We start from the raw sequence: 60,948 nt of genomic DNA on the forward strand, positions 1-60,948 counted from the left end.
GTCCAGGGAGAAAGTCCCTTCCTCCAGCTTTTGAAACAGACCAGAGTTCCTGAAGATGCAAGCATCATGTACCTTTCCCGGCCATCCCACGTTGATGTTAGTGAAATGTCCCTTGTGATCCACCAGGGCTTGCAGCAGCATTGAAAAGTACCCCTTGCGGTTTAGGTACTCGGTGGCTTGGTGCTCCGGTGACAGGATAGGGATATGGGTTCCGTCTATGGCCCCACCACAGTTTGGGAATCCCATTGCAGCAAAGCCATCCACTATGACCTGCACGTTTCCCAGAGTCACTACCCTTGATATCAGCAGGTCTTTGATTGTGTTGGCAACTTGGATCACAGTAGCCCCCACAGTAGATTTGCCCACTCCAAATTGATTCCTGACTGACCGGTAGCTGTCTGGCGTTGCAAGCTTCCACATGGCTATCTCCACTCGCTTCTCAACTGTGAGGGCTGCTCTCATCCTGGTATTCTGGCGCTTCAGGGCAGGGGAAAGCAAGTCACAAAGTTCCATGAAAGTGCCCTTACGCATGCGAAAGTTTCGCAGCCACTGGGAATCATCCCACACCTGCAACACGATGCGGTCCCACCAGTCTGTGCTTGTTTCCCAGGCCCAGAATTGGTGTTCCACGCCATGAACCTCCCCCAGTAACACCATGATTTGCACATTGCTGGGGCCTGTACTTTGTGAGAGGTCTAGGTCCATGTCAATTTCCTCATCACTGTCGTTGCCGCACTGCAATCACCTCCTCGCCTGGTTTTGCTTTGGCATGTTCTGGCTCTGCATATACTCCAGGACAATGCGCGTGGTGTTCATAGTGCTCATAATTGCCGCGGTGATCTGACGGGCTCCATGATCCCAGTGCTATGGCATCTGGGCTGAAAAAGGCGTGAAACTATTGTCTGACGGAGGGAGGGGCGAGTGACGACATGGCTTACAGGTATAGGGAATTAAAATCAACAAAGGTGGCTGTGCATCAGGGAGAAACACAAACAACTGTCACACAGAATGGCCCCCTCAAAGATTGAACTCAAAACCCTGGGTTTAGCAGGCCGTTGATTTCACGGAGGGAGGGGGAAGCAAATGGATACAGAACAAATCTGGTCCATCTATTTTTTACATCTTAAGCTGGCAGACGACGGTGCAGCATGACTGATAGCCATCAGCATCTTCTGGGTGCTTGGCAGAAAATGATGTACTACGACTGCTAGCCATCATCGTCAAGACGGTTCAATAGGACTGCCGGCAGGACTGAGTCTCCAGGAGACAAAACATGTCTGCCCAGGTGCCTCTGATTGAACTCACTGAGGAGAACGACGATGACGGATACCAATTGTAATACACCATCCACTGCCAAAAGGCAAGGAGCTGCTGCTGTGTAGCAATGCAGTACCACGTCTGCCGGCACCCAGATGACATATGGTGAAGGTGAGCTGAGCTGAGCTGAGCTGAGCGGGCTCCATGCTTGGCGTGGTATGTTGTCTGCACAGGTAACCCAAGTAAAAAGGAGCGAATCAATTGTCTGCTATTGCTCTGACGGAGGGGGCGGGCCTGACGACATGTACCCAGAACCCCCCGCGACACTGTTTTTTGCATCATCAGGCATTGGGATCTCAACCCAGAATTCCAATGGGCAGCGGAGACTGCGGGAACTGTGGGATAGCTACCCACAGTGCAACGCTCCGGAAGTCGACGCTAGCCTCGGTACTGTGGACACGGTCTGCCAACTTCATGCACTTAGAGCATTTTATGTGGGGACACACACAATCAACTGTATAAAACCGATTTCTATAAAACCGGCCTCTATAAATTCAACCTAATTTCCTATTGTAGACGTACCCTTAGTTTGATAGCATCCTGTCTGGCATGAACTCACTTATCGATAGCTGGGATGTGAAATCCTCATTTCTGTATTGTTCTATCACTGTAGTCTCCACTTCCCCATTGTTTGTCTGTATAATCTCTGTCTGGTTCTGTGATTGTTTCTGTCTGCTGTATAATTAATTTTGTTGGGTGTAAACCAATTAAGGTGGTGGGATATAATAGGTTAAATAACCATGTTACAATGTATTAGGATTGGTTAGTTAAATTTCAGTAAAATGATTGGTTAAGGTATAGCTAAGCAGAACTCAAGTTTTACTATATAGTCTGCAGTCAATCAGGAAGTAGGGGGGGAATGGGAACAGGGAATGGGGGTGGGGGAATTGGAATCATGTTTTGCTAAGGGAGGAATGGGAACAGGAAATGGGAGCAGGTACGGCTCTGTGGTGTCAGAGCTGGGAAGGGGGACACTGAGGAAGGAAACTGGACTCATTGCTTTCTGGAAGTTCACCCCAATAAACATTGAATTGTTTGCACCTTTGGACTTCGGGTATTGTTGCTCTCTGTTCATGCAAGAAGGACCAGGGAAGTGAGAGGGTGAAGGAATAAGCCCCCTAACAATGCCTAGAATATGTGACTAATAATAATTAGTTCTTCTCGGTCTTCAAAGGGCAGAAAAGCTATTCCCCTCTGATCCCCCCAAAATAGGCTAGTTCTGAACCCCAGCTGGAAATTAGCAACCATAAGAAAACAACCATTAACCTTGTGACACCTCAGCTCAGCTAAAGTTGGAAGACTGTCCTGGAAGAGCAGGATGGCTGAATCTAGGAAAAATATCCCATGGATAATCTGTTTTGCTCCTCTGTTATCTTTCACCCCCAATTAGGAGCTGTGTGTTGGTCTGCAGCAGATCATCCACCTCCATGTGAATGTTGCCTGTTTAAGGGTACGAAAGCAAAGATATTAGAACTCACTATGTTACAGGGAACTATAATGGATTGTGTTTGCTTTCAGAAGGACTGTTACACCCTAGAAGTTAGAGGGTTTGTTGGGCGCGAGAAGGAAAAAGAATTGAAATCAACGAAGCATCAACAGACAGTGCTTAAAAGCGGAGGGACAATCCCAACTCATAGCTGGGGTGAATAAAGAGAAATACGGTCACTGAAAAGAATACAACTTAAAAACCCTCCAAGGAAAGAATCGAAGATATTTGTTCGACACCATCACCATCTACTGGACGTAGATGGAAGCAGCAGAGGAAATCAGGTAAAGGCTGAGAGGGAGAGACAAGGTGGGTGAGTTGATACCTTTTTTTGGACTAGCTTCTGTCCATGAGAGAGACAAGCTTTCGAGCTCCACGGAGCTGGGGCAGAAGTTGGTCTCTTTCATCAAAAGAAGTTGGTCCAATAAAAGGCGTTACCTGACCAGCTTCGTCTTTCTCGTGTCCTGGGACCAAACATTACCTGTTCTGTTCATACCCTCTGAAGCACCTGGCATTGGCCACTGTTGGAAGACAGGATGCTGGGCTAGATGGACTATTGGTCTGATCCAGTGTGGCTGTTCTTATGTTCTTATCTACACTGCAAACAACCAAAGTCCGATAGTCATGAAGCAAGTGTCCACTAGAAATCAGAAGCTGGCTGGTTTCCAATGGCCCTTAAATCAGGATGTATAAAACCGAGGATGCTCTATGGGATCCCAGAAATAGCTCACCCCCAATTGGTCCTACTTGCCCTTCCTCCAAGGTTATAGGGCTTCAGCAGAAGAATCCACAAAGGGAGCTGCAGAAGTGCTACCAACACTTAAACCAGCCATGTGGAAAGACGCCCTCTACTGTAGAGTTCCCAGGGCTGAGAAGGCGCACGGAGATTTCATTTCAGAGATTGGCTTCCTCTTGTTGTCACTTCTAAAAACTGGCATCTGATTTTTACCAGTGATATGTGGATAAACCTTTATAAAGCCAAGCCAATTGGCCAGAGGGAAACTTAATAATATCAAGCAATTGCTTTTGATTACTTAAATTAGTCCCTTTCCAACCAAGCCTTTCCAAGAGCAGGGATTCCAAGCCGGACAGGACCAATGTGATCACATAGCCTGAACACAGGCCAAAAACTGACCCACAAAACACCCCTTTTGAACTAGAGCAGAGCTTTGAAAAATTCCTCAAAGTCCCTTAAGACAAGAGTCGCTGTACTCCTGGGAGGGTGATAAACATAGCAGAAATACTACAGAATTGACGACTGATGATTAGAAGTAAATGTCGGAAGAAATCTTATGGATCAGTCTATAACAGCTGGGCCCAACGCTAGTCTGTTTCATTTGATTGCACGTGTATTTTGGGTTCAGTCCATACCAGGTATCTGACCGTGATTTCTAAATCTAGTGATTTACCATGACCTGTGTGGACCTGGGTGAATTAATAAATGTGTTGATTGGTTAAGGATAAGCGAGTGCCCTGATTTGGGAAATAGCAGAACCTAGCATTCGAATAAGTTAGCTGCCTGGACTCAACAAACTGGGCTTTATCCTCATTCAATTCCAGTTCACTATGGAATATATTTATCCAACCAGCAAATCTGCTTTGCTAGATTTGAACTCTAACAAGCACCTCGGCAAATGCATAAAATGGACACCCAATCGTGCCTACAATTCTCACTAAGCCCTGTGCAGGACAGAAATGCTACTGTCCCCATTGTCCAGATGGGCAAAGTGAGGGTTACATTTTTCAAAGTGATTCAGAGGCCAAACCCCATTTTGCAGTGAATTGGTCACATGGAAGCTTTTAGTGGGACTGAGGTGCCTAAATCACTTTCACCCTTCAATCGCTCCATGCCTCAGTTTCCCTAATTTGACCCACCCAAAGACTCATGGAAGACAGTTGCTCCCAGCCAGGGATTGAATCCAGGACTCCTCAGCCCCACTCCAGTGGCCTAACTAACACAACAGCCTTCCTATTACTAGCAAATACCATTAGACTCCCCAGCCACATCCCTGACTTCCAGACATTAACACAAGAGCAAGTCAAAGAAGCTCAAGCCGTGTAACCACCATGCCCCTCAGAGAGTTATCAGCATCAGGGACTGAACCTTGGGATCTTAGTGCATGAGCTAAAAGACCCACCTTGGGTAGCTGAGCCTAGCTGTGACCCAATAACCACTAGAGGAGAAGGATGTACCACGTGGATGCACAATAATGTCCTGGCCAACGCTGGTTGGTCCACCTCAAGATAGTCTTAAAATTGGGGCAGCGGAATGGTGGCAGGCGGGGTGGGGTCTTTGGTGAACTTGATGTCCCGGCAGAACAAGATGGGCTCCTGGCCCAGGCCAAGGCGGTACTGCCACACGTAGAGGCTCTGTTTGGGCTCCAGGGTAGCCTGGAAGGTCTCCTCTTCCTCCCGGGCTTCAGTCCAGTCCTCCTTCTCCATCTTGACACTGCTCCCACCATATTGGGCTGAGAGGGAGAACTGGGCCTTGATGACAGCTGCCATCAGCTCCCCGGCCCCGAGTGAGGCGGAAGCCCCTACGTTCCAGTTGCGCCCGACGCTGGCCACCTTCTCCTTGGCAAAGCCCACCTTCCGGGCCACGGCATGAGTCCAGGTGATGGGAGTCTCCGAGTCATTGGAGAGGGTCTTGATGCACTCCCAGCCGCTGAAGGAAGGGCCCCTGGTCAGGGCCAGCCCCCCAGGAAGGAAACTCACCAGGTCAGGGTGGATGGAGTAGACTGCAGCCAAGTTGGCATTGATAAAGCTCTTGTAGAGATGGAACTGAGCTCCCCATCTTTGGTCTACAGTGACCAATGCCCAGTAGCTCCCAATGCCAAAGTAGTAGAGCCCCAGGCAGCACTGGGGATGGAGGGGGATGTCTTCACCCCTGGAGTCTGTGCTTAAATCGCACACACCACGCACAACCTCCTGGCCCAAGAAGAGGATGAAGAAGAAGTCGGCGCGTTTTATGTAGTGGTCTCCGCCGCGGCAATTGGGATGCAGCTCGTAGACCTGAGCTCCTTCATCTGTGCTCAGGTCCTGTACCACCCGGTAGGAGTCGCCCTTGATGATGTAGATGTCGGGGTCCCTCTCGGAGCCCAGGTAGTGATCCCCACCCTGGCACGAGGGGTGCAGGCTCCGGATCTCGATGCCGTGTCCGGTCTCCAGACGCTCTGTCCGCAAGTAACAGCCCAGGTCAGAGCGGACCACGAAGTCTCCGTGTTTCTTTCGGAAGATGCCGGTGCCGGGAGCGTCTTTCCGTGGGACGATCCTGGCCATCGAGCCTCAGACCCTGAGGGAGACAGCAAGGAGAGGATGGGGATGCGGGGGGAGGATTATAGGACAATGGCCAGGCACTACCCCGACCGGCTGGACCCTGCGTGAGACCGCTCAGCACTGGTGAGATGCTCCTTTCCTGCTCTTCTGCCGTACGTCAGGGAGAATTTACAAAAAACTCATGGATCTGCCAGGAAACACCAGAGGCCGCGCAGAGATAAAGATCCAGAAGCCCACCGGGGTTCAGAGACACGGTCGCTGCTCCACCAGGCGTCTCTAGCGTCACCCTCCCCGGGCCAGGAAGTGGTGGAGGCGGCTCAACAGATGTTGCAAGACCGGCAGGGCGGAAGAAAGGAATTGTGTAAACAGTGTCCTGGGGTGGGGCTTGGAGACTAGGGAGGGTGGGATGTGAGAAAGGCAGAGTTTGTAGGATACGGGCCCCACGTAGGACTGACGAGAGGAGGACAAAGGGGAAGCAATTGTACCAGGGCCCCAAGCTCAGGGGGTCCCCAAAAGATCTGTAAATGGGGCAAAATGGGGGAGGGTGGGACCCCAGCGAACATAGTGCACTATGGTCCCCAATTTCTCTCCAGGGGCCTGCAGTGTTGTCTAGTGGGTAGAGCTCTGGGCTGGCAATCAGGACACCTGGGTTCTAGCCCTGGCTCTGCTGCCAGGCAAGACCTTGGGTAAGTCACTTCCCCTGTGTGTGACTCAGTTCGTTCCCTGGCTGGTCTATGTAGACTGTAAGATCTTCAGGACAGGGCCTTTCTCTCACAATGTGTATGTATGGCACCTAGCACAGTGGGGCTGTGATCTTGTCTGGGGACTCCTGCAGTAGAAATAATTAACCGCTACCACTTTATTCTTCTCTCCAGGCCATGGAGAGGAGGCCAAAATAGCTCCATCGCCGTAGACCCTGACCCTTCTCTTTCTCCCGCAACCTAGCTCATGATACCTCCCAACTCTTGGGCCAGAAAGCCCATGGAGATGTCCTCGGCCCTGTGCCCCGTCTCTTCCCTCCTGGTCCCCACTGGGGCTAGTCCCTCCAAAACAGACATTTTCCCCTGAAAACATTATGAAACAAGTGGTCTACAGGACCATCAACGGCCTTGAGGCCTGTGAAGAACCTGAGGGTCCGTGCGGCCTACAAGGGGCCCAAGAGACCCAAAACGTCCCTCAGGACAGTAGTAGGCCTGTTTGGATGATGAGGCCTGTACGCAGCCCTTCATGGCAGTGACTCCTAGAAGGCCTGTCTGCTCCCCACCAAGGCTTGACTAACCCATGATGACCATGATGCAGAAAGGCCTATGAAGGTGCCAAATGCCCAGAAGGATGGTGAGGACTCTACGGCTTGGGGGGAGGAGGGGTGGCTCTGAAGCACCCACAGTAGCTCTTCGGGAATCAGATTTCAGGGGTCTCTGAGGCCCACGACCACTCTCGGGCCCATGCAACCCGTTGCCCTGGTTCATTTCTCAGGGTTACTTGGTCTTGTTTTGTGCCTTACCAGGGTGGTCTGGTCACCTTAGTCCCATGGCGGGAGCTTCACTATTTGACCAGTTCTGCCCCACTACCCCTATCTCCCCTCTAGGGAGAACCCTGATGCATTGTGGGTCCCTTCTGCTTTCCTTTTGGCAGCTGCTGGGGTTGGGGAACTCAGAGCAACTTTCGATCTGGCCTTTATTCTCAGCCCAGGGGGAGTGACTCCGGCTTCCCCTCTGGGGCCACTGAGGCGTCCCTCCAGCCCTAGGCCAGGGGGCCCACCCCCATCTCCATGGGGCCGTGGGGTTCCTCCTCCTCAGAGCGGCTCCATCCCCTTGCTGGCTCTGCCTCCCCCCATCTCGTGTCTGCCCCAGGCCCAGCACCCCAAGGCAAGGCTGGTCCCTAAGAAGGACCACCTCAGCTGCTATCTCACCACCAACTGCCTCAACAAAGAGCAGTAGATCCAGCTTCATAGCCTGGACCCCTTGCACTGGCTCAGCGAGCGCTACCTGGGCTATCAGATGGACTCCAAGGTCTACATCATCTGGGGCAACTCCTTCCGGGTGGTGGAGGATCTAAGCACGGACCAGGGCACCTCTGTCGGGCCGCTGCTCTGCTAGGCAGACCACTTCATACGCTACCACACCACACCTTCTATGTCTACTGTCTGGAGCAGGGTGTCATCCTGTCCACGAAGGACCTGAGCCAGCCCCACCAGTTCTCCCCCTACCCCATTCACCCCAAGCACCGCCAGGGCCTCTGCTACCTCTGCGTGGACTCCCACAAGACGCTGGTCATGGTGGACGAGAAGTGGGGAGCCAATGTGAGGACCAACCCAAGCCTTACAAGGGGAATCTTCTCCACCCACCCCAACCTGCTCAGCTTCCTGCCCAGGGCTCCTGACCCTCATCAGGGGCATCTCCATCCACAGCTGCAACTGCATCAAGGCAACACATCTGACGTATCCATCACCCGGACTGAGAAGATGGCCTGCAAGGTGGGTTCCACCAAGCAGATGTCCAGCATTGGGCGCAGCTGGGATGTGGCCACCACCAGCTCTTTCGAGACAGTCACCATCACTGGGCTCATCACCCAGGCCCAGTTCTCCCTGTCGGCCCAGCCCAGACAAAGCAGGAGGACTGGACTGAAGCCCTGGAGAATGATGAGACGCTGCAGGTGACTGTGAGACCCAAGCAGAGCTTCTTTGTATGGCAGTACCTCCTCAGCCTGGGCCAGGAGCCTGTCCTCTTGTGCCATGACCTCACCCAACCCTCCTCCCTCCTTCTGCCTTCATCCTCCTCAGCCTCTTGGAGACAAAGCCTGCAGACGATGCCGTGAACGTCCCATGGGTGTCTGCCTAGCCAGAGCCTCTTGGGTTGAGTGTTGCATTGGCCTCCTAGAAATTTGTGGGATCAAATCAATCCCTCGAAATCCGTGCTCACAGTTTCCCGGTGCCTTCCTCCCCGCCTGCCCACCCGGCTCATCCGGCTCTCCTGAGCGGCTCTCCCAAGATCAATGCAGATGATTTAATTAATTCTCGTCTTTGTCTTTTATGGTTACGGCTATGTGTTGCAGAATTCGATTTTTAAACTTTTTTCAAATTTCGACAGATACGATCGATGTTTGTTTTTAAGCATTTTCTTCCATTTTGATCAATTTTAATTTTCACAGTTATGCAAAATTATGGCCTTTAACCTTTTTTTTTTTTTTTTAATCTATTTACATTTTCACAGTTGTGGGAAATTGAGTGGGATCAGACAATGGAGGAGGACAGACAATAATTATTTAATGACAGTGGACACTGAGATTCAAAAAGTTAAAGCTTTATAGCCAGTAAAACACAAATTGTCAAAAGCACTTGGCCAAATATACGGTGTAAATGACCTTAAATCAAATTCTAATAATTACTCAAACAGCATTTTACTTACCTTACCTAGCTGTCAATTTTGATTATTATCGTGAAATCAACGTTTATCAACATTTAACAATAAAAATCAAATCCTCCTGCAGCCTGAATTCTGCTTTGGGATCGTTTTGGGGTGGAATCTGTGGCAGAAACGCAATGCATTTGTCAATCCTGAATAAAGCATCGATTTTTTTTGGCGTTCACCAAGTTGTTGGCATTGAATTTCCTTGCTTTTCTCCTTTGTTTCACTTTGGGGGCTATAGAAGGGGGGAAATGGAGGAGAAAGAAGAACTGCAGCAGGGACCTACAAAGGGCCCTTGAGTTGGTATCTCTGTGAGACAGGCAGGGAGCAGAGCGGGTTGAAACCAAATATATGGAAAATTTAGTGTGCCAGGCCCCAGGACCCACACAGACCCATAGAGGCCTCCAAGACTCTTCGGCACTGACAATCCCCATCTCTCTCCATGGCTCCTGGCAGTGGAGCAACTGAGCCAGGTACCGGCAGGAGGTATTTCTGGTGACCGCAGCCTTTCCCTGGCCCACAGCATCGGCAAGCGCTTGGGCTAGCAAAGAGAGAGAGAGGTTGAGACATGGTCCATCCCTGGTTGAGTCTGTTCAATGAGCCAAACCAGTGGCCATGGACTCCTCCCCTAGGTCTGGCTCTTTGTCTCTTCGTCCTGAGACCCAGCTCAGACCCTCCCATCCCAGCCGCCTGGCACCTTTTCCCCTTTGGTCCCCAGCTCAGTCCCCACATCCCGCCTGCTGGGCTTTCCCACTCCCAGACGTCGATCGTTCAGGCCTTGGGGGAATCTTGCTCCCTCTCTGGAAGCTGGGTCGGTTCCAAGCTGTTCTTTGCTGACCCCCAGACAGTGAGGGGACACCCCCCACTTCCTGTGCCAGGAGCCGCGTTAACCGGTGTGCACCCACCGGGCAGCAAGGCAATGTGCAGAGAGAAACTGAGGCACACACCTGCTTCACACAAATGGTACAGAAAATGTCCACTTCGTCCCACCCACCCCCACTGCCCTGAGTCTATAGATACCTGCTCCCTACACCACCCTCCACCCCAAGCCCTACTTACCTCCCCACTCTGGGCTCTCCTGATCCCTCCCCAGCTGCAGCAGCCCTTTGCTCTCCCCCCCACAAGCTCCTGCCCCCCCTCCAATCCCATCAGCTCCCCACTGCTCCTGCAAGTCTTCTCGGGGTGGGCAGGACGGATGGTTACACAGCCCCCTCCCCTCTGCAGCCTTCTGGGGGTGATTGGCTGGCCTGTGCTCCATCTTTTCCCTGGGTGGGACCACTGCTCCCCTCCAATCCAATGAGGTGCTGCTAGCATCGGGGAGGAGACCTTCCTCACATATCGAGCTGGCACAGCCAGGTCCCACCCTTGCCAGGCAGAGGGGATCCCCAGAAGGATTTCCTGGGGGCTCGGCTCTAGGAGAGCAGCAGGCTCTGGGGTGAGGTTCTGCAGGGGTGGTCGACACCTCCAGGCCGCAGGCATCCTCCCCTGGAAGATCACCACCACAGGAAGTACCGCCTCAGAAGGCTGGACTGAGTGACAGCTTCCTCCTAGTCCCTGATTGGCCCAGATGCTCTATTTGAACCCAGGAGGCGTTCCAGAAAGTGGCTGTGCAAGGAGGCCAGCCAGAGACGGACCCGTCTCTCGGTTCAGTCTGCTGACCCCAGCCCGGGCCCGGAAGGGTGACTCCAGTCCCGACCCCTAGCATCGATACTTGGGCTTTGCCACCAGCTTTTGCCCCTTATCCTGGTCCCCAGCTCAGGATATCGCTCTTAGACCCCAACCTAAGGTCTGGGCTCTCTCTGGCACCAGCCCTGACCGCCCAAACCCTGGGCATGACACAGAGGCAGTAGCAGGCCCACACAAAGTGAGGGTCTTTTGAGGGGTGGCAGGGGCAATCTGGCGGGGGGCAGTGAAACTTGCTACCGCTCCTTGTGACCTTCCTCATCACTAAGGGCCGGGGAAGCTAGTAGATCTGGGGGGTCAATCACAATCCACTCTGGGAACAGAATTGGCCCAAAGTCGGGTCTCACTTCGGGCTTGTCTACCCAGAGCGGGAGTTTAATCCCCCACTTCTCCAATTAGTGCCCAATGCTCACGCCCATCCCATGGAATCCAGCTAATCTTGGCAAGTGACCCGCACCCACATGGTGCAGAGGGAGGCAGACCTCCCCCAGGTTCCTGCCAAGCTCCGCTGAGGGAAAATTGCTTCCCCGCCCCGCATACGGCGACCAGCGAGAGTCCAGGCCTATGAGCAAGAACCAGCCAGACGAGCACCTGAAAGAGAGGATTCTGGGAGCCACCTTAGACCCCTACCCTCCCTGTCCAATGGCCCCTCTCCAGAAGTGGCCATACCTGGGGCTTCCAAGGAAGGTGATTCAAAAATAATTTCCCAGCATACACTGGGTGGGAAATCCCTTCCTGACCCCTACCAGTGGCCGGCTGGAACCCTGAAGCATGACCATTAGGAACAGAGGACGGCTGCCTCCCCGCCATACAATCGCGCTCATGCAATTGCCCAGCTCAGCCTTAAATCTACTTGATTATTTGCCCCCACACCTCCTATTGGAGGCCATTCCAGCACCTCACCCCTCTGGTGGTGAGAACCCTCCTCCTACTTTCCAGCTGGAGTTGGTTAATGGCCCATTTGCAGCCATTTGTTCTCATGCCAACATTGTCCTTTAGCTTCAATAGCTCTTCACCCTCCCTGGTATTTAGCCCGCCCCCGGCCTGATGTATTTATAGACAGCAGACAGATCCCCTCTCGGCCGGCTCTTTGCTAGACTAAACAAGCCCAGCTCTTTCACTCCCATCTCATCAGCCCGACTTTCCGTTCCCCTGGTCGTCCCTTCTCGGCGCCTGCTCCCTCCTTCTGGAACGGCTGGGGCTCAGAATTGCACCCCGGATTCCAGCCAAGCTCTGGCCTTGTCCAGGGATGTCCACACAGCCCCCCCATCTCTCCTGGAAGCCCCCCAGGATGTCTCCAGCGGCCGCTCGGTGAGGCAAGCCTCTACAGCAAAGTGGCACTGGAGCCCAGCTGCTGAGATAAAGACCGGGTAGGTCCGGTTCTCCTCGGCGCCGTGATACTATAGGTCACCAGTTTACTCAGGCAGGTTTGCAAAGGATGAGTCTTAAATCTGGTTTGGTTGAGGCCCACGGCAGTGGAATTTTTCAGTCCTGTCCGCTTTTAATGTCAGTGTCACAATGGGGCCATCAGCACCTACTGGCTATGGGGGGCGGGGGGAATGGGCGGGGGGAAGCAGCAGAAGAAGTGGGGCCCAGGGACAGCCCCTAAGGCCCATGAGTTCAGGCCATCTCATGATGCCCCCCAGCAAGGTGTAGAAAAGCTCAGAGCTCATGTGCTTGCTCTCGACCACCTGCATGTAGGTGGGTGAATAGGCCACAGGTCCTTTTCTAGTCTCATGGCGCCAGCTCCCATCTGGCCCCAGGATGTGAGACTGGCCGGCTCAGGGGGTGGGGAATGGGACATGGGGCCTTTCCCCTCTAGGGGCCGCCAGCTCCCATCTGGCCCCAGGATGGAGGACCAAAGGGCGGGGAATGGGACACAGGACCTTTCCCCTCCAGGGGACACCAGCTCTGATCCAGCCCTTTTAAGGGGCATAAGGATACCAAAGTTGAGCTATAGGTCCAAGTCGTTTCCAGCCGCTTCTTAAAGGCACAGGTGCATTCATGGTGCAAATAAAGTCCCCTCATTGGGCAATAGTTCCGTTGCCCTCTCCCCAATCGCCGTATCCCTGCACCCCAGGGGAGAGACTATTTGTAAAGCCCAAGGGTGGGGCTGTGGTAGAGGCACATGTAGGCATCGCAGAGCAGGCGTCGGGCACAGGGGGGCAGGGACTTGGGGTCCAGCACCTGGAGCTCCTCTGGGCTCATCTCCAGGTAGTCGGCCACCTCCGGGCAAGGTGTGACCCGCGGGATGTTGAAGCCATTCTGGCCACCTGGAAAGGAAGGAGGGGGAAGGAAGGGGTTAAAAAGGAGAGACGGAAAGAGAGAAGGCGGAAAAGGAGAGAAAAAGAATTAATAAAATAGTGAAGGGGGGGAGGGAAGGCATGGAAAGGGGGAGAAGATGGGAACGAGAAAATGGAGCAAAAAAGGGAATGAGAAAATTAACAGAGAAAGAAGGAAGAGGAGGAATGGATAAAGAGAATGGGAACGAAAATCGTAAGAGGAGAATGGAGAAATGGAGAGAGAAGACGAGAATGAGAAAAAGGAGAGAGGAAAAATGAATGGAAACAAAAGAGGGAGAAATAAGGAGTGACAAAAGCTAGAAAGAGAGGGAAGGAAAAAGTGGAGAGAAGGATGGATATAAAGGAGGAGAAATTGGGAAAAAATAAAAAGGAGAGGAAGAAGGGGAAAGACAAGTGTAAAATAGAAAAAGGAGAAAGTGGAGAGAAGACAGAAAATGAAAGAACGAGAAGGAGAAAATGAAGAGAAGAATATAAAGGGGAGAGAGGGGGAATGGGAAAGAGAAATGAGAGAGAAGAGAAAATGGAGAGGGACTCATAAGGGGGAAGGGGGAAGAAATGAGACAGAAAAGAATAAGAGAGAAAATGAAAAGGAGAAAATGGAGAGAGAGGAGGAAAGGGAAGTGAGAGAAAGAAAAAAGAAAAGGAAGGAGAAGTTGAAAAGAGAAGGAGCAAATGGAGAGAAAGAGGGAAGGAAAAGAGAGCAAAGAAAGAGGTGGAAGAAAGCAGGAAGGAGAAAAGGGAGAGAAGGAAAAAACAGATGGAAAGAGGGAAGAAAAAGGGGAAAGAATGGTGAGAATGGAAGAAAAGAAGGAAGGAGAAAATGAGAGAAGGAAAAGAGGGAAGAGCTGGAGAAAAAGGGGAGGAAATGGAGATAGGGACAGAAAGGAGAGAAAAGAAAGAAAAGAGGGAAGGAGAAAATGGAGAGAGAGAAAATAGATGGAAAGAGGGAAGGAAGACGGGAGTCTCCCTGCTGCAATTCCTGGGGTGCCCACCAGGGGCAGCCCCCAGCCACGTCCCCTGCAGACACCCCCTCCCCTTAAAGGGCCAGCACACAGCTCACCCTGGCGGTCGGCCATGCTGTCAAAGAAGAGCCATTGGCCGCGGTGTGGACCGTGGCGGGCGAAGGCCACGTAGTGGCTGGTCTGGATGCAGAGGGCGGCGTAGAGCTGCATAGTCTGGCGGGGCAGGGGGCCTGGTAGGGGTGGCAGGTGCTCCAGCTCTGGGGGTAGGCGCAGGGCGCGGGGGCGGTGGGAGCGCCGGGCGCGGTGACGGTGAACCTGAGTGGGGGGAGGGGGTGATTACAGGGAACAGCATGTACCAGAACCCCCCCACCTCCCCCAGACACCCATCTCTGCCTCCCCCACCCCCAATATTCCCTGCATTCTCCATCCCCCTCTCCCCTCTCACCCCCAGCGCTCCCCACACCCCCATCTCCGTGTCTCCGCCTGGCGGCCGGCGGGCGGTACCTGCTGGCAGCAGAGAGTGCAGTACTGACGGGTGCTCCCTGCTCCGATGCTGGGGTCCCCGTAGCACTGGGGGCATTCGCTCAGCGCCAGAGCCTGGCAGATGCAGCACTCCCGGGGGGCTGCCAAAGCAAGGGGGTGGGGGGTCAATCACAGCGTCGGCACCTGAGGGACAACCCCCCTCCACACTGCTTCCCCTCCCCCACCACAGCCTTCTGCCCCCTCCCCTCCCCCAACCTCTTTCTGCCTCTCCTCTCCCTCCATGTCCCTGCCACTGTCCCTCCATCCATCTTTCTGTGCCCCTCCCCCATTACCTCCTTCTGCCCCCACCCTCCGCCTACCTTCCCCAGCACCTCTTTCTGCCCCTGCCCCTCCCCACACCTCCTCTAACTCCTCCCCACCCCTCCCTGCTGCCCCCTTTCCCATCCCCTTTTTCTGCCCCTGCCCCTCCCCGCACCTCCTCTAACTCCTCCCCCACCCCTCCCTGCTGCCCCCTTTCCCATCCCCTCTTTCTGCCCCTGCCCCTCCCCGCACCTCCTCTAACTCCTCCCCCACCCCTCCCTGCTGCCCCCTTTCCCATCCCCTTTTTCTGCTCCTGCTCCTCCCCACACCTCCCACACCCCCTCCTTCTGACCCTTCCACCCCACCAACCCGCCTGTGACCCTCCCCCACAACCTCTTTCTGCTCCTGCCCCTCCCCCCACCTCCCCATGCTCCTCCCACACCCCCTCCTTCTGACCTCCCAGCTGCCCCCCACCACCTCCTTCTGCCCCAACTCTCTCACACCCCCACCCTCTTCTTCCTTGCTGACCCCTCCCCTTCCCTGCAGCCTCCCCCCTCCTCACTGCCCCCCACCTCCTTCTGTCCCCCACTCACGCCCATCTTGCCACCTTCCTCACATCTCCTGCCCCCCGCCTACCTCCTGGCTGTCCTCTCCCGCTCTTGCTACCCACCCCTCCAGCCCTCCCCCTGGCCCCCCCTTACTGTCTTCCAGCAGGTCAGTGAGGTCCAGCTCCAGACTAGGCAGGATGGTGGCGAAGGCCTTGTAGTACTTGCCATTGCGGGGCATCTGCAGGATGAGGCAGGAGGGGGCCTGGCGGGGGGTAGGGGTAAGAGGGGGTTAGTGTGGGGGGGCAGGGAGGGGGGATCGGGGCTCCAGCCCTCCCCCTCAGCCATCCCCCGCCTCTCACCTCGGTGAACTTGAGGTCACCAGCGGCTAGTGACCCCTCCAGCAGCTGCTGCACTGTGGGGACCCCCCGGCCCGCCCCCCCTGCACTCCCCTCCATGAAGATCTGGTAAAAGATGCAGCCCTGGGGGTCCTTGTCCGCTGACCTGGGTGGGGGGAGAGAGAGATGGGGTTAGTGGAGGGCAGAGAGCTGGGGAGTGGAGGGGAGGTAAGGGGGGAGCTAGGGGGTGTCGGAAGGGGGGCAGAGGAGGGGCAAAAGGGGAATGTGTAGCGGGGAGATGGAGAGGGTGTGGGGAAGCGGGTTGGGAGGGGGACTTTGCGGGGAATTGTAGGAGGGGGATAAGTTGGGGAGTAGACGGGCAGGCATGTGGGGAAAGGGGGGTAGTGGGGTGGGGGGTGTTTGGCGGACAGTGGTGGGGGAGGTGGAAGCTTGGCAGGAGAGAGTGGGGGGGGAGCAGAAGGGGGAGGGGGCGTACGGAGGGGAGACCCTTCCAGTCAGGCAGATGGGGAGCGGGAGGAGCTGGCCAGACACAAGAATGGAGGGCCTGGGGGGTCTTACCGGATCTTAAAGAGGGGCTCCACCTTCAGCACCCGGAACAGCAGGGTGAGAAATTCCTCGGGGTCTTGGGGGGGAACGCATGGGTGAGAGTGGGGACCCCCTGCACCCCTCCCCCCTCCCCTCCACCCCTTCCCCCTGCATGCCTAAAACCCCCTGCAGCTCCTTCCCCACATCCCCTCCCTCTGCACCCCAATCTCTTTGTCCCATATTCCCTGCCCCTCCCCTTGCCACTCCCCCCTGCCCCCTTCCCTGCACCCCTGCTCCTCCTCCCCATCCCCCCCCCCCGCCACCTTTCTCCTCGCTGGTGAAGCCCGGGGAGTGTCCAGCCTCCTCCAGCACCCGCCGCAGGGACATCACCTTGGTGGCGCAGACGTAGCCGTGTCTGGGGAGACGAGGGTGGGGGGTTACCCCGCTGGCAATCCGCCCACATACCCCCTCGGCTCCCTCCCTCTGAGACTCCCTCCCCCTGGACAGAATCCGCCACACTCCCAGCCTCTCCCAGAGACACCCCGTCCCTTCCTCCCTCCCCCAAAAACCTCCTCACCCACCGAGACCCCCTCACCCCTGCATAGGCCCCACACCCAGAGAGCCACTGCCCCCGGAGAGACCCCCCCCTTCATCCCCAGAGACCCCCCTCACCCTCCATAGATCCCCCCACCCACAGAGACCTCCCTTCCCCTGCAGAGCCCCCCCCCATGCCCGCACTTGCGCAGGGGGTTAACGATCTCGGTTCTCAGCAGGTCCCGGGTCTCCTCATAAGTCGCCCCGTCGTTCTTGTCCGCGGGGCGCAGCAGCAGCGAGTCCAGCACGGAGCTGAAGGCGAACATGCTGTGGGGGCGGGGAAGGTCAGAACTCCTGGGTTCTGTCCCTGGCTTGGGGGGGGGGAAGTGGGGGCTAGTGGGTTAGAGCAGGGGGGGCTGAGAGCCAGGACTCCTGGTTCTCTCCCAACTCTGGGAGGGGATGGAGGTTAGTGGTTAGAGCAGCCGGCTGGCTGGCGGGCGGGGCTGGGAGGCAGGACTCCTGGGTTCTCTCCCCAGCTCTGGGAGGAGATGGGGGCTAGTGGTTAGAGCAGCCAGCCAGTCAGTTGGCCGGCGGGCAGGCGGTGGGGGCTGGGAGCTAGGACTCCTGGGTTCTCTCCCCGGCTCTGGGAGGGGAGTGGGGGAGAGTCACTCACCAGAAGAGGGTGGCGTCGAGGTAGCAGGAGTTGCAATGACCCTGGATCCCCTTCTTCCAGCCCGTCAGGCGCTGACCCCCCTCTTCACCCAGCCCCGGGGGGGTGTCCTCCGGCACCCGCTCGCTGGCGTAGACCCTGAAATCTGGGGGAGGGGAGGCAGACCTGGAGTGGGATCTCTAACACTATCCAGCCCCTCCCATCCCATCCCTATAGGGAGACACCCCCCCAGCTCTGTCCCCATCCCCCTGGGACATTGTCCCCCATCCCCCTCAAATGCCCCCCACCCTTCCCCCTCGGCTCCCGTTTCTCCCCTCACAGGCCCCAAAGGTCCTACCCAGTGAGTTGCAGCGCAGCACAGGGTTCTCAGGGGGCTGGGGCACCCCAAAGCGGGCATCGGGCCGACAGTGGCGTTTCTTGACGAAGAGGGCCTTGCCAGGCGGGCACTGGAAGTACCTCATCCCTCGGTAGATCCCGTCTGTGCAGCCTGAGGGCATCGGCTCCTCCTGGAGAGAGGGGCAGGGACTGTGTCAAGAGGGCCGGGGTCTCATAGCCCCCCCAGGGGATGACCCCAGAAGGGAGGCAGCTGGGGGGGGCCTATAGCCCTCCCATGGATTGACCCCACTAAAGATGGGCTGGGAGTCCCATACCCTGCTCCATGGGGGTGACCCCACTCAGGACAGGGTTGGGGTCCCATAAACCCCCTTGTCTGTCCCCCCAGATGTCTGCCATTGTCTCACCAGCTCCAGCCCTGCAATGGTCTCCCCCACATCCGGCAGCTCCCCAATCCAGCGGATCACCCCGTAGATTGGGGGGTCGTGCACCTCCACCATAGAGTTGATTTCCAGCAGGGATGAAGCCAGCTTCTCCTCCCCTCCTTCCTCCTCCTCCCCTTCCCCCCGCTCCTCGGTGCCCCCTGTCAACAGGGAGGAGGGGGAGCTATGAGGGGACCCCCATTCCGGTCTAGGGGGGTATCGAATGGAGGAGGGGGACGGGGAGTCATCGAGGAGCCCTAGGGAGGGGTCATCACTCAAGGCCTTGGGGCCTTCATCAGCCTTTTCTGTAGGGAAAGGAACCAAAACAACATGGCAGACATTAAGCAGATGGGGCCTGTTGGGTGGCCATCTTGGCCATCAGGTATTGACCACCACTGGGTTGACCATCTTGGCTGTCAGGCATAGACCACCACTGGGGAGGCCAGCTTGGCCAGTGATCACTGACCAGCACTGCGGTGACCATCTTGGCCAACAGGCATTGACCACTACTGGGGTGGCCATTTTGGCTGGCAGAAAGTGACCGCCATTGGGGTGGCCATCTTGGACAGCTAGTCGGAGGGTCTGGAAGGGATGTCATTATGTCCCATTGCATTGCTGGGAGAAAGGCCATGAGGGCAGCCATCTTGTTGGCTGAGAAAGGCTGTTGTATCTCAGCGACCACATGGCATGGGCAGGGCCAATGCCCTGTGCAGTGAAGCCGAGCCCAGAGGGCTTCCTGCCCCTGCTGTTTACTGTAGGTCCTACCTTTATGTACTTTGGCGATTGGCAGGAGGATCCCGTACTCTGGAGAGGGGAAGTGGCAGAGCGATTGGTCTTTGAATTTGCCATCCCATGAACCAACGGGCTGATCCTGGAAAATAATAGGGTTCAGGAAAGGGGCCCCCAATTATGATCCTCTCAATAAGGATCTTGCTGTCTGGCCCCACCCTAGAAGTTGGGGGTCAACGCCCTCTCACCAGGTAGATCCCCACGAAGACCCCAGTCATCTTCTTCTTGGGCAGATAGTCGCAGAAAACCACAGTGCCCGTGGGGGTGCTGTCATCCATCTTGAAGAAGACCCGATCGCCGAGCTCCAGGGGTGGAGAAGATTTGAGGGGGTCCCCTGCGGCCAGCTGGAGCCTGGTGTCTGTCCGGCGGCTGCCCCGGGGAGCCATTAGGGGGCTGCACTCAGACCCCTCCTCTGGCTCAATCCGGCTCACAGGCACAAAAACCCCGCAGTTCTCCCGGCATGAGAAGAACTTCTGGCCTCTGAAGGAGCCGTCGGTGAAACCCTTCCCAGCCGCTGATCCCTGGAGAGGAACAGAATAGGGGGATTGTCATGGATGCCTGATACAGTCCCCCACCATGAGGCCAGATTGGAGTTGGTGCCCCCTAGAAGTGAAAGGCCCCATGTCCTATTCCCTGCCCCCTGGGCCAGACAGTTCCAGATTGGAGCTGTTGCGCCCTAGAGAGGAAGGCGCCGTGTCCTATCCCCTGCCCCCTTTAGCCCACCAGGCCCGGATCGGAGCTGGTGCCTCCTAGAGGGGTAAGACCTCATGTGCCATTCCCCCCCGTCTAGCCAGTCCTTGATTGGAGCTGGCGCCCCCTAGAGGCTCCCTCCTCACTCACCACCAGTTCCACCCCGAAGATGACTCCAGCCTGCTCCTTGCTGTCTCCCATGGGTCCCCGGTAGCGCAGGACACCCCGGACCTTCTCCCCAGAGGCCGAGGTGATCTGGACCCGGACCCGGTCCCCCGGGCGCAGGGCCCCCCGCCTGCCCAGCAGCCCCTCCTGTCTGAAGAGCTCCAGTCGCTCATCCCCGTTGGTCACGGCCTGCAGCATCCCGGCTTGCTCTTTGCTCAGCTCCTGCGCAGCCCGGGCCGGCACCTGCACCATGGCCTCCGTGTCCAGCAGCTTGGCCCAGAAGGGGCAGTCCGGGGAGGGGGGCTCACCCGCCTGGCTCAGGAGGCTGCCCCGGGGCACCTGCCCCCCACCTCCCCCAGAGAAATCCTGCACCAAGATGAAGAACCGGCGCGGCCGCATGGTGTTCGGGGGGTGAGACCTGGAAGGGGGATACAGGAGATCAGAGAGGGGCTGACTGGGGGATGAGTGGGGGGGGGGACTGAGCTGGGAGGCACATCCAGGAGGGAGGGATAGCAGGTCGGGGGGGTCATTAGGAGGGGAGGGGTGAGACCAAGCTGGGGGGCTGATTGGGGGAGACCAGTATCCTGGAGGGGAGGGGGGAGACTAAGCGGGCAGGGAGTATCGGTGGGGGAGACCAGGTTTAGGGGATAACGGGGCAGCCAGGGCTGAAGGGTCAATCCCATCTGGGAGGCGAGACCTGGCTAAGCGGCCCGTCAGTGGGAACAGGAGGGGGGGAACCAGGCGGGGGGTGGGGGGAGGGGGAGAGACCAGGCAGGCTGGGAGGAACATTGGGATGGTGGGAACTCAAGGGAGTCCGTGATCCTGCTAAGGGGATGGGCTGTGGGGGCCCATCCTGCTCTGGGGGGACGGGCTGTGGGGGCCCATCCTGCTCTGGGGGGACGGGCCATGGGGGCCCATCCTGCCCTGGGGGAGACAGGATGTCCCTGGGTACCCGACGGAGAAGACCGTCTCCAAAACTCGCCTGCCGCCCGTCATCCCCGTCCGGATGTCATCTGTCGTGGTGGGATTCCCCTGATGAGCTGGAGCACAAGGGATGGAGGAAGAGAGAGAGAAAAGAAAGCTCAGAAAGAGAGGGAAGGAGACAGAGCCAGCCGGGTGGGAAGAACCTCAAGCTTGCAACTACCCTCCCAGTCCTTCGTCTCTCCTCCTCCAGGAAGTCTCCTTTGTTCCCCACTCCCTGCCTTGCCAGGCCCGGGGCCGTGGGGCCAGGGAGAGTAGGCGAGGAGGGTCCCAACTCTCCCCCACCCCCTGGGGGACTCCCGTTGGAACCCTGAAAACAACAAATGAGGAAGTGGCAGAGGTTGGGGGTGGGGCTGGAGAGCAAGGGGGTGTGAATCAAGGAGGTGTGATGAAGGGGACAGGAGCCAATGAGGGTGGAGAGGGGTGGAGAAAGAAAGAAAAAGCAGGCCGGATTTATGGAGTGAGGTCTAGTGTTTGACACTACAAAAAGGGGGTTTCTGTCTGTGTCACCCACTTCTGGGGGGCAGCAGCCCTGCTCTGTGTATGACTGAAGGCAGGGAGTGGGTCTGGCTCAAGTGGGTGGACTGTGTACAGTCTCTGACTCACACACCTGTGCCCCACTGACATGCAGCCGCCCTGGGGGGTTCTGGGGTGGGGGACACAGACTATCCCATGGCAGCCACAACTCCCTCCTGGGCACCGGTCTCCCGGGAGTGACCACTTCACTGGACCGGGGCCCCAGCTGGCCCCACGTGGCTCTGCAGGGGCAGCCCCATGCCCATCCTTCCCCCCAATTCTGAGACAGGGCCTTTAGCACCAGCCACCCCCGTCCTCTCCGGGGCTTCACGCAGCTGATCCAGCCCAGACGAACCCTGGCTGGGATCCTTGTGGCCCTGGGACCTCCAGGGGGTATCGGCAGTGACGGCAGACATACTCCCTGCTTCATGCGGCATGCCTTGCCGGCTGGACCTTAGGTCCCCCATGGAGGCCAGGGTTGAGATAAAGGCTCCCGGGAGCCACGCAGACCTTGATGCTGTCTTGGCTGGGCCTAGCTCTGTCCCTCTCCCCTTAATGCCAGTGGTCCGGGTCTCCAAATGCCCCGGTCTTCATCCCTCCACACAACCCTTTGGTCTCCAGCTGGGAGCTTTGCCCTGGGGCAGCAGAGGGCGGGGGTGGAGAAGGGGTGGCTATACTGTATAATGGGCACTGGGGCAGCAGAGGGTGGGGCGTGGAAGGAGTGGCTGTACCGTATAATGGGCACTAGGGGGCAGCTCAGGGAAGGGGCGGCTATACTGTATAATGAGCACTAGTGGCAGCAGAGGGTGGGGATGGGGGTGCGGGAGGGCAGCTATACTATATAATGGGCACTGGGGCAATACAGCGTGGGGGATGGGGAAGGGGCGGCTGTACTGTATAATGGGCACTAGGGGCAGCAGAGGGTGGGGGTGGGGAAGGGGCGGCTGTACTGTATAATGGGCACTAGGGGCAGCAGAGGGTGGGGGTGGGGAAGGGGCGGCTGTACTGTATAATGGGCACTAGGGGCAGCAGAGGGTGGGGGTGGGGAAGGGGCAGCTGTACTGTATAATGGGCACTAGGGGCAGCAGAGGGTGGGGGTGGGGAAGGGGCAGCTGTACTGTATAATGGGCGCTAGGGGCAGCAGAGGGTGAGGGGTGGGGAAGGGGCGGCTGTACTGTATAATGGGCACTAGGGGCAGCAGAGGGTGGGGGTGGGGAAGGGGCGGCTATACTGTATAATGGGCACTAGGGGCAGCAGAGGGTGGGGGCAAGGAAGGGGCGGCTCTACTGTATAATGGACACTAGGGGCAGCAGAGGGTGGGGGTGGGGAAGGGGCGGCTGTACTGTATAATGGGCACTAGGGGCAGCAGAGGGTGGGGGTAGGGAAGGGGCGGCTGTACTGTATAATGGGCACTAGGGGGCAGCAGAGGGTGGGGGTGGGGAAGGGGCGTCTATACTGTATAATGGGCGCTAGGGGCAGCAGAGGGTGGGGATGGGAAGGGGCGGCTGTACTGTATAATGGGCACTAGGGGCAGCAGAGGGTGGGGGTGGGGAAGGGGCAGCTGTACTGTATAATGGGCGCTAGGGGCAGCAGAGGGTGAGGGGTGGGGAAGGGGCGGCTGTACTGTATAATGGGCACTAGGGGCAGCAGAGGGTGGGGGTGGGGAAGGGGCGGCTATACTGTATAATGGGCACTAGGGGCAGCAGAGGGTGGGGGGGGGAAGGGGCGGCTCTACTGTATAATGGACACTAGGGGCAGCAGAGGGTGGGGGTGGGGAAGGGGCGGCTGTACTGTATAATGGGCACTAGGGGCAGCAGAGGGTGGGGGTAGGGAAGGGGCGGCTGTACTGTATAATGGGCACTAGGGGGCAGCAGAGGGTGGGGATGGGAAGGGGCGCCTGTACTGTATAATGGGCACTAGGGGGCAGCAGAGGGTGGAGATGGGAAGGGGCGGCTGTACTGTATAATGGGCACTAGGGGGCAGCAGAGGGTGGGGGTGGGGAAGGGGCGTCTATACTGTATAATGGGCGCTAGGGGCAGCAGAGGGTGGGGATGGGAAGGGGCGGCTATACTGTATAATGGGCGCTAGGGGCAGCAGAGGGTGGGGGTGGGGAAGGGGCGGCTATACTGTATAATGGGCACTAGGAGGCAGCAGAGGGTGGGGCGGGGAAGGGGCGGCTGTACTGTATAATGGGCACTAGGGGCAGCAGAGGGTGGGGGTAGGGAAGGGGCGGCTGTACTGTATAATGGGCACTAGGGGGCAGCAGAGGGTGGGGGTAGGGAAGGGGCGGCTATACTGTATAATGGGCACTAGGGGCAGCAGAGGGTGGAGGTGGGGAAGGGGCGGCTATACTGTATAATGGGCACTAGGGGCAGCAGAGGGTGGGGGTGGGGAAGGGGCGGCTGTACTGTATAATGGGCACTAGGGACAGCAGAGGGTGGGGGTAGGGAAGGGGCGGCTGTACTGTATAATGGGCACTAGGGGGCAGCAGAGGGCGGGGGCGGGGAAGGGGCGGCTGTACTGTATAATGGGCACTAGGGACAGCAGAGGGTGGGGGTAGGGAAGGGGCGGCTGTACTGTATAATGGGCACTAGGGGCAGCAGAGGGTGGGGGCGGGGAAGGGGCGGCTGTACTGTATAATGGGCACTAGGGGGCAGCAGAGGGCGGGGGCGGGGAAGGGGCGGCTGTACTGTATAATGGGCACTAGGGACAGCAGAGGGTGGGGGTGGGGAAGGGGCGGCTATACTGTATAATGGGCACTAGGCGCAGCAGAGGGTGGGGGTAGGGAAGGGGCGGCTGTACTGTATAATGGGCACTAGGGGCAGCAGAGGGTGGGGGTAGGGAAGGGGCGGCTGTACTGTATAATGGGCACTAGGCGCAGCAGAGGGTGGGGGTAGGGAAGGGGCGGCTGTACTGTATAATGGGCACTAGGGGCAGCAGAGGGTGGGGGTGGGGAAGGGGCGGCTGTACTGTATAATGGGCACTAGGGGCAGCAGAGGGTGGGGGTGGGGAAGGGGTGGCTGTACTGTATAATGGGCACTAGGGGCAGCAGAGGGTGGGGGCGGGGAAGGGGCGGCTATACTGTGTAATGGGCACTAGGGGCAGCAGAGGGTGGGGGCGGGGAAGGGGCGGCTATACTGTATAATGGGCACTAGGGGCAGCAGAGGGTGGGGGTGGGGAAGGGGCGGCTGTACTGTATAATGGGCACTAGGGGCAGCAGAGGGTGGGGATGGGAAGGGGCGGCTGTACTGTATAATGGGCACTGTGGAGGGGCAGGTAACTCCATGCAGTGTTGTGGCGGGGGGGAGAGTTTGTCACCCTGACCCCTGCTGGCCATGGGGGAACCTACGTTGGTAGGTGACATTCTGAGGCTGAGATTTGTCCTTTCCCCTTTTCTTTCTTTCTCTAACACACCCCGGGGAGGCGGACGGACCGGTGCGGGGGGGGGGGTGGTGTCTCCGCAGTCTCGGGTCAGAGTCCAGCTCTCACGGGCATGATTTCTATTGGAGAGCGGAGGACCCCACGTCAATGGGACACACCGATGGGGGAAGGGCTGGGGGAGTGCGATCAGCTGGGGCGGGTGGTGCTAAAGGAACTGGGGGGGAGGATTCGGGGGGGTGCAGGGAAATGGGGGGGGGACTTGGGGCCACTGGATTAGAGAGGGTTAGTCAGGGGAGAGAGGCGGGGGGGGGGGCTAGAGGGGAAGGGGGGTAGGAGGGGAGCCTGGGAGGGGAAGTGAAGGAGCTGGTGGGGAGTTGGGGGCCAGGGTCTGAAAGGAAATGGGGGGGTTGAGGAGCCTGGACTAGAATGGGTTGGTGAGATGGGGAGAGAGACTCAGGCGGGGGCTATAGGGGAGGGAGGCTGGGGGACAGAGCTGGTTGGGAAAGGGGGCATGGGTGGGGGCAGAGGGGGCAGAAGGGGAGAGAGGCTCAGGTCGGGTTCTGGAAGGAAATTGGGGGGGCTGGAGGTCTAGGGTTTGGCGAGACGAGGGGCGGCTGCAGAGTTGGGAGCAGAGAGGGCAGGGGAGGGGGGTGGGGATCTCTGGCCCAGCGCAGGGGGGTAGGGTGGGGTTCAAGGGCAGCACTGCCCCCCCAAGCCGGGGGCGAGGCCTTTGATACCCCCAGGGGCTCCGACCGGCCCAGACGCTGGGATATCGATTCCGGCTGGGTCCAGGCCCCGACGTTTGGCCCCGATCCCAGCTCCCCCCCCAGCTTGGCCTGGTTTCCATTAGTTTAATGAGAACAAGGGAGACCAGGGCTGCTCTGGATTTTCTTAACCACGTCACTTACTCGCTGGTCATGGAAAAGGGAACCTGGAAACATTAACCCCTCCAGGGGCTGTGGGTCAGGAGTGAGGGGCACTGGCAGAGCTGGGCTAGCAGGGGGCTGCGGGTTGGGAGTGAAGGGAATTGACAGGGCTGGGGGGGACCCTCCTAGAGCAGGGCTCCTTCCATATCACTGGCTATTTCCAGGTGCAAAGGGCGGGGGGCTGCAGCGAGCCCATTCCAGTTGCAATGGGGAAGCCAGTCCCAGTTTTCCAAGCAGCCCTCCCCGAGGTTTGCACAGGCTACGGGTGACATGGCCACCACCCCTCTTTGAACTGCTTCACCCAGCCACAAGTCAGAGCAGAAACCAGGAGCGGATTTCTCTACTGAACAGGAATGGATTGCAGAGACGGGCCAGAAATCAGCCAGGTGCTGACCCTGGGGCTGGATCAGAGATGGCGCCCCGTAGAGGGGAAAGGACCCATTCTCCACAGCCTGAGCCAGCCAGTCACCAGCGCCCCCCAGAGGGGAAAGGCCCCATTCCCCACCCCCTTGAACCAGCCAGACCCTGCGCTGGGGTCGGAACGGAGCCGGAGCCCCCTAGAGGGGAAATGTTTCCATCGCACTTGGCTTCTCCTTCCTTTTTCAAAATCAGACTCTGTCTCTTTAAAACTCCAGCTGGGGGAGACCCGACCCAATGCATTCTACCGGGGGAGGGCGGGGCTCCGCGGGCAGCCATCCAATCGGCACGGGGCGGGTTGTTCCATCCGGAAGGAGACGGGGAGGTGGGGTGGAGGGACGATAGGAATCGATCTATTATTTTTCCAGCTTTAGTAGGTTTGTGGGCGGGCCTTTAAACATGACAGGCTGAGGGGGCGGGGCTGGGACCAATCACAGAAGGGCGGGAGTGGGAGGCGGGGCTTGGAGGGGGAATGTGGGCGGAGCTTGGGGAAAGTTTGGGACAACTTTTTTTTTGTGGACGTTATAATAAAGGTCGAAAAATTGAGGCGAGGGAAGGAGGGAGAGGAGGAGAGGGAGGAAGATCTTGCCCCCCCCCCAGTGGAATAAGGGGGTGAAGGTTTATTGGGGTGCCCACTAGAACCCCACATATATCCCACCCTATTGGGGGACGCCCCCCCGCAGTCCATCCAGCCTCTCCCATGGGGGCGGCCAGCTGCGAAGACGAGGATCTGGAATTCAAGCTGATCTTTGGAGAAGAGGAGAAGGACCCCCCGGGAATGGGGGTATCGCTGGAAGGTGAGGGATGGTGGGGGGGCTGCTCTTAAAGGGCCAGCGTGGGCTGGGAGGGAGCATTAAAGGGCCAGCAGGATTTCTGCTCTTCCCTGGCTGGAGGAGGATGGAAAGTTTTGCCCTATTAAGGATGAGGGGGAGGGGGGGATCGGTTTCCACACACGCACACACACCCCCTTCTGGTTTCTCACGTTATGGGAAGAGCAGCTCCCTGGTATGGATGCTGAGAGCCTGGCAAGTGGCATGGGATGGCCTCTCTGCCCGTCCCAGCCCCGGGGTCGTTATGCCAGGGCACTGCTATAGGGAAGCTCACAGCTCCAAAGTACCGCCCCCCGTTGGGGCACTGCTCTTGGGAAGCTCGCAGCACCAGAGTACTCCCCGCGCTCCCTCCAGCTGGGGCACTGCTCTGGGGAAGCTCCCAGCCCAAGAGTATCCCCCACACCCCCTCCAGCTGGGGCACTGCTCTGGGGAAGCTCCCAGCCCTGGAACAGCCCAGCCATGGGTGGTGGGAAGAGAATTCCCTACAGAGGTTTGTCCATCAGGTCCCATGCTCTCCAACCCCCTCCTCCCATACACACACACACAGATCCCCCCTCCCCCCCAGGCTGTGGGGAACATGGTGGTCTGTCTGTGTGTTGTCCCCCCCATCCATCTGTCTGTCCGACACTGTTTTAACTAGCGCCTTCAGACTCGTACTCTTCCCCCCCTCTCCATTCCTGGCCCTGTGCCCCACGTTCCCATGGCGACCCAGGCCCTGCCAGCGGAGGCGAGTGCGCCTTTAATTGGGTTCATGTGTCTGCCCCTTCCCATCCCGGGCCAGGCTGCCCCACTCCACAGGGTGGGGGAGAGGCTCAGGCCCCAGAGCTGGTGCCCAGTTTATGAGGTTTCCAGACCCTGATCATTGGAGGGTGGCGGGGTCTGCAGCCCCCTGACCTCAGCCCCTCCCAATGTGAGGAGTGGGAGAGGCTCCCAGCTACTCCAGTCCCAGCAGGGGGCGCTGTGGGGAGTGGGACAGGAGGGCTGGCTTTGGGGGGAGCTCCTAGCTACTCCAGTCCCAGCAGGGGGCGCTGTGGGGAGTGGGACAAGAGGGTTGGCTTTGGGGGGAGCTCCTGGCTTTTCCAGCCCCAGCAGGGGGTGCTGTGGGGATTGGGATGTGGGGAGTTCCAGCCCCTCCAGCTCCAGCAGGGGGCGATGTGGGGTGTGGGGGGAGCTCCCGGGCAGCCCAGCCTCACAGATATTGGGGTTCTAGTGTTGCTGGACACATGGCCGGAGGCTGGGGCAAAGGGGTCTGACATCACAGCACCAGAACCCCTCCCGCGCCCAAGGGCCCACCCGAGGAAAGGGGCAGAGACGGGGCCTTAAATGAGAAGCAGGTGTGTTTTGGAGCTGGAAGTTGGGTTGAGATCACGTTGCTTTGTGTCTCTCCAAATATTTGTGTTTTCGTGGGAAGGCAGCTTTCCTGCCGGTGGTTTTCAGCACAGACGTTTCTACCCGCAAGATTCCTGGCCCTCTCGTTCAGGCCCCATAGAAATGCCACAGCCCCAGGCAGGACAGGAACCTGGCGTCCTCCGGGATGCAGCCTCGTGCCCTTTGTGCTATGGCAAAATGGGGGAACAGGGGTCATTGCCGCTGGGCTAGGGCTTTGTGGCATGATAAACTGTGTTGCTGCTGTCCCCTACTGGAGAGACAGACAGACAGACCACAGCATACTACTGCTGGTTTGTGAGGGTGTGTTAGAGAGAGATAACAATCTACTACTGCTGTGTGGGTGTCCCTGCGGCCCCCTGGTGGAGAGGATGAGCCCTGCTGTGTGTGTTTGCTGCCCCCTGGTGGATAGGAGGAGCCCTTCCACCATCCCTGCTCCATCTCTTCTCCTCTCTCCCTCCACAGACCTCGACGCTGAAGACCTCCCTCCGTGTTGCACCTTGGCCCTGGATGACCCACCGGCCTATGCCTCCCCCCTAGGCATCCCATGCCCGCCCCGCCTGGGCGGGGGTCCCCGGGCTGGCATGCACTCCCCCCCGCCCCGCCCAGCACGGGATGACACCTTTGAGAGCCAGCCGGCGCGGTGGGTGCGCCTGGGGGCCGACGCCCGCGTCCTGGAGTGCCCCAGCATCCAGATCACCACCATCTCGCCTGGCGCCGACTGGGATTGCTCTCCACGCGACTACCTGCCCCTGGAAGCCTACAGCGGCTACCGGGAGGCCCCTCTGGCCTCCGGCTTCTTCACCCCCAGTCCTGCCAGCAGTGGCAGTGCTTCCCCCTGGAGCTTCTTCTCGGACGATGATGGGACGGGCGGTGACGACGTGGAGCGGGAGCTGAACGAAGCTGCCGCCCGCTTCGCCCTCAGCTCCCCCTGTGGCTCACCCAAGCCCTGGGCCGGGCTGGAGGAGCCCTGGGGGCTGTACCCTGCTGGGCGGGGGGCCGAGGACAGCTGGGTGGCCCTGGCACCCCGCCCGACCTCACCCTGCGGCAAGCGGCGCTACTCCAGCTCGGAGACCCATTCCTCGGCCTCGCCCTGCCTCTCCCGCCGTGGCAGCCTGGGCGAGGAGGGAGGCGGGGAGGGGATTGATGGGGTGGGCGGGGAGGGGCCACCCTACGAGGCTGCCGGGCAGCACCCCCCAGCTGAGAGCATCCCGCAGAAGGCCCGCAAGACCTCCACTGAGCAGACGGTGGCGCTGACGCGGAAGGAGGAGGGGTGCTGCAATGGTGACGACGGGGGGTTTGGGGCAGCCCGCAAGGAAGGGATGGACTATCTGGCCGTGCCCTCCCCGCTGGGCTGGTCCAAGGCCAGGATCGGGGGCCACAGCCCCATCTTCAGGTACCAGCTACTAATGGATCCCTGCCCCCAGCAGTGGGGCCAGCACTCCCTAGAGGGGAAAGGCCCCATTTCCCACCCTCACCCCCCATGCCAGCCAGTCCCTGCCCTGGAGCTGGATCAGAACTGGCACCCCCTAGAGGGGAAATGCCCCATCCCCCACTCCCCTGCGCCAGCCACTCCCCACCCCAGGGCAGGATCACAGACAGCGCCCCCTAGAGGGGAAAGGCCCCATGCCCCATTCCCCACCCTCCCTGCACCAGCCAGACCCATTTTACCAGCTGCTCCCCGGGCTGCAGCTGCTGCTGGCAGTGGTTCCATTGTATAATAACAAGCTGTCAAGCTGGCCCTGCGGCGGACGGGCCCGTGTCTCCTGTTACAGATCCCAGACCCCTGCTCAGCACGCACGGTGGCAGCTGCCGTAAACACGGCTCCTGGCGGCACCGCACCTTCCCTCTTAAGGTAAACCCCAGGATGCTGCAGCCTGGGCTCTGTAGGGAGCGCCCCCTAAGGAGGCCCTGTGGCACAGCACCCCCTAGCACTGTGTGTGGGGGGGGAGGGGAAGAGCGCCCGCTACTGAGCCCCCAGTCCCATTCCCTGCAGCACAATGACCCCTGCTGAGCCACCCTAGACCTACCCCCTGCCCCTACAACACAGCCTGTCCCCAGCGCTGCAGCGGGGCCAGCACTGACAGTGAGGGGAGGATGCCCCCTACTGAGCCCCCAACCCTATTCTTTGCAGCACAATGTCCCCTGCCGCCCCCCCCCCCCAGCAACACGGCACCCCGTAGCGCTGCATTGGGGCCAGCATTGACAGGGAGGGGAGAGCACCCCCTTACTGAGCTCCTGCAGCACTGGGGCCAGCACTTATGGGGGGGAGGAGCCCCAAACCCTATTCCCTGCAGCATGGCACTCCCTAGTGCTGCACTGGGGCATTGGGGCCAGCACTAACTGCAGAGGAAGAGTGCTTGCTACTGAGTCCTAGCCCTATTCCCTCTGGGGTGGCGCCCCCTAGTGCTGTATGGGGGTGAGCACTGCTTGTGGGAAGAGGGCGCCCCCTATTGAGCCCCCAGTCCTGTTCCCTGCAGCATGGTGCCCCCAGTGCCAGTACTGATGGCCAGGGCAGAGCACCCCCTGCTGACCCCCCATCACACCCACTTCCTGCAGCACGGCGCCTCCTAGAGGCCAAAGTGCCATCCGGGACACCTGTCTTCTTCTCTGCCCTAGGTCATCCGCTCTGCCTCCCTTAGACTGGCCCTTGCCTAGCCAATATGAACAATACGAGCTGAAGATTGAAGTCCAGCCCCGGACACACCACCGGGCCCATTACGAGACCGAGGGCAGCCGGGGGGCCGTGAAGGCCGCCCCGGGGGGTCACCCCGTGGTGAAGGTACCTGAGCTGCCTTGGAGGCATCCCTGGATTTGCCCCCGGTTAGCCCCATCTCCAGGCATCCCCAGTGCCCCCCAGGCTGGGGGGGAGACAGGGGTTGGATCTCCCAACCTGTGACCACAAGTTTCTCATGAATATGGATGGGGGCGCGGGTGGTTACGGAGCATCGGGTGACACGGCAGGTGGGTCCCAGAGATGGGGGGAGCAGGATGGGGGCAAAAGAGACAGGAGGGGTGGGGACAGCAGCTTCCTCGGCCTTCCTTTGCTATCCCCCTTCTCCGCTCACTCTGCCGCCTTCGCCTTTTCGTTTGCTTCTGCTCCGCTCCTGGCTCTGCGCCGGCTGGGTCCCACCGGGCCAGCCTGCTTGGGGCTCTGTGTGACACTGAATCTGCAGGGGGAGGGCTGGAGGGGGTCACATCCCTGTCTCATTGCATGGCCCCCCCTTCCTTGTGCCGGCTGGAGCTGTGAGGGGGTGGGGGGTGGGAGTGCACATGCCCTTTCCCACGCTCCAGACCAGGGACAGGCCGCGCATGCGTGTGTGTGTGTGCACAGACACACACTTACACACAGCAGGGCTCAGCCCTTCCAGCAGGGGGCAGCAGGAACACACACACACACACACACACACACACACACACGCTTCATTGGTGAAAGGCAGAGTATGCAAAAGAGAAACAGAGAGAGTGGGGGAGGATGGAGGGGTTGAGGGGATGGGGCATGTGGGGGAGGGGCTTGGGGTGGAAGGGTGGGGTTGTTAGAGGAGGAGGTCTGGGGATTGAAGGAGTTGGAGGGGAGTGGTTTTGTGGGGGGCTTCAGGGGTGGGGGGGTTGGAGGAGGAAGGGTGTTAGGGGGAGTGGAGGGAGTGTTGGGGGGCTGGAGGGGAGGGAGACCCCCATTATCCTGGAACCCCACCCCAGTCAGCACGTCTCATCTCAGACTCAGGGTGGAGGCTGCCCCATCACCCCTCCCCCCGAACATTCCATTTCACCCAGGTGGGGGGGGAAGGATTTTTTCCCCTTGTTTCTGTTCCAACCCAAATTGAGTCCAGCTGTGCATCCCGCCCGCTGATTGGAAACAGCTGGGCCCGCCCTGGGGGAGACCACCAAACCGCTGGCGTCGCCCCACCCTGGCTGGGCTGGCATCCAGACTCCGAGGGCTGCGGGGGGGGGACGGGGGGACGGACGAGGCACACGATGGGGCTCTGAGAGAATCCAAGATCCCTCAGGGGTGGGAAACTGAGTCATGGGGTGTGGGGGGCCTTTGCCTGGCATCTAGTCCAGGCATGGTCCTAGCCAGGAAAGCCAAATCCATTTCTGGTCTGGGTTCCCCCACCCCGCTTCTCTATTCCCTATGGAGGGGGCACCTGGGTGTGTGTTCCCCGGCCCTCTTTCCCCATTCCTTGGGGGACTAATCCAGTCCAGGTTTTCCCAGCCCCTCCCAATTCCACATGGGGAATCCAGGCCAGGATTTTCATCTCACCCTCCCATTCTCCTTGGGAACTCCTGGCTGGTGGATCATGGGCTGAACAGATCTGGGCCCTGATTCCTGACTGTCCTCCCCCTTCTTCCCCTATCCCCCCCTCTCGAAAGCTTCTGGGCTACGACGAGAAGCCGCTGACCCTGCAGATGTTCATTGGCACGGCCGACGAGCGCAACCTGCGGCCTCATGCCTTCTACCAGGTGCACCGCATCACCGGCAAGATGGTGGCCACTGCAAGCTACGAGACCATCATTAGCAGCACCAAGGTGCTGGAGATGTCCCTGCTGCCCGAGAACAACATGGCGGCCAAGTGAGTTCCCTGGGGAGCTGCTTCAAGGTTTTCTCCCCATCCCAGGGCAGCACCACCCAGAGTCCAATCCAGTGGGAGCAGGGATCCATTTACAGGTTTTCTCCCCATCCTGGGGCAGCGCCACTCAGAGCCCGTTCCCAGGACTGCAGGGATCCACTTCCAGGTTTTCTCCCCATCCCAGAGCAGTGCCAACCAGAGTTCATTCCATGGGGAGCAGAGATCCGCTTCTGAATTTTTTCCCCATCCCAGGGCAATGCCACCCTTCTTCCGTTCTAGGGGGTGCAGGGATCCGTTTCTAGACACCATCCAGAATCCATGCCAATTGCAAAGGAATCCAGTTCTGGTCTCTCCACCCCATCCCATGAAGATTGGACCAAGCGTCCATTGCAGGGACACAGGGGATCTGGTTCTGGGTCTTCTCCCAATTCCCAGGGGAGGCGGCATCCCAAAGTCTAATCCAGGGGACACAGAGACCCAGGCCCAGGTCTTCTTGTCCTCCAGGGAGTGGGAGGTGCCTCTAGAGATCCATTCCAGGGTACAAAGAAATCCTACTCCCGATCTTCCTATCTCCACAGGGGCTGCACAACAGAACCCATTCCAATGGGCACAAATCCACTTCCAGGCCTTTCCCTTTCCCCAAAGGCTGTAGCCCAGAGTCCAGTCCTGGGAGGCACGGGGTGGGGTGGGGGAATCCAGAAGCTGCACCCCAGAGTACAACCCAGGGAGCTCTGGAACCCAGCTCTGGGTTTTCTCCCCCTCCTGGCGGACCTGCACCCCACAGTCCAATCCAAACAACACAGGGATCCAGTTCTGGGCTTTCCAGGCCCAAGGGTAGAGGATGAGGTGGTACCAAGGGCCCCATTCCAGGGTATGTCCTGCCCCCCACACTCCAGGGGCCCCCCTAACCCTGCCCCCCTCCCCCTTTCCCCAGCATTGACTGTGCGGGGATCCTGAAGCTACGGAACTCGGACATCGAGCTGCGGAAGGGCGAGACCGACATCGGGCGCAAGAACACCCGGGTCCGGCTGGTGTTCAGGGTCCACGTCCCCCAGGGCAATGGGAAAGTCGTCTCCATCCAAACCGCCTCCGTGCCCATCGAGTGCTGTGAGTGCCCAGTCACCAGGGGGTGCTGTGGGCTAGCCCATGTCTATGGGGTGGGCGCCACCGACAGGCCCCACTGGGGGCCGTGGTGGGTCAGCCCAGGGCTATGGGGTTGGGGCCACCTACAGCCGTGGTGGGTCAGCCCAGGGCTATGGGGTTGGAGTCACCTGTGGGCCCCGCTGGGGGTGCGCAGTGGGTCTAACTAGGACTATGTGATCTATGCCCACTACAGGCCCCACCAGAGGTCACAGGGTGGGGGTGTCTGTCCGTGGGTCCGAGCGCTCACCGTTCTCTCCTGCCCCCAGCCCAGCGCTCGGCACAGGAGCTCCCCCAGGTGGAGAGGTGCAGCCTCAGCGCAGGGTCGGGGCGCGGAGGCGAGGAGATGGTGCTGTCTGGTGCCAACTTCCTGCCTGATTCCAAGGTCATCTTCATTGAAAGGGGTCCCGGTAAGTGTGAGCCCCACCCCCACCATCTCCTCCCTGGCCCCTACATTGGGGAGCTCCCTGGGACCCACAATCCCTCCCCCCACCCCACTGGGACCCTCCCACTCCCATCTTGTGCCCTGGAGACCCTTGGCCCTACAATGCCCCTGCTCCCTGCACTTGAAGAGATCCCCCCAGGACTCTCCCTGCCCCCCTCTCTTCCCCCTTGCTCCGCCCCTCCATGGCCTCTCAGCCAATAACCTCTCTCCTACAGATGGGAAGCTCCAATGGGAGGAGGAGGCCTGTATCAACCGGCTCAAGAGCAACGAGGTGAGAAAATCCCGGAGCGGATCAATCCTGGGGGAGCAGGGTGGGGGACGGGGGAAGTCCCAGAGTGGATCAATCCTGAGGGAGCGGGGTAGGGGACGGGGGAAGTCCCAGAGTGGATCAATCCTGGGGGAGCGGGGTAGGGGACGGGGGAAGTCCCAGAGTGGATCAATCCTGGGGGAGCAGGGTGGGGGACGGGGAAAGTCCCGGAGCGGATCAATCCTGGGGGAGCAGGGTGGGGGACGGGGAAAGTCCCGGAGCGGATCAATCCTGGGGGAGCAGGGTGGGGGACGGGGCAAGTCCCGGAGTGGATCCACTGTGGGGGAGCAGGGTGGGGGACAGGGGAAGTCCCAGAGCGGATCAATCCTGGGGGAGCGGGGTGGGGGATGGGGGAAGTCCCAGAGCGGATTGACCATGGGGGAGTGGAGTAGGGAATCGGGGAAGTCCCAGAGTGGATCAACCCTGGGGGAGTGGGTTGGGGGTGTTGTAAATCCTGGAGTAGATCCACCCTGGATCTGGATTCCTGGAACAGATTGCAAATTCCAGCCCCACCCAGGATGGGGGAATTTTGCTGCCCCCTCTCACCCAAATTCCCTACCCCCCCCCAGACCACGCTGACCCTCACAGTCCCAGAATACAGCAACCCACAGGTGGCCCGGCCTGTCCAGGTCTATTTCTACGTCTCCAACGGGCGGCGGAAACGGAGCCCAACGCAGGCCTTTAAATACCTGCCCGGTGAGTTGGGAGGAGGGGGAAAGGGAAGGAGTCGCATAAGTGGGGAGAGGGGAATGAGATGGGGGGAGGAGGAAGGAGAAGAGGTTGGGGGAGCAGCGATTGGGGGGGTGATTCCCACGTGACCTGATGGTTAATTGGGGGGAGGGGACAAAGGTGGCAAATAGACAAGGAGGGGGAGGGGAGAGCGCGAGAAGAGGGGGCGGGAGACACAGTGCTGTCTCCCAGGGGGCGCTGTTGGATGGGAAGGATTTGGGGCAGTTCCCTTCCCCTCCCCCAGTCTCTGACTCTCTCCCCCCTCTCCCCACAGTGATCTTCAAGGAGGAGCCACCCCCCTCCTCCCCACTCCGCGGCTTCCCCCTCGGCCCCTCCTCTCCAGTGCCCCCTTGCAGTCCCCCTTACCCTCCTGAGGGCCCCGGGGACATGGACATTTCCCCCAGTCGCCCCCACTTCCCCTGCTACCCTGATGACTCCCCCTACAGGGCTGGCTATTCCTCCTCCCCCGCGGCCTTCGGGAACCCCTCCCCATACCCTGACGGGCCCCCACTGCTCCCTTTGACACCCCCTTATCACCGCTGCCTGGCCACCGAGCCCTCCCACCGCTACCCCCACACGGAGCAGTACGGGGGGGCTGGGCTGACGGTGCCCCCCCACTTCCATCCACTGGGCTACCGGCCCCCCCACTTCCAGGCCCCTGCCCAGCTCACCCCACCACCACTGTCAGAGGGAGCCGGGCCCCCCAACTGGGGGGATCCGGAGTCGGGGGAGACTGAGGAGGTGGAGAAACCCAGAGGCAGCGGATACCGGGTGGCTTTCCGTGACAGCTTGCCTGTCCAGGGGATCACGCTGGAGGAAGGTAACAGGACTTTTCCCCTCTAGGGGGCGCCGGCTCTAGGGCAGGGGACTGGCTTGATCACAGGGTGTAGAATGGGATGCAGGGTCTTTCCCCTGTAGGGGGCACTGGCCCCGATCCCACCCCAGGGCGGGGGACAGCCTGGCTCAGGGGGTAGGGAATGGGACATGGGGCCTGTCCCCTCTAGGGGCGCTGGCTCTGATCCAGCCCCAGGGTGTGGGTCTGTCTAGCTCAGGGGGTTCCCCTCACCTGTTTTCCCCTCTCTTTTTCTCCTAGTGACCGAGATCATCGGCCGGGACCTGAGTGACTTCCCGGAGCCACTCTGTGAAGGCAGGGGGAGCTGAGACCCTGGCCGTTCCCGGGTCCTTCCTGGCCTATCCAAGCTCTGTCCATCTCATTTCTGTTCATCCGTCTGTCTAAGCTCTCTGTCTGTCTGTCTGTCCAAGCTCTCTGTCCATCGATCACAGCTCCATCCATTCATCCATCCTAGCCCTGTCCATCTGTCCTAGCTCTCTGTCTGCCTGTCCTAGTTCTCCATCATTCTGTCCATCTCTCTTTCTTTCTACATCAGGGAAGGATGACTCTGAAGTCCCCATCCCCACCCCTTTCTCTCCTCCCCCAAGCACCCCTCCCATCTGGGCTTCACAGCATATGCCAGCTGCGGGGGGCCCCCAGACTATATCACCCCCATTCTCTGCCTCCCTCCTGGAGCCATTTTCCTATGGGGCAAAAATACCCAACCAGGGGGAGGGGGATAGTCCTATCCCCTCTGTATGAGCCCACCCCCATCAACTCAGCAATGCGGGAGGGGGGCAGATATGGCTAATGGTGGGGAAGAGGGAGGAGTTCAAGCCATCAGATTTTGCAGGGTATAGGAAACATCTCTCCCCCCCCCCCGGGGTAAAATAATTCTCCAATAGAGTGGGGGAGGAGGTGCCACCCTATGGTGTCACATGGAAGCCCCTTCCCTGGATCTCCCCCCCAATGGGGACAAGAAGGAGTTAATGCCTACAATGGTATTGTTGTGGGGCTCGCAGAGAGGGGTGTCTATGATTATATCCAGTTTTATATCGTTTATTTTTTCCCTGACTTCTCCTTTTCTTTGAATCCTGGTTTGTTTTGTAATAAAATGAATTGATTAAAAAAACCCAGCTAAATACAATAAAAGTGTGTCTGATGGGGGGGGGGGGAGTGAAGGCGCTTAGTGCCCATTACACAGTATAACCGCCCCTTCCCCACCCCACCCTCTGCTGCCCCCTAGTGCCCATTATACAGTACAGCCGCCCCTTCCCTGCCCCCACCCTCTGCTGCCCCTAGTGCCCATTATACAGTATAGCCGCCCCTTCCCCGCCCCCACCCTCTGCTGCCCCCTAGTGCCCATTATACAGTATAGCCGCCCCTTCCCCGCCCCCACCCTCTGCTGCCCCCTAGTGCCCATTATACAGTATAACCGCCCCTTCCCCGCCCCCACCCTCTGCTGCCCCCTAGTGCCCATTATACAGTATAACCGCCCCTTCCCCACCCCCACCCTCTGCTGCCCCCTAGTGCCCATTATACAGTACAGCCGCCCCTTCCCATCCCCACCCTCTGCTGCCCCTAGTGCCCATTATACAGTATAGCCGCCCCTTCCCCGCCCCCACCCTCTGCTGCCCCCTAGTGCCCATTATACAGCATAGCCGCCCCTTCCCCACCCCCACCCTCTGCTGCCCCTAGTGCCCACTATACAGTACAGCCGCCCCTTCCCCACCCCCACCCTCTGCTGCCCCTAGTGCCCATTATACAGTATAGCTGCCCCTTCCCCGCCCCCACCCTCTGCTGCCCCTAGTGCCCATTATACAGCATAGCCGCCCCTTCCCCACCCCCATCCTCTGCTGCCCCCTAGTGCCCATTATACAGTACAGCCGCCCCTTCCCACCCCCACCCTCTGCTGCCCCTAGTGTCCATTATACAGTATAACCGCCCCTTCCCCGCCCCCACCCTCTGCTGCCCCTAGTGCCCATTATACAGTACAGCCGCCCCTTCCCTGCCCCCACCCTCTGCTGCCCCCTAGTGCCCATTATACAGTATAGCCGCCCCTTCCCCACCCCCACCCTCTGCTGCCCCCTAGTGCCCATTATACAGTACAGCCACCCCTTCCTCCCACGCACCCTCTGCTGCCCCTAGTGGCCATTGTAGGAACAGCAGTCACGGGAGAATCACTGCCGGCCGGTTTGGGTGCGGTGGGTTTACAGGCCCCCCCTTGCTCCGGAGGCGGGGCGGGGCGGGGCGATACAGGAGCAGGGAGCCCTCCTGGCGCCCGATGCGGGAGATAATTTACCACCGACACACAACGCGTGTGGAAGGGTGACCGGGACTCGGGGTCTGAGCAGGGCTAGTGGCGGATCTGTCTGGGTGGGGGACTCGTGTGTGAGCCTAGGCTGGAGACGGGGCGGGGGGAATATCTATTGATTGATCAAATTCGTCTCTTTGCGCCCATGCACTGCACATCTACCTGCCGGTGTGTCCCTGCACATCTACCTGCCTACCTACCTTCCCTCCTCCCCAGTCTCTCTCCTGCGCGTGTCCCTCCCTCCCCCGTTCTGCCAGCCCAGCCCAGCCGCGGGGGCGGGGGCGGGGGCGGGCTGTGGGAAGTCCCGGGGCGGGGAGTCGGCCAAGGGGCACCGTGGGACACCAAAGGGGGAAGTGACGAGCTCGTAGGCGAAGAGAAACGAGCCGCGGTGGAGCCGGAAGTCAGAGCGTGGAGCGGTGCTGGGGGCTGCAAGTCTGAGTTCAAGTGCACGAGTCCCCGCGTCCTGGCACCCAGTGATAAAGGGATGGGAGCCTTCCAGTGAATGGGGAGCAGGGGCTGCGGGCGGGAGTGAGGGGCACCGGCAGTGCTCGGAGAGAGCCCAGGGCTGGGTACCAGGGGCTGCGGGTCGGGAGTGAGGGGCACCGGCAGTGCTCGGAGGGAGCCCAGGGCTGGGTACCAGGGGCTGCGGGTCGGGAGTGAGGGGCACCGGCAGTGCTTGGAGGGAGCCCAGGGCTGGATACCGGGGCTGCGGGTCGGGAGTGAGGGGCACCGGCAGTGCTCGGAGGGAGCCCAGGGCTGGGTACCAGGGGCTGCGGGTTGGGAGTGAGGGGCACCGGCAGTGCTCGGAGGGAGCCCAGGGCTGGGCTGCGGGTCGGGAGTGAGGGGCACCGGCAGTGCTCGGAGGGAGCCCAGGGCTGGGCTGCGGGTCGGGAGTGAGGGGCACTGGCAGTGCTCGGAGGGAGCCCAGGGCTGGGTACCAGGGGCTGCGGGTTGGGAGTGAGGGGCACCGGCAGTGCTCGGAGGGAGCCCAGGGCTGGGCTGCGGGTCGGGAGTGAGGGGCACCGGCAGTGCTCGGAGGGAGCCCAGGGCTGGGCTGCGGGTCGGGAGTGAGGGGCACCGGCAGTGCTTGGAGGGAGCCCAGGGCTGGATACCGGGGCTGCGGGTCGGGAGTGAGGGGCACCGGCAGTGCTCGGAGGGAGCCCAGGGCTGGGCTGCGGGTCGGGAGTGAGGGGCACCGGCAGTGCTCGGAGGGAGCCCAGGGCTGGGCTGCGGGTCGGGAGTGAGGGGCACTGGCAGTGCTCGGAGGGAGCCCAGGGCTGGGTACCAGGGGCTGCGGGTTGGGAGTGAGGGGCACCGGCAGTGCTCGGAGGGAGCCCAGGGCTGGGCTGCGGGTCGGGAGTGAGGGGCACCGGCAGTGCTCGGAGGGAGCCCAGGGCTGGGCTGCGGGTCGGGAGTGAGGGGCACCGGCAGTGCTCGGAGGGAGCCCAGGGCTGGGCTGCGGGTCGGGAGTGAGGGGCACCGGCAGTGCTTGGAGGGAGCCCAGGGCTGGGCTGTGGGTCAGGAGTGAGGGGCACTGGCAGTGCTCGGAGGGAGCCCAGGGCTGGGTACCAGGGGCTGCGGGTTGGGAGTGAGGGGCACCGGCAGTGCTCGGAGGGAGCCCAGGGCTGGGCTGTGGGTCAGGAGTGAGGGGCACCGGCAGTGCTCGGAGGGAGCCCAGGGCTGGGCTGTGGGTCGGGAGTGAGGGGCACTGGTAGTGCTCGGAGGGAGCCCAGGGCTGGGTACCAGGGGCTGCGGGTTGGGAGTGAGGGGCACCGGCAGTGCTCGGAGGAAGCCCAGGGCTGGGCTGCGGGTCGGGAGTGAGGGGGCACCTGCAGTGCTCGGAGGGAGCCCAGGGCTGGGCTGTGGGTCGGGAGTGAGGGGCACCGGCAGTGCTTGGAGGGAGCCCAGGGCTGGGCTGTGGGTCGGGAGTGAGGGGCACCGGCAGTGCTCGGAGGGAGCCCAGGGCTGGGTACCAGGGGCTGCAGGTCAGGAGTGAGGGGCGCCCTCTCACTCTGTCCCAGTGCAGGGATGGCCGAGTGGGTGGAGTTCCGGGAGCGGATCCCCCGGGAGTGCCTGGAGGAGATGCAGTTCATAGCCTCCGGTGGGTTCGGCACCATCTATCGGGCTCAGCATCGTGACTGGCGCATCCCCATCGCTGTGAAGAAACTGAGCCGGTAAGAGGGGTGGGTGTATCTCTCGCTCTCTCTCTCTTTCCAGCCTTTTTTTCTTCACACTCTTTCTCTTCCTTTCTCCGCTTCTTTTTACTTTTCCCCGTCCGTCCCCCTCTCCCCTTCCTTTCCCCTTCTCTCCTGTTCCTTTCACCATGTTTCTTTGTTCATCTCTCCTTCACCCTTCTCCTTTTCTTTTTGTCCATTCCTCTTTTATCTCCGTCCATCCCTCCGTTTTCTCTTTCTAGTCTTCCAGCCCTCTATTTGCTGCTTCTCTGCATTTCCTCCTTCCCTTTCCTTTCTCCTTCCTTCCATTCCTTCTTTCTATCCTTCCATACCTCCATTTTCCTCTTCCCTGCATCCATCTATTTTTGCCTTCCCTGCATGGCCCCATTTTCTCTTCCTATCCTTTCATCTCTCTTTTGTCTCTCTCTCCACTATCTCTGTCCTTCCATACCTCCATTTCCTCCTGCCCTCTGTAGTCTCTATCCCTCCACTCTCCCATTCCCTCCTCCCATCTCTCCATTCTCCTGCCTTTTCTTTCTCCTTCGTTCTTTCTTTTCACCTCCTCTCTCCTTCCTCCACTCTCAACTTTCCCCATCCTTCGTTCATCTCTCCACCCCCCGCCTGCAGAGACACCTGCAGCCGTGAAGAGCTCCTGGCGGAAGCCCGGGCCATGGACAAAGCTCGCTTCATCTACATCCTGCGGCTCTTCGGCCTCTATGAGGAGGAAGAGGAGGGCTGGGACTCTGGCCCCCGGCTGGGCATTGTCATGGAGTACATGGAGAATGGCAGCCTGGCCAGCTTGCTGGAGAGAGTCCAGCCAGTCCCCTGGCCAATGCGCTTCCGCCTCCTCCACCAGGTGGCGCTGGGCATGAATTACCTGCATGGGCTTCACCCACCGTTACTGCACCTGGACCTCAAACCCAGCAACGTCCTGCTGAATTTGGAGCTGCATGTCCGGGTGAGAGAGCCCCTCCCCTCCTAGTCAGCCAAGCCTGGGTCAGAGCTGACACCCCCTACAGGGGAAAGGCCCCGTGTCCCTTTTCCCACCCCACTGACCAGCCACGCCCCTGCCCTAGGGCTGCATTGCAGCCAGTGCCCCCAGAGGAGAAAGGCCATGTGTTCCATTCCCTGCCCCCCAGCTATGCTTTTCTCTCTTCCCCACCAGCTGGCAGACTTTGGGCTATCGAAATTCAAGCGAGTGACGACCAAGCAGGGAGCAGACCGCTCCGGGGATGAGGATGACTACGGGGGTACCCTGGAGTACATGCCCCCCGAATCCCTCATAGACATCAACTACAAGCCAACGCCAGCCACAGACATATACAGGTAAAGGAACCCCAATGTCCCAATGAGGCACTAGGGGGCGCTGTGCTGCAGGGAGCAGGGCAGGAGGTTCAGTAGGGGGCACTCTCCCCTTTCAGTCAGTCCTGACCACAATGGCCCATAGCGACATTAGTTGGCGCTGTGCTTCAGGGAGCTGTGTAGGGGGTCCTCTCCCATCCCATGATCCCAACCTGCCTCTTTTGCCTCTGCAGTTATGCCATCCTCACCTGGTCCGTGTTAAGTGGTGAACAGCCTTACCCAAGTGAGTCCTATTCCTGTCTTTTAACTATGCCTCTCTTTTGAACCAAGCTTGTCCTGCGATTCAGGGGTTACCCAGGGTTTCCTGGGAATAGAAACAAAACAAACACCACCTCTGAGCTGAAGGGGAATCCCTTCTATCCCAGCAGTATAGGATTTACGGCTCATACAGGCGCAGTTTTCAATCTGTCCACTAGAGGTCAGTGAGCTGTGATAGCCATAAACCCTGTGTCGGTATAAGCCATAAACCCTGTATTGCTGGGATAAAAAAAGAGAAGTGTGAAAAAGGAAGGGTAGTTGGCGAGAGACATAGTTGGATGGAAGGATAGTTGATTAGAGAGGAAGAGAAGGGGGGAGAGTATGGGGTGGATAGATAGGACTGAAGTTGGATGGGTAGGTGGATAATAGGGTTAGTGGGAAAATGATATTTTCCATCCAAGAATTTCAAAAGAAATTCTCATTAAAGTGGGGGTTCTATCCCCAGCTCTGGGAGAGGAATGGAGCCTAATGGAGCAAGGGGGTGTGGGACCCAGGACTCCTGGGTTCTATCCACAGCTAAGTTATGCAGCCTGGGGCAAATGACTTCAGCCGTCTGTTGCCTCAGTTTCCCCAGCCTGAAACAGGATTTCATTGGTCTCTCTTGACTGTAAAGTCTTTGCGGCAGGGACTACCTCTTACAGGCTCCTTCTAAAAAGTGGGGGAAGAGGCCCAATTATGCCTGTTTGAAAAATCTCTGCCCACCTCTGGCAGTTCAAATCCCAGAGGCTCTGAGGGGGCGTGGCTAGGGGGTCTCAGCGGCGAGACGCTTTACGAAACAGGGCTGGGAGCTCAATGACATTTAGGCACCTGAAATCAAATGCGATTCAGGGTAATTCTCTTAAGCTCCTGGTAAATTCCAGACGACCTCCTGCACTCCTGACCCCTATAGTAAATAATCATTAGGGCTAAGTTTTTGTCACGGATATTTTTAGTAAAAGTCAGGGACAGGTCATGGGAAATAAACAAAAATTCACGGCAGCCCATGACCTGTCCCTGACTTTCACTAAAAATTTCCCTGACAAAAAGGGTCGGTGAGTTCAGCTGCTGGGGCTCCCGGGTCCCCTACCGATGTGGTGCATGGGAGAGTCGGTGTCCCTACTCCTAGGGCTGAGCTGCTGCAGGGTCCCCTCTCCCCGGGCAGCTGGTAGCTGCAGTTCCACCAGCCCTCCACCGTGGCGGGGCAGCTGCAGGGTGTCCCTACCAGGTTGGGGCCTGGGAGCTGCGAGAGCGGGGCTGGCTGAGAGCTCCAGCCCCAGGCCGAAAATGTTATGGAGGTCAATGCAAGTCTCAGATTCCGTTACGTTATCGTAGCCTTAACAATCATGTCTCTGACTCACCACAGCGGGGCAGTGTCTGTGCATGGCTGTTACGTCTCTGACTCAGCACAGGGGGGCAGTGTCTGTGCATGGCTGTTATGTCTCTGACTCACCACAGGGGGGCAACAGAGGGTCCTGTGGCACCTTTGAGTCTAACAGAAGTACTGGGAGCATAAGCTATCCTGAGTAAGAATCTCACTTCTTCAGATGCAAGTAATGGAAATCTCCAGAGGCAGGTATAAATCAGTATGGAGATAACGAGGTTAGTTCAATCAGGGAGGGTGAGGTGCTCTGCTAGCAGTTGAGGTGTGAACACCAAGGGAGGAGAAACTGCTTCTGTAGTTGGCTAGCCATTCACAGTCTTTGTTTAATCCTGATCTGATGGTGTCAAATTTGCAAATGAACTGGAGCTCAGCCGTTTCTCTTTGGAGTCTGGTCCTGAAGTTTTTTTGCTGTAAGATGGCAACCTTTACATCTGCTATTGTGTGGCCAGGGAGGTTGAAGTGTTCTCCTACAGGTTTTTGTATATTGCCATTCCTGATATCTGACTTGTGTCCATTTATCCTCTTGCGTAGTGACTGTCCAGTTTGGCCAATGTACATAGCAGAGGGGCATTGCTGGCATATGATGGCATATATAACATTGGTGGACGTGCAGGTGAATGAGCCGGTGATGTTGTAGCTGATCTGGTTAGGTCCTGTGATGGTGTTGCTGGTGTAGATATGTGGGCAGAGTTGGCATCGAGGTTTGTTGCATGGGTTGGTTCCTGAGTTAGAGTTGTTATGGTGCGGTGCGTGATTGCTGGTGAGAATATGCTTAAGGTTGGCAGGTTGTCTGTGGGCGAGGACTGGCCTGCCTCCCAAGGCCTGTGAAAGCAAGGGATCATTGTCAAGGATGGGTTGTAGATCACTGATGATGTGTTGGAGAGGTTTAAGCTGAGGACTGTAGGTGATGGCCAGTGGAGTTCTGTTGGTTTCTTTTTTGGGCCTGTCTTGTAGCAGGAGGTTTCTGGGTAGACATGCCACAGGACCCTCTGTTGCTTTTTAGAGATTCAGACTAACACGGCTACCCCTCTGATACTTCACAGGGGGGCAGTGTCTGTGCATGGCTATTATGTCTCCGACTCCCCACAGGGGGGCAGTGTCTGTGCATGGCTGTTATGTGTCTGACTCCCCACAGGGGGGCAGTGTCTGTGCATGGCTGTTATGTGTCTGACTCCTCACAGGGGGGCAATGTTTATGTATGACCCTTATGTTCCCCATGTCTTCTTGGTCCAGATCTCCACCCAAAATGCATGAGCTCCCTGCTCCGAATGCACATCCCCCGGGGTCAGAGACCCGACATGAAGGAGCTGGAGGAGGTCACAGGAGTGGAGGGCCTGGAGGACATGAAAGAGTTAATGAAGAGATGTTGGCACAATGACAGCTGGGAAAGACCCACTTTTAAAGGTAAAGTCCATTCCCGTGCGGTCAGTGCTGACGGGGGCGCTGTGCTGCAGGGAGTGGGTCAGCGGCTCTATAGGGGGCGCTCTCCCTTGGCAGTCTGTGCTGGCCCCAATGCCCCAGCACTAGGTGGCGCTGTACTGCAGTGGAATCCCTCACCCCTCCTGTCTTTCTCCTGCAGACTGCAGCAGCAAGACAGAGAAGATTTTTTCCTGCCACAAGTCCCAGATCGTGCCGGCTGTGCGTCAGGTGCAGGATGTGCTGGTAAGGCACAGCCGGCTGTGGTTCTGATTCCATCCTCTGCATCACCACAGCTGGCCACTAGATGGCAGCACCATTCTAGCAGAATATGACATCCTGGGCTGAAATAGCCCCAATTCCAAGCCAGACCCAGGGGCCGAGAATAAATCTCCCATCTCCCAACACAGGATTTGAGCAATTCAATCCCTGCTATTCTCACCAGCTGCCACAAGGGGGTGATGCGTCACCAAAAGAGAAATCAGACTATCTCACTGTCTCCATACACATCTGTCTGTCTAATCTATCTATCCCCCATACACCTCATCATCCATCCATCCATCTATCTATCTCCAGGCACATCCATCCATCCATCCATCTATATAGATAGATGGGTGTGTATGGGGATAGATGGATAAATAGATGGGTGTGTAAGGGGATAAATAGACGGATAGATGGGTGTGTATGTGGATAGATAGATATCCCCATACACACCCATCTATCTGTCTATCTCTGTCTGTCTATCCAGACCTGACCCCCAAATTGTCACCCCAGATGATGATGGCCAGTTCTCCCAGCGATGACTCCAGACCATCAGTAAGCGTCCCTGCACCTGCTGCGGCTGAGAGCTCCCATCTCCACACCTTTCCTCCATCTTCCCTCGGGGTCTCAGAGCAATTCCAGACACTTCGCTATGAGGATCGTCCATCCAGAGAAAACGGTAAGTGGGGTTCCCATCCCCCTGCCAAGCCATCTGCATCAGGCACCAGCTGGGGAAATTCTGGGTATCAAGGGAGTCTATTCTGGTGTCATGACAGGAAATCCCACCTCCAAGATAAAAGGGCAGGAATTCCCGCCTCCAGCAGGTCCATAGATGGACTTCCACGTCGGCTATGACTGTGAGAAATCTCATCTCTGATGTAACAGAGCAGGAAGTCCCACCTCAAGAGTCGCAACCCCAGAAGTCCTGTCTCTGATGTGGCACGAGGCGACATAGGAAGTCCCACCCAAAAAGGTGGCTGTGGTGGAAGATTCGCCTCCAGTGTGGCAAGGCAGGAGTGCTGCTTCCAGTGTCACAGGACAGGAAGATCTATCCAAAATGGTGGCATTAGGGGAAGTCCTGCCTCCTGACTTAATGGGCAGGAAGTTGTGTTTCCAGTGTAGCAGGATAGGCTAAATGGTGACAATGGAGAAAGTCCCGCCTCCAGAGTGACATGACAGAAAATCCTGTCTCCAGTGTAGCAGGGCAGGAAATGTCAATACAGGAAGTCCTGCCTCCGGAGTGGTGAGACTTCCTGAGCTGGCTGTTGTGGCTAATTTCCCTGCCTGAGGGGTTCTGGGATGTTCAGAGAAAGGGGGGTAGAAGGGAAGAGGTGCGCACGGGCTCCCTGTAAGCTGGCAGTGACCCATTGGGGGTGTCTTTATGTCCCTCAGAAGCTGTGCTCCAGAGAAACATGAGGCAGACGGAGCATCACCAAGGACCTGGTACCCCTCAGCCCTGCAGTGTCAGAATGGGTCCCAGGCAGGTAAATGTCTGCCATCGCTCCCTCCCTGGGGTGGGCTCAGCATTTGTCTGCTAAGCGGGGTCACATCTGGGTTGGGGCTTGGGTGGGAGACCCAGGGGCAGCAAGGGGTGCACGTGTTCTCCTTTTGCAGTCAGTGCTGGCACCAGCGCCCCAGTATGGCATCAGGGGGCGCAGTGCTGCAGGGAGCCGGGTGGGGGCACCACCCCTTGCAGTCAGTGCTAGCCCTAATGCCCAGGGCTGGCTACACGTCAACACTGGGTGAGCAATCCCCAGGCAGTACTGCTTTGTGGCTGTTACGTAGCCTGTGCGCTCCACCCCAGAGGGGCCGCATCTCGGTGCCAGGTGAGGGGTTCCCATAGAACCAGCCCCTGTTCCCCTTGCTACAGGGGCCCCGTCTCTGCACTGGGCGAGGGGTTCCCATATGAACAGCTCCCATGCCCGACCCCAGAAGGGCCGCATCTCAGTGCCGGGCAAAGGGTCCCTGTAAATTATATCTGTAGGAATCTAGTGATACAGAGCGTCCAGGATCCATGTGATTCTCTCTTCTCTTTCAAGGGAGCAGAAGGACCCAATAATGGAGAATTTGGCTCCCCCAAGACAATCCCATCACAGTTGAGACACCCAGGTACCATGGGGCAGATCCAGGGGGAGGGGAGGTGAGGCCAGGCTGGAGGACTGAGGGGGCATTCCAGGAGGAGGGGGTCAGACCCTAGATGGGATGTTACCTCCACCCCCCATTGTGGTACCCTTTTTCATCACAAGGTGGCAGCTTTTCACTACCATTAATACAGGATAAGGGACAGAGACCAATACTAAGAAACTTCCCTTTAAGAGCCACTTGAAGGAAAAGTGTGGATGATATTTGGCATCAGGCAGTGAGAAACTTCATCCACAGTGCAGAGTGGGTCTCCGGGTTTGACATCGAGAAACTCCCCTTTAAGAGAAAGTGAAAGGAAAAGTGTTCATGAAGACCAAAGTCTGGCAGTGAAGAACTCTGCTCTTAAAGGGAAAGTGTCCATGAGCGATAGTCTGGCAGTGAGACAGTGCTCTTAAAGGGGAAGTTTCCATGAGGAATCAACTTCAGCAGAGAGAAACTCCGCCCTTAAAGAGAAAGCATTCACAAGGGCAGTGAGCAAGTGGGAGTGTATCAGGGATGCCTAAGAGGATGCAGCTTGGTGGGAATAGCGTCTGGGAGTGAAAAATCCCAACCTCAAAGGGGAAGTGCTCATGAACCCTAATTTTTCTTTCCCACCAGACAATCAGCCGAGGCCCTTCTTCCCCAGCCAGTCCCAACCACACCTCCCCACCCAGGGGCCGGATCAACCCATGTTCCCATTCCGGCAACCGGTGAGGGGGTGCCCCCACCCTAGGGAGGGGGAGGGGTTGGGTATGCAGGGAAATAGGGAGAAGAGGGGGCTATAGGGGCTTGTGGGATCAGGATGGGGGGCTGTGGGGGTGGAGCTGGAGGGGGTGCTGGAAGGGAGTGAGGGAGGGGTCGGGGGGATCTTCAGGTGGGGAAAGCAGGGGAGGGGGATGTAAGAGGATGGTGGGGGGGAGGGAGCTATGGGCAGATGAAAGGGAGGGGGGGTATAAGGGATGGGAACTGTGGAATGGAGAGGATGGATCATGGGAATAATGGCACAGAGGGAAGGGGTCTCTAAAGAGCAGGGTCTCCAGTCCCGTCCCAGCTGATTAACCCATTCCCCTCCCCCATCTATCTTTCAGTATCCACAACCTGGATTCTCAGGTGAGCCCCCCCGCGCTCTGGACAGCTGCAATGTACATGGTTGGCCTCTAGGTGGCGCCTGCTCACTCCTAAATGAGCACTAAGATTCCGGGGGGCCCAGATATTTGGGGTAGGGGTAGGGATCTCTTCTGTTTGCCCCCAGAACAAGTCTGTGGTTTTAAGCGTCTGAGAGAGAAAAAAAGAGAATACATCCATCCATGCTTCCCCATACACACACATTGATCTATCTCATCTGTCTGTCCATCCATCCGTCCGTCCCCATACACGCCCACCCATCCCCCCATACACATCCACCCATCCATCCGTCCGTCCATCCCCATACACACCCATCCATCTCATCTCATCTATCCATCCATCCTTCTCCATACACACCCATCCATCTCATCTGTCTGTCCATCCATCCGTCCGTCCCCATACATACCCACCCACCCATCCATCCATCTGTCCATCGCCATACACATCCACCTACCCGTCCATCCGTCCGTCCCCATACACATCCAACCGTCCATCCAGCCGTCCGTCCCCATACACCCATCCATCCGTCTATCTATCCTCATGTGCATCCTTTGTCTCTACATATCCATCCCCATACACCCACCTCTTCTCTCTCCACACAAATGCTTTCTTGCTTTCTTTCCCTTCGCTTTACTGTGTCTCCCTGTCGCCTGCAGGTAGCAGCATAAATATCACTGGTTCTTGCTCGGCAATACAGATCGGTCACAACAACAGCATGAAAGTGACCAGGGTGCGAGTAGAGGAGAAGAAGAAGAAGAAAAAGAAGAAGAAATAATGGCTCCTTCACCTCTGATCTCTAGATGTGTGTGTGGAGCACCCCAGCCCCCCCACTCCCCACCCCCAGCAGAGAACCCCCCTTCTCTGGTACGCACCACTTCCCTGTGTGGGGGCACTATGAACCTCAGCCCCCCACCGTCCTCTCCCCATTCCCAGCTCCCCACTCTCCCCCGGCGGTGGGGGGCAGGGGGGATGCCAGCCCTGGGAGCTGGCATCTCTGGTCACGGAGGCTTTTGTAGCTGCAGCATTAAAGCCACAGTGAGACTAAAACGAGTCCGGCTTTGGGACGAGTAGTCTGGTTTCTCAGAGTCGTGAGTGGAGGAAAGAAAGCAGCTGGTTGCTGGATGATGCCGGCCCAGCAGCCTCTGTAGGAGTTCAGAGTCAAGGCAGCCCCAACAGCAACCCCCGCCGAGGTGCCCGCCTGCTCTGGGGCGCCCCTCTAGGTGCCAGCTTGGGGTCCTATCTCTCGGAGGCTGCTGCTGGCCAGCAGCGGCGGGTTGGAGAGTGTCCCTCCAGGGCAGAGGCACATTGGTAGGGGCCTGTGTGGGAGGGCAGGGGATTCTTGCGGAGGGCTGTTTGTGTAGTGGGGGGGGGGGGGGGGGGCGTGTGAGCTCTGTTTAGCCCTGCCCAGGTCACCCACGCTGGACTCGCTGGCAGGCTGAGGTTTCTGTCCCTCCCACGGACAATGAGCCGTGGGGCTAGCTGGGAGCTGCAACAGGAGAGGAAAATGGCACTGACCAGCAGGGAAGAGCACCCCCTAGCGCCAGGGCCAGCACTGACTGAGGGGAGAGCATCCCCTAGGGAGCCCCCCCTGCCCTGCTCCCGGAAGCACAGAGCCCCCTAACACCAGCACTGACTATGAGGGGAGCGTGCCCCCTAGGGAGCCCCCCTTGCCCCTCTCCCTGCAGCACAGCGCCCCCTAGTGCTATGGTTTAGAGTTATACTGAGACGCTATTGCTAGCCTTTTGCTTAAGCAAAGCTGGGGAAATAATTCACCCAAAGCATCTGCCGTGTGAAATAACGCCGGAGGCGGAACCCAGCTCTTTCCCCGAATGCTGCAATTCCTCCAGCGTCGCCTCTGTCCCAGGCAAGAAGCTGGAAATTCTGGTGAATACCTGAGGGGGCCGCGCTTTGCCATTTTCATAGGCGACGATGCCCTGGGCCTTCCCCTTGTAAACCAGGGGGCCTCCAGAATCGCTCTGCAAAATCAGAGTGGAGGAGGGATAATTGAGGGTTTCAGACACTTGTAGTCCATCCAGCGGGGTGCCGGAAGGACTGCAGAAGTGCCGGGGCCCAGTGCCAGGTCCCCATGTCACGCACTCAGATTTGGCCCACCCACCCTCCTGTCAGGACACTGGGGCAGCCAGGCCCCATTTGAATAGGTGCCCTTCTGGGGTGGGTGGTGTTGCTACGTGGCACACGGGGTGGCCATGCCATTCAAATTTGGCCCATGTGTTCCTCTGTCATGCTACCAGGGATGGCGCCAGCGTTACAACACCTAGCACCAGTCGGGGATAAGGTGTGGGGGGGGCCTTGTTGATCCCCTGCCAAGTTCAGGTCTCAAAGTGGGGGGACAATGTCCCTCTGGCCCCCATCTCTGGCATCTATGCTATCTACCCATGCATCTATCCACCCCCATACACACTGTTCAATCCATCTCCCATTCCTCCATCCTACACACCCATCTGTCCATCCTTCTACACATCCTTTCATCCATCTATCCATCCATCCCCATATACCCCTCTCCATTCCTGTACATATCCTTCCATCCATCTCCATACACACCCCTCCATCCATTCATGTATGCATCAATCCATCTACCCATCCATCCCCCTACACACCCATCCATCTCCATACGCACTCCTTCATCCATCCCCCCCATCCCTATACACACCTCTCCATTCATCTCTCTCCATAGAGAAACCAGGGGCCTGCCGGAATCGCCCTGCCAATAAGGAGAATAACATCAGTGATTGATATTACCCAGTCCGGCCTGTCCTGCTGAGAACTCACATTGCATCTGGGACAGGTATTCTCTGCTGCTGAAGGCCCAGCTCTTTCTGCCAATCAGAACCAGCCTGGAAATGGATGGGCAGAAAGAAAAATCTAGAGCTGGGCAAAATGAGGTACCTGTGAAAAAAGCACTTTATACAAAATTGAAATTTTCCACAGAAAAAAATTGATTTTGCCATGAATTTTTAATTTTCCATCAGGAAAATTAAAATGAAATATTTAATCTTGCGTCCATTCCACCTAAATCAGAATATTTCATTTTTTTAAAATGATCTGAAACATTTAGTTTGGGATCAGTTCAACAATATGTTAAACTGATTTTTTCTACCTGTGCATTGGTTTATGGGAGTTGTAGTTCAGGTCTCAATTCTCTCTTAAGGACTTGGCTCCCTGGAGGGCTATATTTCCCATAATGCAACTCAGATTTGCTTCTGATTGAGCTGTTTGGAGCATCATGGGAATCATGAGACTCACTGCATTGTGGGAAATGTAGTCCAGCTCCCAGAAGGCAGGGATGTGCACAAGGGGGTTAAGCAGGGGCACCCCCTCACACACATAATCGTCGAAGGCACAGAGCTCTTCCAGGCCACAGTGGCGGGGAGAGTAAGATCCTCCCAGCCCCTGGGCTGCGGGGAGGACAGCGAGCTCCTGCCGGAGCCAGGGTGCGATACAGATTGTGCCCCCGCAAAAGGAGTCAAAGTTAAATTTCTGTACAGGCCCCTGCCAGAAGGCAATGCACTGATAAGGAACTGCAGCTTAATGTTGAACTTGCTCAAAATGAAGCATTTGGGGTAAACTCAACAAACCAAAATCTTAGAATCATAGAAAAGTCGAGCTGGAAGGGATCTTAAGAGGTCATCTAGTCTAACCCTCTGCACTGAGGCTGGACCAAATAAACCTAGACCATCCCTGACAGGTGTATGTCCAACCTGGACTTGAACACCTCCAGTGACTGGGATTCCACAACCTCCCTAGTTAACCTGTTCCAGAGCTTAACTATCCTTAGAGTTGGAAAGTTTTTCATAAGGTACAACCTTTAATCTTCCTTGCTGCAGATTAAGCCCATTACTTCTTGTTCCGTCTTCAGTGGACATGGAGAACATTTGATCACTGTCCTCTTTATAACAGCCCTTAACATATTTGAAGACAGTTATCACATCCCACCTTCAGCTTCATCTTTTCTAGCCCAACGTGTCCAGTTCCTTCAGCCTTTCCTCCCCAGGTCAGCTGTTCTAAACCTCGGATCATTTATTTGCTGTTTCTCTCCTCTGGACTCTCTCCAATTTGTTCACATGGAAGGAAACGTTTCAATCTGTTCACATCTCAGCATGTTTCATTTTGACTGAAAATGTTGCAATGAAACATTTCGACATTTCTGAGTCAAACCTGCTTTTGGAATTTCCATTCTGGCAGAAATGTTGACATCTCAACTTTTCTTCGAAAACAAAGATTGAAATGTTGCCATTTCCTGCGGGACGGGAACGCTGACTCTCCCTCCTTTCCAGTGAGATCCTGCCCCTATGGACGTCAACAGCGAAGCTCCCATTCACGTCTATGGGGCCTGGATTTCACCCAGGGCCCTGTCTGTTGGGTAGCCTTGGAGTTGAGGTCACCTGAAGACCCTCCAGGGAAGGCGAACAATAGAGATGCTCATAAAATGTGGGCATCGGGCATTTCTCCATTTTCAACATTTTCCCTGAAACATGTTGTTAAAAATCAAAGCCTAAACATTTCTGGTCATGGTGCATCATGGGAGGTTTCAGAGTAACAGCCGTGTTAGTCTGTATCCGCAAAAAGAAGAACAGGAGTACTTGTGGCACCTTAGAGACTAACAAATTTATTAGAGCATAAGCTTTCGTGGACTACAGCCCACTTCGGAGATATGCATCCGAAGAAGTGGGCTGTAGTCCACGAAAGCTTATGCTCTAATAAATTTGTTAGTCTCATGGGAGGTGTATTTCAGGTGCCTCATGCCCCTATTCCTTCTTGTGGGAACACAGGACTGGAAGGCTCCTACTGGGTCATGGAATCCAGTTCCTCCTGTCTCAGGCAGCCCTGTCATATCATCCTATCCATAAACTTATCAAGCTCTGTCTGTATCCTTGTTAGGTTGTTCCCCTCCCCCGCAACTGTTCCCATTGGAGGTTGTTCCAGAACCTTCCCCCTCTGATGGTTAGAAACCTTCTCCTAATCTCCAGCCTCCATTGATCCCTGCCACATTTATCCCCATTTGATTTGTCCTTTAGTTTCAACAGCTCGTCTCCCTCCCTGGTGTTCCCCCCGCTCCTGATGTATCTGTAGAACAATCAGACCCCGCCCAGCCTGTGTTTTAGGCTAACCTAGCCCAGGTGTTTTATTCCCCTCTCGTCAGACTGACTGTCCATTTCCCTGATTGTCCCACCAGCCATTCTCGGCACCTGGTCCAGCCAGGATCCCTCTTTCTGGGACAGGGCTGCCCAGAACTCTGCACCGGATTCCAGCTGAGCTCAGACCGGTGCCTTCTACGCTGGCATTAAAATGTCCCTCTCTCTACTGGAGACACCTCGGCTGCTCCATCCCAGAACCGTATTGGCCTTTCTCCCGGACGCATCCCGTTTGTGGCCCATGGTCATCCTGTAATCCACTGACACACCCAAGTCTCCCTCCTCATCTGTCGCTTCCAGCTGATGAGCCCCCAGCTCAGAGCAGGAATTTTCTTCTTACTTGTCCCTATGTGCATGGGCCCATGTTAAATTTCAGCCCGTTTCCACCAGCGCCTTGCAGGAGGGCACTAACACTGGCGATACCTCTCCAGAGATGTCCTAGATGTTGGGCTCCCTGGCTGGGCTGCATCTCCCATGATGCACCAGGGGCTCCCCTCTTGGGGCAGTGCAGCATGGGAGGGGCACGGCCATGGTGGTTTCCATCAGCTCCTTGCCCTGAAGCAGCTTGCTGCTGGCTGGCGGTTCTGGGTGATGCGATATTTATCTGGAACACCGATTTCTTGGCATGGGGGTTGCTGGCCCACAGTGTGGTGCTGGGGTCATAATTAGGGTTGCCAGCCCTTCTGGAGCCTTCTGGAGTCTCCAGGAATTAAAGATTAATCCTGAATTAAAGATTATGTCAGAAGATGAAACCTCCAGAAATATGTCCAACCAAAATTGGCAACCCTAGTCATAATGCCAGCACTGTTCTCTGCGTGTGCCGTTCCTCACCACCTCCTGCAGCCGGTCGGTGGTGGTGTTCGCTCCGGTCCGACCCCACCCAGCCTCGCTGCACTTGGAGCCTGGGCTGACGTGATGGTCGGCCTCTGGCAGTGGGGTGGGCTCCACCCACTCGGTCAGCTCTGCGCCATGCCACAGCTGCCATGGGTGAGAGAGAGAGAATGGACCTGGATCAATGCAGGGGTCGGAGCTGGTGTGAGGCAGCACCACCCGGCCGGAGCATGGATGTGAGTCCATTAAGGATAACTAGGTAGATGGAGGCCCTGCATGCCTGCACAGGTCACATCCAATATGTCTAAGCCCCCCAGTCCTTGCCCTCTTGTTCAGGAAACCCACTAACACATTGCATGTTCTCTCTATCCCCTCTCCCATGTTGGACACATCCCCATGCATCTTCCAAGACCTCCCTCTGCCCCCATTTTAAAGCACAGATCAGCTCCTTTGGAAGAAGTCCCTACAAGGCCTGGTGAGAGGCTTTGGTTTCTGTTGGATAGAGCTGGAGGAATGAGGTTGCCACAAGGGGACTGGGGAAGGCTGGCACTAGGGGAAGGGGGAAGGAATCCGAGGATCCAGGGTCAGGGAAAGAAGTTGGATAGAGCTGGAGGAATGAGGTTGCCACAAGGGGACTGGGGAAGGCTGGCACTAGGGGAAGGGGGAAGGAATCCGAGGATCCAGGGTCAGGGAAAGAAGTGGATGGCAGCAGGTAACCTGTTACTATTGTTAAAGCCGAGTGGATTGTCTGAGCCGGTTTCCTTTGGGATTTTCTACTGTTCAGGCTTTCAGCTTCCGCAGCAGAAATCTTCTGCAGTAAAAACCATTCTTGTCTGAGCTCCAACTCCTTCTGCACACTGCGTCCAACATGCAGAAATACTCGGCAGCGTCTTCAGGTCTAAGGTTAGTCATGTGCAAATACAACAGGTTGTTGGGACTGTGCCCGGAGATGGTGAATTGGCCTTTCACTGAAGCAGCATAATTTTTTGTACCTCCAGCCCAATGACTAATGGTTGAGAGCCACTCCGGTCCCTTTCCAGGTATGTTTCTGTACCAGGTCGTCCCATAATCACCAAAACTGAATCCAGAGGTTTGCAGGAGATCCAGAAAGAGTCCCTAAGTATTTTAACTTCTCCACCAGATGCCACAAATTCTAATTGTAGCTGGATCCCTGGATAGTAAAAAAGAGACATGGAGACTTCCCTAATAATACGTGGGCGTCTCTCATGTCTGCAGGAATGAAATTATATGTGAGAACCACTAGAAAGGATGCAATATCAAGCCATAATAGCATCCCTCTGATTCTGAGGAGGGCTCTCATGGGAATTTGCTGTTAATTGCACAGACACAGGGGGATGCAGATTGTCTCGATCTTCTCTCCAAGAGCTGTAGCGGCAGGACAGTCTCAGCTTTAAACAGGAAATTCAGTGATGCATTTTGCACACATCCTGTTTTAGAAGAGTCAGGTGAACGCCAGCCCAGAATAAGCTGCATTTTAAATCCCATGGTGTTGCTTGACTGAGGGCAAATAATAACAATATTCATGGAGTTAACAACAGGTGGGTTCATCTTCACATGGGGTGACTACTTTGCCTTATGTTGAATCCTGTGACCATTCCCTTGTTTTTTGGTCTGTTCAACATGTAACCTGCTTGGGACAAGGACTATCTCTTACTATGAATCACACTGTGATCCTTTTACATTTGGTAGTGCTTTAGCCCAAAAGTTTATCAACAAAATGATGAGGTGTCTGGAACGGCTGCCATATGAAGTGAGATTAATAAGACTGGAACATTTCAGCTTGGAAAAGAGACGACTAAGTGGGAATATGATAGCGGTCTATAAAATCATGACTGGTGTGGAGAAAGTAAAGAAGGAAGTGTTATTTACTCCTTCTTCTAACACAAGGACTAGATGTAACTGGGCCTTAGTGGGTCACAACTGAGGATGCCAAATACAGGCCGAACTGCTGAGAAATAGGGCAAACACAACCAAAAACTGGTGGTTATTCTTTTATTAGATTTACTAAACCAACCACAAAAGTAAACTCCTGTTTCACCACACTGGCTAACAAGAAAACATAAAGGCAGTTTCCTCAGGCACCCCGGTTCTTATATCACCACCACAACCACTGGATTCAGAGATGAGTGGTTCTTTACAATCAGTCTCATCAAATAATCGCTTCTTCTGATCCCAAACGACCAGCCACACACCCAGGTCAATATATAATTTAGATCTTACCCAAAAATCATGCTGATGCCAATCCTTTAGTATCTAAAAACTAAAAGTTTACTTATAAAAAGAAAGAAAGAAAAGTGAGAGTTACAATTGGTTAAATGGAATCAATCACATATAATATTGGCAAAGTTCTTGGTTCAGGCTTGTAGCAGTGATGGAATAAACTGCTGGCTCAAGTCAAGTCTCTGGAGTACACTCACAGCTTGGATGGGTTATTCAGTCCTTTGTTCAGAGCTTCAATTTGTAGCAAAGTTCCTCCAGAGGTAAGAAGCAGGATTGAAGACAAACTGGAGGTGTTTCCAGGGCCTTTTATAGCTTTTGCAATGTGGAGGGCACCCCATTGTTCTTACTGTGGAAAATTACAGCAACAAGATGGAGTTTGGCGTCACATGGGCAAGTCACATGTTCATGCCCAATTTCCCTCAGTCATTGCAGGAAGCCATTATCTACACTCCAGACAGCACATTTACATGACAGTCCACTCAGTGTAGGTGGGCGTCTCCCATAGAACATTGTCAACCAAGTGTTTCTTGATGAACCACTTAACTTGAATAGTCCCTCCAAGATGAGCTGGGCACTACCTTGTGGGCATTACCCCAGGAGCCAACATTTGAAATCCAGGTATAGAGCCAATACTTATAACTTCAAATACAAAAATGATCCATGCATACAGATAGCATAATCATAACCCACAAATCATGACCTTTTCATAGACATCTCACTTGACAACCTTTGTAAAAGATTTGGTGCAAATGTAGAATGGTGGTTGCAACAATGATCTATATGGTCATATTTTAATCAGATAGCGTCACACTAGGGGTCACCAAATGAAATTAAGATGAGGTCCTGAGACATAAGTCCTTGTATCGTGAGAAAGGAGGGAGACCTAATTCTGGCAAAACCAGAAAATAAATGGGTTCTGGAAATCCATCAGCAGATACAGTACCTCCTTTGAGGATGGATACATGGTTCAGTTGTGGGAGGTGATCCAAAACAGGAAGAGGCATTAGAAAAACTAAAAAACTGGGATGGTGGCCTGGAGTGAAAGAGGATTTAAACCTGCATATTCATAGCTGTTTAACATGTGCTAAGCAAGACCCTGCTAGAAGAAAAAGACATGGAAACAGGAGCGGTGCCAGGGTTTTTGCTGCCCTAGGTGGCAGCGCCCCTCCTCTGAGCATTCGGGGGGGGGGTGTCCTTCCACTCCGTGTCTTCGGGGCACTTCGGCGGCGGGTCCCGGAGCAAGTGAAGGACCCGCCGCTGAATTTCTGCTGAAGACCCGGAGCGGAAGGACCCCCCGCCATTGAATTTCCGCCGAGGGTGGCAAAATGCCACCCCCCAAATCCTGCCGCCCTATGCGACCGCCTAGGGTCGCCTAGTGGAAGCGCCAGCCCTGTGTGGAGAGTTAATGCATCAAGCGTTAAAAGGCCCCTTCCAACGTTTACAGGTTGCTTTTGTAGGACCCTTGCCTACTACTCCTTGGGGAAACAGATTGTTGTTGGTAATTGTGGATAGTTTTAGCAAATGGGTAGAAAATAAAAATAGAAAAAGAAAACAGTGCTGCAGCTGCAAAAATGTTAATAGCTGAAATTTTTCCAAGATGGGGGCTGCCACACAGCATTGATTCTGACAATGGGCCGGGACAATGCCTTTATCGGACAGGGATTCCGAAGTATGGGGACCTGGACTGGGATTCCCCTACCGTCACACGTCCCCTACCACCCTCAAGCTGGGGGACAGGTGGAAAGGATGAATAAAGCTCTTAAAATTGAACTGTCTAAAGTGTGTAATGAGCTGGGAACAAATTGGGACGTGGCCCTTCCCTGGGTTCTAATGAGGATCCGAGGCCACCCAAACCGCATGACAGGATTTAGTGCCTATGAAATACTCTTTGGGAGACCTAAGCCTGGCTGGGAAAGCTTGCTGTAGCCCCCAGACTGGGAAACAATTACAGCACTGGCAACCGCCACCTGGGTGAACAGCTTTAAATATTGGCTGGGCACCGTTCAAGGAGCAGCTGCAGCACAGCAAAACGTGACTCAGGCATTTGATGAAAGCAGCGATATCAAACAATGGCAAATTGGAAGCCACGTTATGATTACGATTGAACCAGCTCCAAATTAAAAATTTCCCAAAGGAGAGTGGTCAGGTCCTGGGCCAATTTGAGATTAATTCAGGCCCTCTCTGTACTTGGTTGAAACAGAGGAACAGCCTCGGTGGAAAGATGCCATGCAATTGAAGGGATATGAGGGTTATACTGCATATTACATGTTCGGTGCTTTTTTACAGAAAACCACACCGGATAAGTGGTTAAGGGAAGCACAATAGAAACCTTCCAAATCAATAATGGAACTTTAATCTCCAAGCTCCATCCGCACCCCGCTTGTTACTGTGTATTGCTGGGAGTCAATTAAAAAGATTTGAGGTGTCCAGACCTTACCCCATCAGACAACTGAGTGCAAAAGGACAAATTACTTGGGGTATTGGTAATCTGATCACCGTCTGGTGGAATGATAAAGACACTTCCGTGTGGAAGCTGGACCAAGTAGGGAAACAGCCTTTGTGGATGGTGGGACCAGGAATTTCATGGATTAATACCACACCTATCATCCCCTTGGGAACAAGATTCCTGTTCCTGAACCCCCTAAACAGGGGCGGCTCCAGGCACCAGCGCAGTAAGCACGTGCCTGGGGTAGCAAGCCATGGGGGGCTCTGCATTTTAATTTAATTTTAAATGAAGCTCCTTAAACATTTTAAAAACCTTATTTACTTTACATACAATAGTTTAGTTATATAGTATAGACTTCTAGAGAGAGACCTTCTAGAAACGTTCACATGTATTAATGTAACCCTTAAATCAGAGTGACTAAATGAAGACTCGGCTCAGCACTTCTGAAAGGTTGCCGACCCCTGGGCTAAGGCCTTTGGCTAAGCAGCAGGGGCAGTCATAAGCCGGGAAGCGAACGGTCACATCCTCACATCCCAAACCAGCCCCACTGAAATAAGGTGGTATTGGGCTGTTAGGACGACAATCCTGTCCTGATAGTGCCCATCCCCACCAGATAAAGAAACAGATCTTAAGATGGTTAAAGAGAACTTAGTTTGATAGCATCCGGTCTGGCAAGAATTCACTTATCAGTGGTTGTGGTTATGAAACCCTCATTTCTATAGGTTTTATCTTTATGGCCCCCACTTTTCTATTCTTAATCTGTCTGGTTCTGTAATTGTTTCTGTCTGCTGTATAATTAATTTTGCTATGTGTAAGTGAATTAGGGTAGTGGGATATAATAGGTTAGAGAATTATGTTACAATGTGTTAGGATTGGTTAGTTAAATTTCAGTAAAACAATTGGTTAAGGTATAGCTGAGAATATTACTATACACACTGGGCTCAAAGAGGAAGAGGGGGAAGGGAAATTGGAATCATGCTGGCTAAGGGGTGAGGAACGGGAACAGGGAATAGGGAACGGGGAACAGGGGCACAGGCAAAGCTCTATGGCATCACTGGGAAGGGGGACGTGAGGTAAACACTCTGCGGTGTCAGAGCTAGGAACAGAACACTGGGGAACAGCCTCGGATAAGCCCGACTGGTGTGAAGGGCTTTGGAATATGTTTGCTTGGAAACTAAC

General features: G+C 56.8%; 3 protein-coding genes across 5 annotated transcripts; 2 read left to right on the forward strand and 1 right to left on the reverse strand.

Annotated features, from left to right (window-relative positions):
- Positions 1–12,624: 12,624 nt before the first annotated feature.
- LOC128846889 (ubiquitin carboxyl-terminal hydrolase CYLD-like) lies at positions 12,625–21,568 on the reverse strand. Its single transcript, XM_054046155.1, has 15 exons — positions 21,232–21,568; positions 20,235–20,667; positions 19,583–19,915; positions 19,371–19,476; positions 18,591–18,910; positions 18,188–18,356; positions 17,854–17,995; positions 17,385–17,507; positions 16,970–17,061; positions 16,680–16,743; positions 16,125–16,266; positions 15,919–16,027; positions 14,939–15,057; positions 14,533–14,749; positions 12,625–13,442 (listed from the first exon to the last, which is right to left on the reverse strand). Exons 1-15 carry the CDS (start codon positions 21,243–21,245, stop codon positions 13,258–13,260), a joined length of 2,568 nt encoding a protein of 855 aa, XP_053902130.1. The 5' UTR covers positions 21,246–21,568; the 3' UTR covers positions 12,625–13,257.
- Positions 21,569–27,012: 5,444 nt separating this feature from the next.
- Positions 27,013–37,849, forward strand: NFATC4 (nuclear factor of activated T cells 4). Its single transcript, XM_054045675.1, has 10 exons — positions 27,013–27,267; positions 29,152–30,082; positions 31,306–31,468; positions 33,058–33,257; positions 34,189–34,361; positions 34,664–34,804; positions 35,055–35,110; positions 35,716–35,842; positions 36,150–36,695; positions 36,969–37,849. The coding sequence occupies exons 1-10, from the start codon at positions 27,171–27,173 to the stop codon at positions 37,034–37,036; spliced, it is 2,502 nt and encodes an 833-aa protein (XP_053901650.1). The 5' UTR covers positions 27,013–27,170; the 3' UTR covers positions 37,037–37,849.
- A 1,541-nt stretch (positions 37,850–39,390) lies between these two features.
- Positions 39,391–60,629, forward strand: RIPK3 (receptor interacting serine/threonine kinase 3). Of its 3 annotated transcripts, XR_008446819.1 has the most exons (14): positions 39,391–39,494; positions 41,043–41,195; positions 41,823–42,153; positions 42,361–42,521; positions 42,731–42,780; positions 45,409–45,579; positions 45,755–45,837; positions 46,366–46,531; positions 47,245–47,336; positions 47,892–47,961; positions 48,592–48,683; positions 49,062–49,083; positions 51,794–52,001; positions 55,867–60,629. XR_008446819.1 is itself a non-coding variant. In XM_054046112.1 (13 exons), exons 2-13 carry the CDS (start codon positions 41,050–41,052, stop codon positions 51,850–51,852), a joined length of 1,443 nt encoding a protein of 480 aa, XP_053902087.1. In that variant the 5' UTR covers positions 39,391–39,494; positions 41,043–41,049; the 3' UTR covers positions 51,853–53,718. The 3 variants fall into 3 exon arrangements, 2 of the variants coding, with proteins under 2 accessions (XP_053902087.1, XP_053902086.1); XM_054046112.1 differs by lacking the exon at positions 55,867–60,629 and having other exon boundaries at positions 51,794–53,718; XM_054046111.1 differs by lacking the exons at positions 51,794–52,001; positions 55,867–60,629 and adding an exon at positions 49,755–50,409 and having other exon boundaries at positions 39,392–39,494.
- Positions 60,630–60,948: the final 319 nt, after the last annotated feature.

This window comes from Malaclemys terrapin, chromosome 12, assembly GCF_027887155.1.
Source record: "Malaclemys terrapin pileata isolate rMalTer1 chromosome 12, rMalTer1.hap1, whole genome shotgun sequence".
Taxonomy (NCBI): domain Eukaryota; kingdom Metazoa; phylum Chordata; order Testudines; family Emydidae; genus Malaclemys; species Malaclemys terrapin.

Excerpts from the sequence above, each read along its gene's own strand:
- LOC128846889 (XM_054046155.1), bottom strand. Across the intron at positions 19,916-20,234 it reads TCTTCGGGGTGGAACTGGTG|GGATCAGCGGCTGGGAAGGG; the intron begins GTGAGTGAGGAG and ends GTTCCTCTCCAG. Across the intron at positions 17,508-17,853 it reads CTCGACGCCACCCTCTTCTG|CATGTTCGCCTTCAGCTCCG; the intron begins GTGAGTGACTCT and ends CCGCCCCCACAG.
- NFATC4 (XM_054045675.1), top strand. The coding sequence starts at position 27,171 with ATGGGGGCGGCCAGCTGCGAAGACGAGGATCTGGAATTCAAGCTGATC. Across the intron at positions 30,083-31,305 it reads GGCCACAGCCCCATCTTCAG|GTCATCCGCTCTGCCTCCCT; the intron begins GTACCAGCTACT and ends TCTCTGCCCTAG. Across the intron at positions 35,111-35,715 it reads ACCGGCTCAAGAGCAACGAG|ACCACGCTGACCCTCACAGT; the intron begins GTGAGAAAATCC and ends ACCCCCCCCCAG.
- RIPK3 (XM_054046111.1), top strand. The coding sequence starts at position 41,050 with ATGGCCGAGTGGGTGGAGTTCCGGGAGCGGATCCCCCGGGAGTGCCTG. Across the intron at positions 42,154-42,360 it reads ATTTGGAGCTGCATGTCCGG|CTGGCAGACTTTGGGCTATC; the intron begins GTGAGAGAGCCC and ends CTTCCCCACCAG. Across the intron at positions 45,838-46,365 it reads GTCAGGTGCAGGATGTGCTG|ATGATGATGGCCAGTTCTCC; the intron begins GTAAGGCACAGC and ends TTGTCACCCCAG.